The sequence below is a fragment of the Pagrus major genome, chromosome 12 (assembly GCF_040436345.1).
Source record: "Pagrus major chromosome 12, Pma_NU_1.0".
NCBI lineage: Eukaryota > Metazoa > Chordata > Actinopteri > Spariformes > Sparidae > Pagrus > Pagrus major.
Window position 1 is genome coordinate 22,739,270 of NC_133226.1, and position 70,239 is coordinate 22,809,508.

A 70,239-nucleotide genomic window follows, 5' to 3' on the forward strand; every position below is an offset into this window, starting at 1 on the left:
AATTAATTGTTTGATCTGTAGAGAAAATGTCAGTTGTAAAAAAGACAATTCAGTTTCCTGGAGTCTCCACTGGTTGCGCTTACCCGTCCTAAAACCACAGCTTGCAGTATTTAATAGTATTTCTTTATTTGTATTAATTGGACAAAATGTAACTTGTTAAGGAGTGAACTGGAGAGCAGAATGTGTTACCCTGGGACCGGACACAGCCAGTCATTTAAATAATTAATTATTTCCAAAAGTTTTGAAATCGGTCTTAAATACCGGAATTTGCCCTTTAACATTGCCAGTCTTTATGCTAAGCTAAGCGTCATATTCAGTGTGCAGATGTGAGAGTGGTATCAATTGTCTCATCTTACTCTTGGCAAGAAGAAAAATAAGCATATTCCCTTAAATGTCAAACTGTTCTTTCAACCTCTGACGAAGACTTTTCTTTCCAACAGAACCTTCATCCCCCCCAGTCAGACCAAAGTGGGAGTACCTTTCAGCTGCCGCTCCAATACACTCACTACTATCACCCGAGCCACATGGTTCTGCCTCCCCAGCTCCCTGTCACCTCCACAGTGCTGACCCAGCGGAGCCCCCCGCCCCCCCAGTTTCCTTTCAATCCACGCTGTTTAAACCCAGAGAGCGTTAACGAGCCACTGGAGCACCTGCGCTTCCTGGCAGAACGGTACAAGACCTCATCTGGCTTGGCTGAGCCTCTGAACCTGAGCGTCAAAGCATCAAGACAGGAAACCAAAAGCAACCCCGCCTCATCGTTCTCCCCACCGTCATCCAGCAAGAACCCAAAGTTTCTGAACAAACCCTCCCCTCTGTACACTCCTCGTTGCCCGCAGGTGGTGAGGGATGAAAGACGCGAGACGCCAGATGTTGAGGCAGGTTTAGGAGATACACCTGCACATCCTGGGAAGGCTAGGGAGGCGTACGTCATTGAAGTCAAAGCTATCACAGCTTCAAGAAGCCCCGCATGTGACTCTGCTCTGAAACGAAGAGCAGATGAAGGACAAATAGACCTTACAATGGAGCAAAACGACGAAAGAGAGGGGAGTCCAGAAGCAAGAGGGATCAATCTCAGTCAAATACTGCCCAGCATCCCACGAGGGAATGGTGGCGAGATGGAAATTGAGATGCCGCTGTCTGTGTTTCAGAACTGGCTCAGGCAGTACAGGTCCTCAGCCATGATGGCGGGGGGTAAGCAGCTACCGACCCTTCCTATTCTGGAAGAACAGTCTGGACAAACGAATTGCTCCAACACGGATGTCCTCCCAACCAACCTGACATTTCAGATGAGTCCTCAAAACTGGAGCTCAGACGCTCAGGATCTAAGGATTAGGCCAAGGAATTTGCCAAGCCCAACAACAACCACCAGGGCAACCGGTAATCACCACAACCACATGAGCCCAAATTCTTTTGCCAACTACAAGGTCCTGCCTTCAGGTGGCATTCTGAAAAATGCAGCCAGCCGGGATGTCTTTCCGTTTGATCGGCAGGGTGTGTTTAAGCCGTACACCTCCAAACCCACAAATTGCTGGGATTCATATGAAAAAGAGACCCAGGCTCCCCCCATCCAAGTGAACGTTGACTCTAATCCCCTCTCAGTTCTTCAAAACTTTGCAGCCGCTGAATCCTACAATGAAGACCTCATTCAGGCAGGGAAAGAGAGGTCGGAGATGTTTCCCTCAACTGTGCTAATGATGAACTCTGGCTCCACTCCTCTGCTGCACCTCACCACTGAAGAGGTGTTGAAGCTGAAGAAAATCATCTCGAGCTCGTCGTGAAGATCAGATCAGACACCGACACTCCAACACCACATTGAAGCTGTATCACTTTACCATGCTTTATCAAATGCTGTATCTTATTGAAGTTTGTATATAATGAAGGCTACTACAAGGAACTTTCATTTTTGTTGATTCTGGCGGCCCCTGTGGACAGAAGATTTGTTTTAGTGCCCTACCACTAGACTACAGAGCAGCTTCTTTCCTCAGGGTCTCAATTGAACCTCAGCAGTCCGCCATAAAAAACATGTTTTTATTAAGTCAAATCTATAGCCAATCTTCTTGCCTTGTTTGCTTATGTAAAAGGAATCAGTATTAAAATTCGACTGTGTCATAACCAGTTAAAAGTTCCTTGTAGTACGTTTGAATATATTTTAAAAGGTGTCAAAAATCATAATTTGAACAGTAATCCATTCATATCAGTAGCAAAGATTGATTTAACGAGATTGTGCTGTTTACTTTTTTTTAAAGCCTTTTCTGTACAGTAATGATATATAATACATTTAATCTAATTATAATGTAAATATAAATAAATTCAAATAACTGAAATGGAAGTCTGATGACTCATTTGTTGATCAGGTGATCCTGCTCCTCACAGGGTTGCCAAACATGAAGTCAGGTATTCAGCTATGGAAAAGGACTGGCTTGCCATCAGGTGAATCTTGGACTTTCTGGGGAGGAAATCGATCCTTGAGACTGACCGAGCGGGCGGCTGCGGAAATATGAGAGACAGTAATAACAGGATAACATGATTAGATGGTGTGGCTCTTACATTTTCATGCCTTCCACAGAAAAGGGAAGGAAAACTGCACAGCTGATTACCTGTCCAGGACACCACAAGTGTGAGACTATTGCTAAATGTTGCATAGGTTGGTTGATTGATTTCAATTAACTGTGGATCGTCTCGTAGGAGGGGCTTCCAGTATATAGCAAGGGAGGGAAGAGTGCATCATGGGCCATGAGGGTCAGCAAGTGCTAAAAACCTGTAGATAGGGGTTTTGAAGCATTCTTACTTCCCTTTTCTTCACATTTTTTTGCAATTTTTTCAACAATTTACATCTCCACAACTGCACCTTGCACTTGACTGGTGACCACGGTAAATCAAAGCCCATGCCCCCTTTCTTCCTCTACTGGTCCAGATCTTACACCGTCTGCACTTCACAATCGGTGAATCCATTCAAACAATGAATTAATTTTGATCAACAACCATTATTGTGTTTTTATGCCTTTTCATGAATGAAAAACTAGGGTGTGCGAAGGTAGCGTCCTTAAACTACACTCAGGATGAGGTGTGGTAATTATTGTCAGAACTTTTGCGTAGTTGTATGATGCTGTGCACACCCCCGCATTCATTTAAATTTACAGTATACGAATCAGTTGAGTCAAAAGAGGCTGCGTCAACTGCACCGTCATACGCTTTGTTTTTATTTGTTTGTCATACCAGTAGGCCTTCGGGGTGACATGCACAGTCTACTATTATGTTATTGTTATCGCTATATTATTAAACATGTGGAATCTTTTAGGTGTGACAACAACAATGAAACAGACTGACACTCCCATCAGTGTAACTTCAGTCATTGATAATTGCATACAAATCATTATTTATATCACAAAGGTCCAAAGAGAACTATTATCGTTCATTGTCAAAAGGATGTAACTCAATTGAATAGGGCTTTAAACCATGAATAGAGTCAAACATATTTCATGGGTTCGTTTTGTTTACTTGATTTACCTGTTCATGTACCTGTTTACGTGTTCGTTATCACATAAAATGCATCACTGATGCTGCGTAAAAGGGGGTGAGATATCCAGTATGGACATGTTTAAAGGAAGTATTTTCCTGTTGCTTCTCGGAAGGTTATTGCTTAACTCAGAGGCCTCTTCGTGTGTGTGTGTGTGTGTAGTCAGTTTTTCACGTTTGGTTATCACAAACAAGACAGACTTTTGTTTTGAGTTACCCTATAACTAAAGCATTGTAGTTCCACAAGTCTCTGAGAAGAATTTACTTCAGTGCATGCCTTTATTTATGTCTACCTTCAGGGCTTTAACAATATGATGCTTGCAGGACGCTCATATTGTCTTGCAAAGCTGGAATAGTCAGACAGTGACGATCAGTTGGAATTCATGCTGGCGAAACATTGAGGCCCCAGCCGTCTTCAATGTGTCATGGGACACCTGAATTACTGGCTCAGTAAGCTGAGCATCTCTGTAGCACTTGATATGTACTTCTGCATGGAGTTTTGAGTAATTATGAATAAATAAGACACAAGGAAAATGACACAATATAATATTTAAAAAGTGTTTTTGGTGCTAAAAGTGTAGCATATTGAAATTGATTTCATTCATTTGATTTATGTCATTAGTCTACACAGAGTTCCCCTGATAACTGGATCAAAGCAGCGTGTTGCTATTGGACCACTGGAGAAAGAAGTAGTCCAGTTCTTTACTTTGGTAATACCACACTGGAAAAATACACAATTATAAGCGATGGTCCTGCATTTAAAAATGACCATTAAGTGAAAGTATGTAAGTATAATAAGGAAAATGTATAAATAGTAGCACTAGGCTATCTTTTACTTGTGCATTCATGTAAAGGCAGGATTTTACTGCTGTAGCAGCTCACTCACCAAAGATAATGATTATTTCCATCAGACTAAATTGATTATTTTGTAAAAAAAAAAAAAAAAAAAAGGCAGAAAAATAGTGAGAATACTTCAAGTTAATTTAAATAATTAACATAATTAAAAAGCAAATCTTCACATTTGTGAAAACTAGAGCCATGAAATGTTTTTGCATGAAAAATGACAATAATCAAAATAGTTACCAATTCGTTTTCAGGGGTATCGGCTAATTGACTAAATGATTTGTGTGCAAAAATCCTAACTGTAAAGTAACTAAAATTGTCAACCAAAGCACAATATTTCCCACTAGAAGGTGAAATGAAAAAGAGGCATGATTAGAAAAGACTGGAGTAAAGTACAAGTACGTAAAATTTGCACTTAAAGGTCCCAGTTTGTGGAAAGTGTTGTTGTTGAGGAGATGGTTCTGGACCCTGGGTCAGTGAGAGATCATAGTCTTTTGATTATACACGATTAACCAATCAGTCAAGTGTGCTCCAATAAGTCTCGTTTTCAACAGAGATTTCTATTTTTTTACCGAGACTCAGGGAGTATGAACCAGAAGATTATGTTTTTATTCCACTAGGTTGTTTTAGAGAGCATTGTTAGGAATGGGATTGAAAAAACATTGAGTCAAAATATGAATAGTCTGTTCTCGGGCAAGCACAGAGGCTGTTATCCCTTTGCGTATTCTCTATGCCGAGTATGAGCTCTTGCCCTCTGGCAGAAGATATAGCACACCCCGGTATACACTTGCTGCTTGAGGCTGCAGGGACTGTGCAATAGCATATCATGTTCTTATCAACACAGTAGTATGTGCAACATGTGTAGTATGTGCAACATGTGTAGTATGTGCAACATGTGCAGTGTCTGTAATTTGGGTTAGCACATGCTGTTCTGTTTATATTTTTTTGTTATGATCTCCACTGTGGAGTTACAGTGTATGTGCATGGGGACAATAGAGTATATTATATTGTATTGTATCCTCTCGTATCGTATGACATCATGTTGTATTGTATCGTAACATATCCTTACATATAATATTGTTTCGTATCGTTTTTCTTTACCTCAGAATGATCCTTTTATATCTAAAAAGGAGTTGGCTCCTCATCCATGGATTCTGCCATGTCACTCCGAAACAGGGTTTAAAAGCCTGCAACTCCCATCCAGTCAGTCAGAACTGAAGAAGCCTCTTGGATGAGAGGTGACACGTCTTCAAGAAGACCTGGATGACTCAGAACCTTCATCAACATTAAGTTTGAATGGTTTCCAGGCAGCCCAGTTGCCAGGCAATAAAATGTTGGCAGTCAATATTTTTGCAAACCACAACAGTTTTTTTTATTATTTATTTTTTTTAATCTAAACCTAACCAGATCAAAAGCACAGTGTTGTCACAGAATAAAACAGAAAACTGAACCCTAAAGAAACGTAGAAGTTGCAACATAATGAAATGCAAAGTTTTAACATATCCTCTGTTTGCAGAAACGTTCATTGCCATGATTTATTCTGGTGACAGGTTTATTCCAGGAAGTTTTTCAACAATTTCAGGTGCTGTCAACACATGCAAACAAACATTCATTCCTAACACACTGCATGCTGTTATTGGCGAGGAGGAGAACACACCCACTGACACTCAAGAATGTCCTTAACACAGTAAAATAATAGGGGCAGAGGGCAGTGACAGACACCACAACACACTTTGGGCTGGGTCTATAGTCTATAAATTGTTTTGTTGGAACTCATTTTACCTTTAAATAAGGCTGTCTGCTGGGACTGTTTGCTTTATGACTCAGCAGACTCTCTCTTTAAATACAAGACGGCCAAACTACTTTTGCGGTTTCAGCCTAAAAGTATGAAAGTTCAACTCACAGGACTGAACAGAATTAATCGTAATTGACAATTTAAGCATTGTGGCAGTACTGGCTGTAAATTCCTTACAGGCCAGCCCAACCTACATAAAAATATAAACAAGAAACATGCAAAACTAGGGGAATGCCCAATGTCCACTACTTGGACAATAAACAATAAACAAATGCCTCTTCCTGCTATAATAAATAAATGTGCTCCTACATGCCCCAGGGAAATAAAATGGTAAACTGAAGGTGTAAAGGGGCTTGGGTTTTAAGGGGTTCCCCAAATAAACAAAGTTCCCTCAAGAAAGATGTGGGCAGCCAAGAAAACAAAATGGGGCCTAAATAGACCAGAGTTTCTGGCTGACAGTCTAAGGGGGAACAAGGTTCTCGGTAATTAAGGGAGCGATTCAGAATGTTCAAAAACATGAAATACTGTACTTGTATATTGTAAATAAAGATCGTTTTGTTTCTTTTTGTTTTTTTGGTAATTTTTATTATACTGAAATTCAAATGAACAACAGTTTAGTGGCATAAGAGCCAGTGATGGGTTGGGACTTCAGGCTTACACTGTTCATTCTTCATTACTGTTTTTTGTTTAACTAATACTTCTAGTTGGGTAAACAGTTCAGATTCAGGGAGGAGAGGTAGAAGATTGTGTAGAAGGATGTGTCCCCTGTAGATTTCCAAATAGCACCATTTATCATGTCCATGTCCGTTGTCTTCACCAGGTGTAGTAATCACAAATGGATAGAATAAGAGCAGGTCTTTACGCCTCCGGTGCAGCTGTGGCAGGGTCATCAATACCTGTAAGAAAAGGGAGAAAGCAATACTATACAGGAATTTTCTTAAAAACAATGAACAGAGTCAAACATAAATAATCGCTTTCAATCATGACCCACTAGAAGTGTGTGGCGGTGTCAGTATCTGCCTGTTTTTTCATACGGTATTTTGTTTAGTATTTTGGTGTTTTCAGGACGTTACTAGGCATCTGGAAAAAGGAAGCTGATTATCAAAACACAGATGGGTCGGTGACTCACCAACACAAAGCATGTTTAAAGAGATTTTAAAAATATACTTATTTACAGCAACCAACAAATTCTGCAAAGATAGCATCAATTAAGCCTTACTTTATCTGGTCCCATCTATTTCTGTGTCGTTATAATTAACTCCAAGGCAGGTATATCAAAAAGGAAAATAGTCGTTATGTGACTCACACACACACAATACAGCCTGTCGCCACTCACAGCAGACACAACACCTTCTGACAGTTAGAGATTCATGCATGTATCGGTTTAAAACCACAGCTCAAGCTGTGAGTTTGCCAATTTCTTATCTTGCAATGATTGGTATGAGGATGAGGTAGCTTGACTTACCAGAACACAAACAAAGCATTTTTTCTAGATTAAATCACATGGACACAAGTGCACCACGATACTAGTAAACTGCATTCCTCTCCTGGCAGGAGGAAATACTTTTTATTTTTTACCCCCGCCAAGGAGGTTATGTTTTCACCAGTGTCCGTTGGTTGGTTGGTTGGTTTGGCAGGATTGTCAGGATTAAACAAAAACTACGGAACAAGTTTCCATGAAACATGGATGGAGGATGTGTCCCAGCCCAGAACAGTCCCCATTAACTTTGGGTACGAAAGTACTATTGTTACTTTTTTTTAAAATTCTAAGTCCCCTTGAACCTGTGTTCTTTGTGCTTTTACGTGTTTCCTGTAAAAACGATGGCACTTGTCGATGATACTGACTGGCATTTATATTAGCCAATAGTATTTACACGCCCTGGCATGCTGGTGGGTAGATGGCGTGATATTATTGATTGAAATTGGTTGGTTCAAGCTTACGTAGGTGTGCATGTGACATTTTGCTTTAAAGGATGAAGACATGACCGGATTTAAATATGAAGATACAAACAATTTTTTTTTTTTTCAAAAGTTTTGACTTATATAATCACATATTTATTGCCTGCTTGACTGTGGATGCTCTTACATGCTTAAAAGGGCATTTTTCATTTCAGCTCTACTTCAACATTGTTTCTCTTTTCATCAAACTGTTACAGATTATGGGTGGTTCAAATATTAAAAAGATACAGGGCTATAGAGTTTGACATTGGATTTGTCTTGATTGTATTAAAGGGGACTGTTATATTCATTTTTGGAATTTATACTTGGTAATCAAATGTGTATATAACAAATCAGTGTCTGGATTACACATCATTTTATTTCACAGTATCATATATTTCAAATGCAGCAGCCATGTGGGATGATCAGGCTGCTTGTTCTCTCCAACAACTTAAAGGAAAAGTTCATCCAAAAAAAATAAAATCTAGTCATTGTCCACTCACCACCGTGTCCATGGAAAGTCGGGTTAAGCTCCAGAAATGTTTTGTGGACTATAAAACTTCACCCGGCATTTCATCGATGTGGTTGTGACTAGATTATGATTTTTTTTTCATTTTTGTGTGAATTTATCCTTTAATTATAAATCTAAAAATGTATCCACAGCTTGTGGCAAGTCATTTTCTTCGATTCACAGACAATGAGAGAGATTGCATTCTGTGGGAGGGCGTCTAACTCGCACCTCACTGGTGTCCGACTAGTTTCTGTGTGCAATGTGGTCACATACACAGTTCAGAGAGAGGTCTGACTCATTACTAGTACACCAAAAAAGAACATTCACATATGAAGCATTCACAGTTGCACAATGCCAGCATTGTAGAAACAGCAGCCAGTTAGCTTGTTACCTCACATATATAAACTACCTGTCTCCGGTACAACCTGTTCTTTGAGACATCGCTGGCCTTTCTCTGGAAACCAACCATGACACCCCTGAACAATATGTGTAGCATTTGACACTCAGGTGCATTATGTGCAGACTTAAACCTGTAACTTTGACTGTTTGCTGTTTTAAGAAGTCAAATTATCTGGAAAACATCCAGTGTTTGATGACGTGGCCCACATTGTATAAGAGGACCATTATGTGCTCGACTCAAAGGAGGTATTTATCTTGCTTAGCTGTGATGTCAAGTCATGTCACTGCTGACCTCAATGGCTACATGGAAGAACAGTTTGGGACCTGTGCCGCTGCTTATTATTCTTTTGTTTTTACTCATTAAAAATAGATAAACTGGACAAACGGACCGAGCTTGGACCTTATTATGTAATTACAACTTGCTGATAAAGCCTGAGTCACAGAGCTCTACAAAAAACAAACCTCCCACGGTAACTCCACTGCAATTGTGACGTGATATCACTGAGCAGTTATCACCTCATACTTCGGCATTCAAGATGTGAAATCTCAAGAATCTGTCGCATATTACCCAGAAGTCATGACTCCCATTTCTATCACCTTCGTTGACAGAAAATATACACTGAAAAAAGATCTAAAGTATGTGAGCAGGAATTTGCTCACTCAAAGCTTTTTGTCTGTCCCGGAGGGTTACAATTCTGACAGTTTTATTGTAAAGTTGCCAGCTTCCTATTTAATGTTGTCCTGCCTCCAGTTACAAAGCAATCACTGTTAGACTACCTAAACAAACAAGTGATTATGTGTGTCACGGTGAGCCGAGAAGTTGGGACGCTGTTCAAAACAGACGTAAAATAACAGAGGAGCAAGTTATCCATGCTATTGGCACTAACACAAGCCCATACCGTCACTGAGCCTGGCTTTTCTACTTTGTGCCAGTAACTGCGTCTGAGTGGCCTTTTTCCTCTTTAGCCCACAGTACACCATATTCACAATTTCCGAAAACAGTTTGGAAAGTGGGCTCTTTGCACCACAGGAAATGTTTTCACTTTGCGCCAGTCTATCTCAGGTGAGCTCAGCCAAGAGAAGTTGGTGTGTTTCTCGGTATTGTTGATATATGGCTTTCACTTTGCGTGGCAGACAACGGTTTTCCAATGTGTTCCCAAGCCCATGTAATACCATCATTTATACAGTCATGTCTGTCTGAGGGATTGGATTTTACAGACATTATGGCGATGTTGGTTTTTATGGTTTTGAGTCTTAGGTGCAGAGATGTACCTGGATCCTTTTTTCCTACGCAGTTTATCACAAAATGGTGAACTACGCCTCGTCCTCACAAACAATTGTGTAGTTCAAGGGCACCCTGTTCATGATACTATTAACTGTTTACCTTTTGTTGCCCCTGTCCCATCTCGTTTGAAAGAATATATGAATAATTTACAAAAATCAATAGAGTTTATTCGTTAAAACACTGGTGGTGGTGGTGGTGGAGGAGGGAATGTCTGCTGCTGCCTACCTTTCCTTGTAGTAGGAAGAGAGCAAAGTGCGGATTTCAACAGATAAATCTGGAACCACGAGACCATCTCTGGGTGAGGATGGTGTTACTGAAAAAGAAGAGGAGGACAAAAGACAAAACAGGAGGAGGAGTCACTTTATTTACCAAGAGAACCAACTCTGGAGCAAATATTCTAGGCATCTCCTTTCATGACAGGAAACATGTGTTTGTTGATAACTGACTGATGAAGGGGAATTTGGAGAGATAAGATTTTGACATCTCTTCCTTAAAATCTTTTTTTCCTTGTCTGACTCGAGGACTGGAATGTTCTATAAAAAAAGAGACATTTTGACGTCCGAGCGACACACCCACATTTTAGGTGTTGGCCTATTTGTTTCCCCTGCTATAGTGCATATTTTCCGATCCGCATGACTGATGTGTTTTTGTCAGCAGGTGTTGGAGATAATGCCCCTATTCACGTCAACAGTCTGGCCTGTTGTTCCAGGACATTTTTGGGCAGCATTATTTATCTTTCTTACATCCTGCTATTTACTCAAACCCGTTCGTCAACTTTTAGGCAAGGCGTCACTCCAGCCCTCCACAGAAAGAAACAAGGAGGCATTACATTACATTTATGCACCTCTCATTATATTGTCAGAATTCTTGGCATGGTTGGTCAGATGTCTAAATGTGAGTAGGTCATTAAAATCTGATCCATTCACTGCAAGTTTTAGCTCCTGAACTACAAATTGTTTTAAACATTTTTGCATGCTATACACTTTCAGGCTTTGGCAGGTTTTTGCAGTCATTGCTTTCCTTTATTTCCTGCATGAAATGTAAATCAATTAGCAGACTCATGAAATTTGCATCAGTCACAGTGAAGATTAAAGGAAAAGTTCATGCAAAAAATTAGAATTAAGTCATCCTCTTCTCATACCCACGATGATGGAAACATTTCTGGAGCTTCACAGCAAGGCAGAATTGCATTATTCTCCGAAACAACTGACGTACATGGGGAGTACTTTCAAAACATAAAAACCAATCATCCGTCATAATCCTCAGAAGCCCTGACATATCAGATTGTTTTGAAAAGACATTACTTACCGTACACCCTTTAATAAGCCTTAATCTTCACTGTAGCTGCCAAGTTAACAGCATTAGCGCACAGCGTTTAACGTGGGTGCACAAGCTCAACCGCACAGCTGATAATAATACACCAGATTATGTATGGAGCCTTATGATGTATGAAATCTTTATAAGATTTTTTTTTATTTTTTTTTATTTTTACATTTTAAAATAGCTTCCCTAGCTACTTCAGTTGTTTAGGAGGATACTGCAAAGCTGTTTTGCTGTGAAGCTTCAAAAATGATTTGTGGACTACTCGACCACTGGACAACTCTCAGCTTTCATCAGTGTGATAACAGACACGAATTAAAGCAGATTTTTTTACCGTGGTGACGGATTACACAACTCTAGCAAGATTCAAGTCTGCCAATAGTTTGAAACGCAGGACAGAAATAAAGGGAAGGGCCCAGAATGACACAGAAGCATGTTTTTTGCAAAACGATGAGCTGTGCATGTAAACGGGGAAAACCATTGATAAGATCCATAAAGGCTTCCTCTGTTACATTACCTATTTCATGGTAAAGCGATCCCTGCTTCACTGTAATGGCTTTCCTGGAGTTCAGCATGTCAATCTTCATGAGCTGATCACAACACTGCTTCCACTGGCCTGCAACAAATAGTATCAGCAGTGATTTACAAAGCACATGAATGGCAGAGCTTTTGTCAGCAATTAATATGCTTCCAGCTTTTGTCTCTGTGCACATAAACTGTCAAATTGTTTACAGTAGTTTGAGCTGGCAGATACTCAGGAGCTATGTGTGTCAGCCTAAATCTTTGTCTGTGCATTCAGTAAAGAGATGATGTCATACCTGTATCACATACCAGACTACTCAAGTCACAGGTGGTAGTATAATATCCTTCTTTGTGTGTTCTGTATTTAAATATAAATCAAGAGGCCCTAATTATCAGAATAATCATTCGTGTTTATGCTGTGTTGTTGTCTTCCAAACACATATGTGCTCCTGCAGCCTTAAACCACTCATGCACCCTTTTTTTGTGGGGGTTCCCCAGGGATCAATTTTGGGACCCCTCTTGTTCACTATGTATTTGCAACCCCCTGGTGAAAATCTGACACAGACATGCTATTGATTTTCCAGCCCAGTCACCAGCATATTATGTTGCAAACCACAGTCGCATCCAAGGTTGACATTTGTACCAGACGTGGCATATCATGTTCATATTATATGCTTATTAGTCACCTGTAGGAGGTGGAGGGTGAGGTGGTGGCGTTATTACAAGCCAGCAAGGCTGCCAAACGGGCAACCAGAGTTTAAGTCACAGCACAGGATATTTTTAAGGACCCCAGGAGACATTTCCAGCCATTTTAGTGGCGACAAAACCAGGTGTTTTTTAAGGAGGCCTGAAGATGCTTCCAGCGATTTCTGACGCAGCCAAAACCATTGCATCTCAATCCGTGAGCGTGGTGACCAAAACAGGCATTTTAAGCCAAACCATGATGTTTTGGTTCAGGTAACCAAGTGGTTTTTGTGCCTAAACCTAACCAGAGCATAAGCACAGCGTTTCTGTCAAAGGAAAAATAGAAAATTCAACAAAAAGACGGAAAGAAAGTCCAGTTTTTAACTTTTTTGTGGTTTTGCAGAAACATACTTGGCTAACATTCATTCGGGCGATTGGGTTGAATTTTCATTGCAACGCAGATGACACCCAGTTAAAGCCTGGCCTGAATGGATCATTTATTATCATTAGGCAGGAAAAACTCTTCATTTAAATCTCTTCTTAAAACTCACCTTGACTGTATGGCTTTTTTCTTAACTGATGCCTTTTATTTTATGTCTTGTCTTTAAGTGTTGGGCTTTATTGCATTTAGTATTGTTTTATTGTAAAGCATGTTGTGCCTTTGTTTTGCTATAGCAATGCTTTAAAAATAGGGTTTGCTGCTATTATTAAACCTGCCTGAGAAACAACTTGTAAAACTTTTGTTTTACAAGGCTGTGAGCAGGCAGTCATGCAAACATTGTCAAGGATGACAACAGACCAAAGCGAAGCTAACACCTTAATGGCGCCTTTAATTAAGTTATTCAAATTCCGACAGACAGGACCAAGGACAGAAAGGACCAACATTTTCTCACACATCATCTGTAACGCCTGAGGAAGGTTGCAATACTGAAACAATTCAGTAAATCTAGAGTTTTGCACCATTTTTCCCATGTTTCCTGTTTGTTTGTGGTTTGCCCCGAGGGAATACAGATATTCTCCTCCTAAGCCAGATGGTACATGCAAAGACCATTAAAAACAGTAAACAAGTGAACACACCCTTGTCCTCCCCAAGGAGTGGCTCACCACGTTCACTTTTTCACACCCGCTCTGTCTGATGACTGGAAATGATGACATGTAGTGCAATTGTTCAAGCAAACACGAAGATTTATTGCACATCTCAATTGTGCACAAGGACTTGTGGTGGTGAGTTGCTAGTGAAATTAACCAGAGGTGAACGGTATTGCAGACAGGCTGCAGAAGCAGACTAAAGGGCACACCCATGACGCTCTGACTGATTAAAGGCAAAGCATCAGCATGAATCTGTCTTCTCTCTCTTCCCACCACTTACTTAAAGCAACATTAAGCAGCTTTAACAGCTTTAAAATCATCTTGATGGCACAGTGTCTTGTAATAGGGTGAATGATGTCTCTGTCTCATCCACTCCGCCCCCTATCACTTGTTTTGATAAAAGATAAAACACAGGCAATAAGTTACTTGTATTCTCTCTAAGGAAGCGCTTGAAATTTTTCACATGGAGGAGATGACAAACTACACTCCAAAACAATAATAATGCCTAAGTATTGTACCGTGACTTTAAAGGGGCAATATGTAAGAATCGGCCACATCTTGAATTCAGGAGATAGTGCCGCTAAATTTAGCTGCTGTTAGCATAGTTAGCCATGCAGCCAGTGGCCTGGACTGGGAGCTCAGAGTGGTATTTTGAGAAAGGATGGGCCATGGCTAGCTGGTTAGCATGCTAACCTCAGTAGACTTTTCTGATTTTTGAATTTCTTTCACCCAAAAATTTTACATTTTGCACTTTTATGTATTTTGATTACATGTAAAGCCTTATTTCTACAACATTGTTTTTCCTGAACACGTGCCTATATTTGATTTTCTTTTCTTTTTTTCCTTTCTTTTTTTCTTTTGTATGGCTGCTGAGTTTTTTCTGATTTACGGAGCAAAAAAAAAGAGATAACCAAAATTCCCCTCTGTAAAAACCTTTGACTCTAATATGTCAACAAAATGAAACAAGAGTTTTGAACCTGGCTTTCTCCAATGTTCAGATTTACGGTTTGTCATTTTTGGCTAGCTGGTGCATTGATAATTAGCTAATGCCTCCTCTGTATATTTAAACATAAAATCTCAGAAAATGTTTAATACAAAAAATCATTTAGGGAAGTTTTGTGTTGATATCTATTATTCACCTGTAGTGTCTTCTGTTAAGGCTACTGTTGAGAATGCATTCCAGGAGTTAATGAAGCAGTTAATTCACAGCAGGTGTAGTGCCAGAGCTTCAACAAACACAACTGGCATTCATGGGAGAGAAGCCAGACAGTGTCAGTGACTTGCAGAACAGCAAGACATCACGCTAGGCATAATTTGCCAACATGTCAAGCTACTTGTTACAACACCATTGTGGCTGTACTGGCAGTAAATACTTATACCAAAAGCCAGCCCAACATTCATACAAATATAAACTAAAATCATGTAAATCTAAAGGGGACACGCAATGTCAGCTACTTGGACAATAAACCAGTAAACACATGCCTCTTCAGGGTATAATCAACAAATGCCTCTTCAGGTTATAATCAACAAATGCCTCTTCAGGTTATAATCAACAAATGCCTCTTCAGGGTATAATCAAACTGGAATGTGCTCCTACAAGCCCCGGTGAAATAAAATGTCAAAACTGACGGTGTGTAGGGGCTTGGGGTTTCAAGTGGTTCAAGAATAAACACAGTTTCCTCACGAGAATGACGCGGGGCAGCCGAGAAAACACGATAGGGCGTAGACCAGAGCTTCTGGCTGGCAATTTACGAGGTTCTCAGTGAGTCAGGGACAGATTCAGAATGAGTGTTTTGAGCCGTAGTAACTTTCCTACTTTTTCACAAAATCCGCTGCTCCGCTAAATTTGGTGGAAGTTATAATTATTATTACTTATAATTTAAAAGTTTATTCAAATACTTCTTGCTGTGCGAGTATCTACGGCGCCACATCTTCTAATGATGGTGCTTAGGGGCCACTTATTTTTGAACTACTGTGCGAATTAGGAAATTAGTCGTGCATGAATAATTGGGTGTGACTCAAAGTGGTTCGGCAAAAAATTATGCTCTGGAATGACACTGTTGTAAGACAAGGATGTAAAAATGTTCCAACGGCATCATCAAGGCACAACACCCCAGGACGACACGACATATCACGAGTTGTTATTAAGCTTATCCCTGGTGCCCGAATAAAAGTCGTCACACTCCAACACAATGGAAACTTTTGTTTGTCAATATCACACAAATACAGTATGTCCCAAATGTTAGATTATTACATTTTTTTGAATTGACAAAAAACATCAGGGGCCTCATTTATTTAAAAAAAAAACATTCGATTTGTACTTGAACTTAGACTTCAGATCATTTCTGACAGTGTGCTTATATTCCACTTTTCTCCAGCAGATTCTAAGAATCCCATTTCTATTTTACACACATATAATCTATTAATCTCATATCAACATAAATTATGATTGTTTTTCTAATGTCAGCACAAATAAGGTTATAATCAGTAATAGTCATGGACCAAAATCAAACTTTTTGGACAACAAGATCACAGCCATGATAGATGAGATTGAGCCAGGCAACACATATTATTTGGTTGACTGAACACATGCACCTTTGGTGTCTAAAATTAATGATTGAAGGTCTAATTCTTCACACATTTAACTGATATTTCCTCTCAGAATGTTCATAAAGCTCACGTAAACCTCACCAAACTGCAATACCCCTACAAAGCCAGCAGGGAAATCCCTTAAATCAAGTCTAGACTTGAGATTAAAGATAAAATAATTTCCAATTCAAAATAAGGTTTTAAAAATAAATACTCATGCGTACTTTTCTTTCACTTTTTGAAGATTAAAACCTGATCACGAGTGATAAATGAGGCCCCGGGTCTAATTTTTGGTATTATTCAAAATGATCAGGAGAAGATGGAATTACTGAGATAGCACCAAGTGTAGGAAAAACTCTGAACTTCAAGAAATTGCCAAAAAAGAAAAGAAATTATGAAAAGTGACCAACCAACTCATTGTTGCTGTTGTCTAGTTCATATTGCTGTTGCCTGATAATGTTTTTGTATTTTGACAGGAACAGATGTTGCATCTACACACACACACACATATATGTATATATATACATATATATACATATATCTTGCTGAGAGTTAGACAAGAAGATCGATACCACATTCCTGTTTGTATGCTGAATGTAAGGCTGCAGCCAAGAGCCAATTTAGCTTAGCAAACTACACGTCTCTGACTATCTGACACAAACTGAGCATTATTGGCTTCACAAAAGTAATTCTTACTGCAGGGCTCAGAGGATATCTTCAAAATGTATTGGCAGATTTCAGGTTGACATTTGGTGGAGTATCAGAAGTAAGAACAGAGTCTGTAGAGGTTGTTTTGACTGTGAACCTTCTTAATTGAACCCTGCATGTGTATTTTGATGCAGATCTGAGACTGTGTACTCGTCAGTCTGCCAAAACTATTAAAATCAATAGTGACACTAGAGCAATTACTTTTTTCCTTTGACAACACCTTAAATTTACACCTGCTAATTATGTTTTATACAGGAAGGGCATACCTCAGACTGCAAAATTATGGTGTCATTAAATTATAATAGTAGCTTGTGTTCAAGGCTTAGGTTACATAACCACATTTGTTCACTGTGGCCTTACTCATGTTATGGACATGCTGCCAGAGGGCCTCGGTCCAGCGCGGCGTGTCTTCGGGTGTGTGCGTGGTTAGCGTGTAGGTTACATCCTCTCCTTGACGCTGTGTACTGATGTATATACTCCGGCACTGGACTGGATCTCTCTCTGACATACAGACAAGGGTATCCTGACAGGAAGACACACATATATAATCATTTCCACATCTGATTATTCAGATAATCAGGTTGGATTTTTGCTTTACTGAGTACCACGGGAGTGTTTTCCAAGACACATCCATACAGCGAAGACATTACGGGTAGTCATGATGCTACTGAGATATTAATAGCTGACATGTATATTGACTAAGTCCACCCATTTTAACTGCAGTTTGACGGGAGCTGAGAGTAAATCTGGGAAGAATATTCAGTCGGAGTGTGTTTGAATTCAACTTTTTTAACTCGTCTGTGATCAGGCATATTAATTCTGAGATAAAATGAGATTAAAAAAACAAACAAACGAACAAACAAGTTCTGCAAAACAAATCAGAATTCATTTCGGGGATTTTCTCAAATATTATATCATTTTACCTCTTTGAGCCTTTTACAATTTAAACGACACAATCTAAGAAATTTAGAGGTTTAAAAAAACTCAAAACTCTGAAACGTTCAAGTGGCTATAAGTGAATAGAAGTAATAGTAGTAAAAACTTCAGTAAATGTACTTAGTTACTTCAACATTATTTGGATTTTGTTGTTTGTAATAAGGTGTTAGTCTAAAAAAAAATGATCAGCTGTCTTTATATTTCTAGTATGATGGTCAAACAATTTCTTAAAAGCAACCAGGGAATATTTAGAATGTACTTTTTTGATTATAGGTATTATATATCGAACAGAGTTTGAAAGCAACACTTAACAACCTATTTCATAGAGTGGGTATGGTTTGGTAGGTATCATACTTACCATCTTTAAATGTTGGTTTTTATGCGTCTCATGATGCCACAAACCGAAACCTGTTGGTCCGATCATAAAGTTGTTCTGTACACTACAAGCGTTTTGACTTTGACTTCTCCGTGCACCTTTAAAGTTTGTGAAGTTGGGCCAGAAGCCAGTCCTCTGCTTGAGTTTGACAGAAACTGATCTTGTTTATTTCAGATGCTCACCATGTTTCCACCTCTAGGACAATATTTATAAATTCACCAGTGCACTCTGGTGGCCTTGGCATGTTATTGTAATCAACGTGGACGAAACCTTAAATGAATCCATCTATTTATTTGTGACTCTGCTCATTTAGAACCAACCTTTCTGATGTGGATTACAAGTAATGGCTTGTCCTCAGACTCCAGGTCTTCTTCACTCTGATAGCAGAGTAGACTTTGCCCCCTGAGGACACCGTAGACGTTTTTCCAGCAATTAAGGTCCTCTCCGAGCTGAATGAGAGCAGGGAGTGAAGTCATTCAGTGGATGATAATGTGATACACTACTAAAAAAATCACAAAGCGGGATAATATATGACGATATTGTCACCTTAACCTTGAGTTGGCCACTTATGACTGGCAGAATCATGCACAGAGGCTGAGCAACCAGGCGGCAGCACATGTTGCCGTACAGAGGCAACCAGAAGGGACTATCCTCTGGGGAAAACAAAGGGATTAGGGATTAGAGGAGAGGAGAAGAGACAAGAAGAAGAGAGGAGATGATTTATAACTCACCCGTTGCTGCCAGTGACAAATCATGAGTCTTGAAAGCTTCCTGGACGTGTTCGATTCTCAGCGTCGTGTGAGCCAGCAGGTTAAACTTGGGCCCCCTTCAGACAGAAAAAAAGTGGCAGAAATCAATCTTCATTTTTCTGACTGTTGAACATTTTCTGAACTTCCTTCAGTGTGTGTTTGAGGGAGAATTGTCATCCTTACAGCGAAGACCGATGAGGGGATGAAGGCGGTGACACACCTCCAGGTCCTTCATCTCCTCCACTGGATCCACAAACAGTTGCAGACTCAAACGCAGCACGGATCTTACTCCCCGAGGAGCATCCCAGAGAGCCCCCCAGCAGGCTCCCTCTCCTGGGTCCTAGAGCCCCCTGTGAGAAACTGTCCACCGCACAGCTGCTGTACAGCTCGACACGGAGCTGAAACTCTGGACCCACGTCGTTGCTGCTTGCACACAGACACTCAAGTCAAGTGACGTATAAATTATCGGCCACACATTATTTTAGAGTACACTAACAAGATGTGATAAGCTGTACTTTTTGTCAAACTAGGCATAAAACTAGAAGTAATATCTGCTTTATTAGACAGTTAACAAAGAAAGTTATACCCTGAGTAGGGTATAACTTTGTTTATATTATTGTCTAATGAATAACATATTATTTCTAGCATTATTATTTCTAGTTTTTTGCAGCCAAATTATATTTTAAAGTGGGACTGGGCCACAACTAAACCTCTAAAGAACTGCGACAACACAGGTGACTTACAAGATGATAGTGTCCTCAAAACAGATGTCAGTTAAAGTCCTGTCTACCATCACCAGATCAGTGTCATGGATCTCTGTGCCACACTGAAGCAGGCAGAACACGGCGCAGCGATGCAGCTCTGCAAGTGAAAAGAAAAGAGTGAATAAAAGGTTAGTCAGGTACAAGAAAGTGTGGGCTATAATTTCAGTCTTATGAAAGAACCAGGCAGAAAGACGAGGTTAAGGTTTCCATGCAATCAAACTCTTTGTTTTTTTCATTGTTTTCTTTCAATTTTCAGTCAAGACTTCAACATTAGTGCACTCAGTTGCCTTGATCGCACCATTCAGACTTACCTCCTTTGTTTTTGAAGTACTCTGAGTCTTTCCACATCAGCGGGATTCGCAGGTCTGCAGAGTGCATATTTTAAGAAAGTTAGAAATATAAAAGACAGGCTCAAGTATTGTGATGAGATATTTTGTTCACGCTCACCTGAGAGGGCTACTTTTCCCAAACATGGCGCTATATCTTCAGATGGCCTGCAGTAGCAGAAATAGAAAATCTAAAGTAAAGCATGTAAAGGGGATGGACAAAATAACAAGAACACCTAGGAATACAGCTTAACAACAGCACAAATTAATAGCCTCAGGAATAACAACATAGAGTTGAATCGACAAATCTCACAAAATCTACAAAAATGAGTATTTTATGTTGCAAAAATAAGGGCCTCTATGTCCACCACCATACCTGTACATTTATCATGCACACATGTTATCTTAAAGCACAAGCATATCCAGTATAAACACAATAAATCAGGTAAATCTACAAATCTACAAAAAAAACACTCAGAGGGTTGCAAAAGCTAGCTTTGCCGCCCTCTAGTGGCCGGAACGAGGCATGACAATGTCCACCAACAACCTGATTCCACTGTGCAGTACAACTGTAACCATCTCCACTCATAAGAGATCTATATTCTGTCTATTTTCACACAGTATATCCCTGCACTCCATCTGACCTTCGTCCCACTCTCCCTAGGATTTGTGCTTTCCTCATCCTCTGTAGCTGGCTGAGCAAGGCCAGGATGCGGGCACTGCAGGTCAGCAGGCTCTTGGAGGCCTCCAGGGCCTGCTCTCTCCTGGAGCAAGCTGCCAGTAACTTACTGGCCCCCTCCCGCATTCGCACCTCCCTCTCGATCTGCTTCAGCACCTCTTCTTCCTGTACGAGATGAGTGAAATAAAGAACATTCTTTCAATCAGAACTATCGATATTTATATTCTTGTGACTGCCATGGTTACAGGTGTATAGCCTGTGATGTATATTGCAAAAAGGTAGGTACACACAATTTTTTTTTGTTTGAAGTCATTAAAGTCTTCCTTTCATATCGAACACAGTGGGAACTGTCTCTGGCAGTCACATTTTCAGCGATCCTGCTGCTATAATGGACAAAATAAGGCGTGCTCACAATGCTCCTGAAGGTGAGTCCAACCACGTTGCCGTGTATGTGCATGTGTGGTAACTGTCTCTACTTTTGGTGACACACAAATGAAGCACTTCAAGCACAGACAGAGAGCAGCAGGCAGGCAAGTAGGGAAACTTAAGTGTCAGATACTCCTAATGGAGTTAATGTAGGGCCATTATGAATCTCCCACAGAACCTGATATAGAGAGGGCAGAGAAGAACACCAGGAGCTTGTGGGAAGTGCGAGAAAAAGTACGCCAAGAAGTAAAATGTAAAAGAGCTGGCACTGCATACCGGTGACTAGTAGCCCACTTTGAGCACTGGTTCCCAGAAAATGTATCCTCAAGGTTGATCCTCTGACATTTCCTCCAATGCCACCATGCGGTTTTGATTGAAATGTTTTAACAACTATTGGATTGATCGCCATGTTCCCCTCAGGATTGATTTCAACCTCATCATAATAACATGCAAATCTGAGATGGTGAGCGTGGTAAACATTACACCCGCTGAACTTTGCCATGTCAACATTTCACTATAGGCATGTTGTGCAGTCTAATGGAGCCACCAGCAGGCTGGAGACTCTCAGTCTTGCGATCTGATGCATTATAATGTGAGGGTGTTTGTGTAATTACAATTTACAGGTAATGTTGATGATGTATGATGATAAACTACATGTCAGGCAGCAGTCACTATGATCAGCCTTGTAACTTTCCAACACTCTGCTGATCCTTCAGGCAACAGTCTTCAAACACCCTGACCCAGACCTGTTATGTAAGAGCCCAGAACCCCTGAGGTGTTCACATTAATCCCTGGACATATTCCAGCTTTCAGAGCCTTACGCTGATTGTAGGTGAGTTGGTTAAATCCCAAAGCAAAGACAAGGTGCATGTTGTTGCAGGAGACAATGTTTGTCTTTGTCAGGAACAACAGATTTTGTATATATATTTATAATTGCATATGATTTCTTCATTGATAATCCACTCAGTAGCATTTTTCCTAATGCTGTAATTATAGACAAATATCTGATTAATTCATCATTTCATCAACGTTATAATCAATGTTATGATTATTAGGATCTTGATGTCTTTTTACAATACGAATGAACTGTTATGATTTTGGGATTTTACTATGTTTTTTTACAAGACATACACTTGAATATGTGGTGGTCCTCTGAATGGAGCGTCTGCGAGTTAATACAATAACATTCACATAACAACACATTTTGAATTGTTTCATAATGGACACAGTTACTCAGTGTTAATGCCACATTCTTGGGGCGCAGTCTTTTGAGGTTTACCGTTCATTAACACACCTTATAAGTAAGGTGAAGTACAGCTTTAAGGATCACAAGTTGCATAACTGAATGTTTTCTGAGCCTAAGCTGTGATGAAATGTTGTGTTTTTTGTTCTGGATTGATCCCACATCATTACATAAGCTGCAGTTCACTGAGCTGGTTGAGCAAAAAATCTTAAATAGTTCATTTGTGCCATTATATAATATCTTTAAATATAGTGCACATTGAAAATTGATGATGATGCGGATCGATTGTTATGAATTATATAGGTTTTTCACAGGATCTCAGTAAATGGATTCAAAGGGCATCCATGAGCAAACTGTTATGTTAAAGTGCAAATTACTCAAAATGTTTTTTTTTTTGTTACATGTAAGATTATTGTTACTCAATTACTTTTAAATAAAACGTGATTTAATGAAAACAAAAGAACATAATCATTCATTCATTTCTCTGCTGGATTACAAGAAAATATTCAGAAATGCAAAAATAATACAAAAAAAATCATCTTGGATCACTAACCTGGGTGTTTTCATTCATGTTCCTTCCCTCGGAGGTCTGCTCCGTTCTCTGCGCACTCAGCTGTACTGTGAGCGGACCGACTAATCTCACAGCTGACTGAATGGACCTGCAGACAGAGCAGTTCGTTACTCAACAGAGAGATCAAAACGGTCTTAAGCCTCACTACAAGAGGTTGCTGCAGGAAGGATTAGTGGAGTCTTTTATTCCGTCAGCTCTGTCACATGCAATACTGAAGGCTTTTATATACTGTGAATATTAACAGTTTATTTAAAAGGCTAAGAAGTGTGATAAAGTAAAGGTAGTTAGTCTGGAATAGTAACTGTAAAAAACATAAAGTAATGAGGATTACTGGTCAATTGAAATGAATTTACTTTTCACAATAACATACAGTACAACAGTTTTTTTTAAGCTTACATGAGTCTGTTCCCAAAAGTAAAGTACATTGATTGCTTCAAAATCATTTGAGTTCATAAGCAGGTGAATAGAGATGACCCATTATGATGACCCTGTCCGTTCCTATACAATCCAACCCTGTAACAGACTGGACCCTTGAGACGTTTACACAGAGGTGATCATTTCAGCATTTGTTATCTGTAATTTTCCTTCTGTGGTGCATACCGGGGACTTAAAGACAGGATTTTTCTATGGCTCAGTGGTGACTGTCATGTGCTGTTCATCGAGGCCAGACAGCCGAACATTTCGAAAATACATCTTACTGTAGCAAAAGGGGGATTTAATGTCACCAATGTGCGTCAGCATCCTAAATTACATGTCATTCTTCATGGCTTGAGGTGAACATTTTTTCTAGCAGAATGTTCATTCATAATACACCATCAGTCTGTCTCTCATGTATTGCCACATTTGAGTCACAGAGCCAAGAATCGACTTTTTCTTGCTTGCTTAGTATAACACAATAAGCACAAGACCCCATTGTTTTGTATAAAACAATATGAAATAATGTGATGTAACAATCAACAGACAAATTTAAGTGCTAATTGTTAAACTTCTAAATCCTGTTTCAATCCAGTTTCATATCATTCAGCACAGACTTCTGTCATTTCAGGCTACGTTTTTTTAGATTAGGAGGAAAAACGATTTAGGCATGAAAGGCACAAACTGGGCATATATATAAAAATATATATTTTTTTTTAAAGATGCAAATATTTATGTTGTATATGAGGATGTTCAAGGTTGAAAAAGTTTAAGAAACCAGACTGTACATTTAAAGAGGCACTATGTAGTTTTGGAGAAGAAATTAAAACTCAGAATTTTAATATTCTCAATATTAATGAACTAATAATTAAAACTCAGAAATATTTATTTTTTCCATAACTGAATAAAACAGCTCTTTGCCAGAGGAAAATACGGTCCTGTTTGAAGCCAGAAAGGTGGCAGGGCCCGCCAAATATAAAGCAAAACAGGAAACAGGTTTATTTAGTTTGTTTAGGCATTAAAAAAAAGATTTAAAAAAAAAAAAATATTTTCCCCAAAACTACATAGTGCACCTTTAATGCAGCCTGAAATTAGATTTAAGAGAGGTGAACACAATTATTTCATCACGTTACAGATAAGCAGCCGATACAAGCCACAGACAGACAGGTGATGTTCAATATACAGTTTCATAATTAAAATATACTGTTTCATCAGAAAGCAGTCAACCCACCTCAACATTAAAAAACACATAAACAAAAACAAACAAGCAGTTGACATTTACAAAGATTGAAGACCAAGTGTTGGTGGAATTTCATGTTTTATTTTTAATGAACTAATGAAACATTTAAGGTAGATAACACATGATGTGTTTTCAAGTATCAAACATAATCTGAATGCTGTGTATCTGTACAAGGACCACTTTGAACGTTTGTCTCATCTACACTATATACAGTAAAAACAAAACGTCAGGAAAAGTCTGTCTAACTCTGCAAGTCTACTGAATGAAATGAAAAGCCAATTTTAAGAATCTTTCCTGTCAAATACAAAGCAAAATTTGTTTCAGAATAGAACAAATGATAAAAAAAAAAAATGCACATAAATACACAGAAGAGGCATTAAAAAAAGGTAGGTACATTTCTACATGCTGCTGTACATGATGGCAAGTAATCTGTTTTTTCTTGCTGAGACCAATGTTTGGTCGGAACAGAAATGGGGAAATACTGTTTCATTTTGTACAAATTGTACATGTTAACAGGTAGTTAATAACCAATTAAGTGAATCTGAGGCTCGAAACAATGAATAATTGGGAAGAAACTGCCACCTCCTTATGTCAAACTAGTGATTTATCCGTGTTTTGCTTGTTAGTGAGTACAATTCAATGCTTCTTATCTGAAATAACGGCCATTCAAAAAGGCATTTCAGTCAATTGAAACTACTGTACATGTTCAAAGTGCTTGTGAAAGTGAAAATGCATTTATCAGTATAGTAAATTTTGCTTCAGTATGTTACAACCGACAGCAGAACTAAACAACAAAAAACAAGACAATATTTAAGTTATAAATTAACGTTACAGACATAACTTAACACAATAAAAATGTTTAAAAAGGCAAGCCTGCAGGTCCGTCCTCTCCTCTCCTCTCACTCAGCCTCCCTATGGCTTTCATCCCTCCTCCACATCGGTGAAAATGTCACACAAGAAGTATTGAGACACGCTAGTGGGCTCATCCTCCATCAAGCTGCTCTCCACATTGTCACTTTGCTGGGAAGCTGAAACCTATGACAAAGAAGAACAAAGGATAAGCTGTTATGGACTCGTGGATGTGGAAAATAGCCACCAAATGAATATGATTCATCCACCTTGTACCCTCCTCACCTCAGCTGCACCCGGAGAGGTGCTAGGAGTCTGGTCTGAGTGTAATCGGCTGTGCTCAGAAGTCTGCCTAACATCCACCACTGCTTGTGTTAAGAGAGCGGAGTTAGTATTCTCTGGCAGCTGTGTTTGACTGGTTGTGGGTGCAACATCATGTGGCGTTGAGGCTACAGGTGCTAGTTTAGATCTTTTTCCTGCTGTGCGTGGAGTTTTGACCTGAGGCCTCTTGGAAGCGGCTTTGCCACTCGGAGGTTCGCTTGAAGGGGCAGTGTTGTCTTGGGGTTTTCTGCCAGTATGAGAAAATAGAAATTAAAATTTAATCATGTGATAGATAAACAAGACATTTGGAGAAATCAATCTGATTTATTTCATTGTACCCTCACCTATTCTGACTTCTAATACTTCTTGTCTGTGTAGTTTCTGCTCCTGTTCTGCTATCCTCAAGGTCCTTCCCACATGCCAGTGTATTCTTTTCAATATCTAGATGGTCATCACCATCAAGGATTTTTGGCTGGACGGAAGGCCCAGGAAGTTCTGAGTCCTGGGTGGACTCTTCTTCCTTAGCAGGGAGTGTCTTGCTGGCTTGTTTCTGTCTTGGTGTCTTGGGCTTAACCTGCACTTTGGCTGGTTCAAAGAGAAACAGAGACACGATGAAAAATATGTCTTTAATTAGCTGAGAGTGCATTTGATGAGTAGATATTGATCTATTGAATACCTGTTCTTCCAGTGCCCTTTAGTCTCTGTTTTGTTGGGGGAGGTTCAGTCTCATCATTATTCTCTTCAGTGTCTGGTAATTTGGATGGCTGGACTCTAGCAGTGCTCTCTGCTCCATGAACACAAACAATTCACATTTATCATTCCAAATATGACATTAATCATTAGTTTGAATGAATCACAGAAAAATGCATTCACTCTACCATTTGGATCCACTGGCTTCTCCAAACTTGAACTCTTCTGTGGAGGACAAAAAGAAAATGTGTGACAAAATACTGACATTTTATCACACTGCAGCTCCAAGTGGCTCCTTAAAACTTCACTTACCGTATGTGCAGCATCATCTTTTACATTGAGTCCTGTCTCACCACTCTCCTCTGTGGACACAGTCACAGCGACATCAGACAGAGGCCTATTTCCAGCGACTGCCAAACTTTCTCCAGGAACACTGCAGGTGGGCGAGGACAGTTGTAGAATCAGACACCAAACAAAAGGAGCTCCACGCCTGCATGGCCAGCTGATAAGAGACAAGCACCAACCTCTGTTGCTGCACTGATGTATCTGTGACAGGAAGATAAGGGTCCAACACATCCCCCGACGAACAGACTGGGATCTCAGTCAAAGAGAGGATGAAAAAGGGTTCCTCTGGATCTGAAGGCAACTGCTGCGAAAGCACTGAGAGTGAGAGTTAGAGAGGTTTGAGACAAAACCGTGGTGTATACAATGTAAATAATTCAACTGATCAGACTTACTGTCTGGAAATATTGTGAGACTTGGCTGCCTTTGGGTCCCTCCTGTAGCGGATGTTGATGCATCCTGGGAGCGTGAGGAGAATCAGAGAGATACATTTGAGGATTAATCCTTACATGTGGTGAAGCTTTTCGACCAAGATAACACCACACTCTTGTGGACACAGAAGTTGTTCTCAGCCCTGTCAGAAAAACTCAAGTACGCCTTCATCATCTTTACCTGAAATGTTCAAGTTTGCATTTGTATGACATCAATATAAATGGTCGTGTCACAATGTAAAACATTACTGCGCTCTGTTTTTTGCAGGTTCTTACACATCTGTTCAAGGCCAATATTAACAAGCTTAACAGGAATTTCAACACAAAAAGACAGTACATTTATACTTATTTAATTTAATGATCCTCTTGCACACATATAAATAATATCTTACCTGATTATAATTGTCAGGTACTTGTGTCAAACAGCCTGGAGAAGACCCAGCATCGTTTGGAGGGAAATTTTGGTGACTATCTTGTTCAATAGCTCCCTCTACTGGTTCCTGACTGTGAGGTTGGAGTTCAGACACAGGCTTGTGGGAGAGAGAAGCATCCACAGCTTCTGAGCAGGTACCAGAATCTGTGAAGAAAGAAGAACCATTAGTCAAGCTGGAAGGTACTGCAGGGACATATATGGCAGTAATACTGAATATCTGCTAAGCATTCTTTAAAGTTAGTAACCTTTAATTTTAAAAAAGTGTCAAACCTGCTTCTAGTTGTTTTGCATTCCGGACTTGTTGGGGTCGTGGAGGTTGGCTTTTGCTTCCCAGGTTGGGTTTGGGTTTAACAAGGCGGCCTCTACGAGTCTGAGGATCTTTTCTTGAAGACTTAGAAGAGCTGACTGGCTTTGACTCATTATCATCAGTGCTTTAAGGGGAAAACACACTAAATTAGAACAGAAACTAATAATTCTTTGATAATAAACTCATTAAATAAGACATGACAACAATATTTACATTTATTTTCATCTTACCTCTGGGCATCTTTTTTATTTTCGGTCATTTCAGGATATTGATGGACTGCGTGTTGACTTTGTGCCTCAGACTCCTTCTCTGAATGTGGCTGCCGAGTGCTTTCTTCCGGATCTGGTATGGACTGTGTATTAGCAGGTTTAATTTCTGCCTCTGTAGAACGATTTTCTGAAGACTGGACATCTGAAATTGCAGTTGGATCATCTGTTGGTTGGGTATCGGTCTCTGTAGCCCGAAGTGTTATATCCTGTTTGCTGTCCAATTGACAAGCAGGTCCACTCACCACCTTGTCCGGTGGGGATTCCTTTTCAATTGTGGATTTTTCACTGCTCTTATTACCAAGAGCTGAGTCTGTCAACACAGCGCAGGAAGATGCTGCCATCATGATACCATCAGAGGACGTTCCTTTAAAATTTGTGCCATGTACTGACTTCTCTGACTCTGCAGGTCCTGATTTTGTTGAGCTGAGAAGTTCTAAGGAACAATGTGCTGATGTCAAGTGCTTGCTGTCCTTCTCTGTGAGTTTGTTAATTACCAAAGGCTGTTGTTCTGAGGTTACAACCGAAATTTTCATATGATGCGGTTCTGAAGGTTTACTATCTTTTGCCTGTGTAGTTGTGGTTCTTTTAATTTGGCTTGGTCTTTCAGGAGGGGTGGTACTGCAAGTTGGCTGCGCTCCTGTCTCTACTATTGTGTTATCAGAGGATTCAGATGTTGAAGTTGGGCCGGAGGGTTTCTCAACTGGCTGCATGTGTACGACAGGGTCCTTTGTGGTTTGAGGTTTCGAACGCTCAGCTCTTGATGTCTGTGGCAAGTTGGGTTTGGGTTTGACTCTCTGGAATCGACTCTTTCTGGCCTGGTCAGTCGATGTGTCTTCGCTCTTTTCTTTTTCACTAGAAGGTAACTCTTTTACAGGTGTAACGCAAAGATCAGGATGGTCGCTGCTCTCTTGGACAGGTGCTGCCTCAATGTTTGGTTCATGCCTAACTTGTGATTCAAGGATTGCAGAGTTTAATGTCAGTAGATTACTGCAACTAGTCTCGCTTTTACCAACCTGAGACATCAGTTTTTCTTCCGTGGGCTCAGATGTTGGCTTTGTGTGTCTGGTGTCCCGTGCCCTACTGGGTTCCAACTGGGCTTCAGAGTCGTGGTTTTCTGAAGCTCTCTGATCTGTTGTTGCAGAGACCGATTCTACCTGAGCAACATCTGTCTTTTTCTCATCAATTGCAGACAGTGCCTCTGTGGGTGTAAGAGATGTTGGGTCTGCTTCAACATTTGCTACTGTTTTTTCATGGAATTTGGGCGATGGAGTTGGGTTGGATCCTTTTTCTACAGTGTCTTTTGTGGTTTGAGGTTTAGAGTGTAAAGTTGTCGATGTCTGTGCTAGGTTGGGTTTGGGTTTGAATCTCTGGAATCGACTCTTCCTGGCCTGGTAAGTCGATGCGTCTTCATTCCCTTCTTTCTGACTGTCAGGTAGATCTTTTACAGGTGTAACACATGGAGCAGGATGGTCGCCGCTCTCTGAAGCAGGAGCAGTGCTCTTACTTGGTTTTTCAGGAGAGGTGGTACATGTTGGTTCTGCTTCAACCTCTATTGTTTTTTCATGGAATTCATGGTTTGAAGTTGGGCTGGAATCTTTCTTTACAGTGTCTTTTGTGGTTTGAGGCTTAGATTGTACAGTTCTTGAGGTCTTTGCAAGGTTGGGTTTGGGTTTTACTCTCTGGAATCGACTCTTCTTGGTCTGGCAAGCTGATGCGTCTTCACTCTCTTCTTTCTGACTAACAGGTGAATCTTCTACAGGTGTGACACATGGAGCAGGATGGGCACTCCTCTGCTGGACTGGAGCTGAATCTATGTTTATCCCTTTTGATTCAGGGACTGCTGTGTCGGATGTCACCAGATTACTGATACTGTTCTTTGCTGCACCTGATTTTTCTTGACCAGCAGACTTCTCCTGACTGCCTGATGGCTCTTCTGTAAGTTTGACTTCAATACAAGAGATTTCATCTAATTTTTGACCGGAGTCTGCTATTTTAGGAATTTCTTCAGCAGCTGATAGAGTCTCAGTGGCTTGAGAAACACTGGGAGCAACTATGTGGCTCTCTTCATCTATCCTCCCTGTATTTGTTTCTGGTTGGGATTTTGACTTTGCAGTCCTTGAGGCTTGGCCAAGGTTAGGTTTTGGTTTCACCTTGGACAAGCGTCCTATTCTAGTTTGTGGAGAATTTTTCTTTGACTTCTCTGGACTTGGCTCTATTTGAGGGGTAGGGTCCAGATCAGAACCAGTCCTCTGATCACTGCTTTCAGAAATGGGCATGTCACCACTATCTGTTGTGCTGTTTTGTAGCTCTTCAAGGGCAACAGTTTCTGATGTTTCTGTAACTTCTTGACCAGAAGTTGCAGCCATAAAAGAAGTGGCACTGTTTTCCTCTTGTGCAGCAGGCTGTGATGCAATCTCTTCTTCTAGGTTTTGGATGGTGTCATCCACACTTACTGACGTCTCTGCATTAAAAGACAATGGCACATTTTAAATTTAGTGTAATTTAATCTAAAACAAATACAATCCACTTCCAAAATAAGGAATGTTGTGGGTTCTGTGTCTCTTACCCGTTGTGTGATCTTGTATGGCTGTTAGATTCTGTGCTGACTGAGAGAGGTGAGCCATGTTGCCGATGGTCAGCAGAGTCTGAGCAGCCTCATTGTAGCTCTCGTCCTCAGACACTAAAACAAAAAAAGACCCCCAAAACTCAATACTATGAATCTATATATATCCAAATATAATGTTTTCCAGTGGGAGATACTCAGAATAACCCTTCAACATACCTTCTGTGTGTTCTGAAGAAAGAAAATCTATAACATCCTGCAAGGGAACCAAAGATATTGTCAGTCCCCTTTCCTTAGACACAGGGAGGTTGCCACGTGTTCATCCAGCTCAATATCAAGACTGCTTGCATCATTGTTCAAACTTGGAACTTCTTTCTTTTCCTCAGTTTAAGTGTACAAAAACTACACATGGAAATTATGCTATGTCACAATATGACTGTCTGATCCAACCACAAACTAAATGCATGAACTAAAATGAAAAGGAGGTGACACTGGAAGAAAATTAGGTTGCATTTTATCAATGTTGGTCCTGCTGTAGATAAAGGTATGCAGACAGATCTCATCAGATTTTTCAAAGTTAAATCTCAGAAATGATATTAAAGTGAGACGTGTTACTGGGGATAATTACTCAATTTCACTGGTACTACATTTTAGGCATGGGAAACTTACAACCAGCAGGTCCAATTGATGTTCACACGGTTCAGCTGTGCCTGTCTCATTTTGTGCCAGCTCGAAAGAGGAATCAGGGCACAAAGCATCTTGGGAGATGCCCAACACATCAGGCATATTGGCCAAGATATCAAGCTATGTGTGGGATGGGGGGGAAGTCAGAGTGAAGGGGTTGAATTATGGAATGTAAAACCATGCACAAAAAAAAGCAATGAAAACAAAAACAACAAAATGTTTTTATGTCAAAATAAAATTAATGAATGGCATGTATCTGTGCAAGACATGATGGGAAATGGGTTGTCATACCTCCTCCATAGTCTCTTCCACTTCTGCAATCACAGGTTGTGGGGAACGCAGGCTGGCAGGCACAAACGCAACGGCAGTGCTGTCCTTACTACATGAAGGGTGCTGCTCCTCCTCCTCTTTTTCCTCCCACTGCTGTTCATTCTCCTCATCACTGGATTCTGACTGAGAAGCCCTGAGGGTGACTAGTTTGGGCTTTTTAGACTCTTGGGTTAATTGTGGCTTTGATGATCTTCCCCTTTTGGCCGTGCATTTGAGTTTAGGCTTGGCAGCAGAAGCAGTGGACCCAGCTGGGAAGGCAGGAGTGGTTTCAGATGTAGAGGAGTGTGGCTCATCTTTGGCTGGGTAAGTCAAGGGCTTGGTGGGTTTGGGCACTCTCCCATATCTACAAAACACAATCACACACTGATGAACAACTTCTATCTTACAATATCGAGAAAAAAACCTTTTCTGTGGGAATTGGGAATGTTTCTACAACGTTAAAATGGGAGTCATAAAATATGTAAAAAAACATGATATATTGTACCTGGTAGGTCTTGGAGGTTGAACAGAAGCATCCTCTTCTTCAGAAGAAATGTCATCATCGGCTGACTTCCTCTTATTGGCTTGCCTTATAGGTGATGCATCTTTATTTACCTAAAAGGGTAGCATGACATTTGGTAAAGCAAAGTATCAGTATGTAGAAAGATCCGGTGAGGCTCTGAAACTGAAATAATAACCTGCTCTTTGTCGCTCGCACTCTCATCCCCTTTATCTGATGCATCTTTGGCCTTCGTGGAGGGTGCTGGAGACTTTTTACCCCACTTCCGGCCCAAAGGCAGCAGTGGTTTTGGGGCTCTGCCTCGTGAGAGTTTAGCTGGCTTGATTGCGGTGTCCTTAGCTTCATTCTCAGTTTTTTCAGACCTGAATATTAGGACCAAACAGAATTTTAAAGCCAACTGAAGATCCATTAAACATACTTCTTTTTTTTTTTTATTAAATTTTTTTTAAATTTCACAATAATTCAGCACAAAAGACAACAAAAATATCTATCCTGATACAGTATCAGTGACAGAGTGACTGTACAGTTTTTGTTCCCACATCCCTACCCGCCCCGTATTTCCCCACCCCCCCCCAAAAAGGGAGGGAAAAAACAACCAAACATACTTTTAAACAATGAAATTTTAAAAAAAAAATTTAAGTTTCATTACATGTCTGAAATTTTGCGATCCTCAGGAAGTGCTGCTTCAGTTTCTTCAGGTATGTAGGCTTCGTCTGAGAATATTAAATAAAACAAAATTAAGCTGCATGCAACACACAGAGAATCTGTGATGACTCCAAAGACATAAAAATCATTAAATAAGTGAATGATCCTGTACCTTGATCACTGCTTTTTTCACCCTTTTTGTTTTTCTTGTCATCTGGTTCCTCAGTCGAGCCCTCCTCTTTAGTCTTTCGTTTGCGTTTCCTCTTGGGCTTAGAAACGGGGGTTCCTCCCTCGTTCTCTTTCTCTCCCTCTCCCTCCAAATCAGGCATTTCATTCTCCTCTTCCTCATCTTCCTCCTCCACATCACTCAGCTTCCTTGCTGCTTTTGTGCCTGTAGAGGATATTAGAACGCACAAGGATTGCTGAATAAAGCCAAACTCAGTAGGGACAGCTATCAAATTTGTACCCCAAAATACAGTTAAAGTTATGAGACAATAGTACACAACTCACTGAGTATTGGACATGATAAAAAGCCTGCAGAGACAGTTACCCTTTGCCTTTTTCTTATTTTTCTTCGGAGCGTTCTTCTCAGCGAGTGACTTGAGTTTTTTCCTGTTTTTCTGAACTTCCAGAATCTTCTCTAGCAGCTTAGAAAAATACTCTATGTCCAGTTTGCGCCTCTCTCCTGCAAAACAATCGCCAGTAAATGCTGCATCAAAATACATTCAATGTTATATTCAACCAACTAAAAACACTGTGCAACTTAATACTTACTGAAGGCTTTGTCAATCCTCCAAGCATTCTCTCGCTCTTCTTTTTTGAATTTGTTCTGAAAGTTTAAATCAATGCCAAGTAACACAAACATGTTATTGAGTTTTCAGCGAGGCAGTCTGTTGCTTCTTCCTATTATATTCAATAAATGTGTGTATATCTGTAGTCAACACCAACCTTTATCTCTGATCGAGCTCTGTGAGGAAACAGTTGACAAATCATGGAGAAGTCTGTCCCCACCATGCTAATTGCCAGGAAGAACATGTCTGTCTCTGATGGAAAACATGAAACAATCATGACATGAAAAAACAACATCAACAAGGAATCCGAGCAAGATGTATGCTATTCAGGTATTATAATATCAGACCAACCCTCATTGGACCAGGGTTTCGAATAGGTCCCTTTCCTGAAGCTTGAGTAAGTTGTAGTGGAGCCACGCTCAAAGATAGGGTCACGATCCTGAATTGTGTTTGGTCCTTTGGCTCGCTGGACCTCCACTGTCAAACTGAAACACACATTAAGAGGATGTATTAAGGCAACACATTGTTTCCATAATCTTCAATATCATAATAATGTAGCAATGTTTCTATTAAAAGAAGAAAAATCACATCTCTGGAGAATGTTATAGATGCATTTAAAGACACTGTTATAGCCTATAGGAGTGTACTGACCTCTCTTCATCAATGATCAGAGAACCATCCTCGGCCACTTTCACCTGAGGGACCATGAGAGCGTCATCCTGCTCTTCCTCTGCTGCTGCTTCCTCTGCTGCTGCCTCCGCCTCCTCCTCTTCCTCCTCCTCCCTTGGGCTTGCAATTTTAGGGGGAACTTCAGGCTCCTGCGCTTTCTCTGGTAACCTGCAGGGATTACATTGTAAACATCAGGCAGAGCAAACAGGGATGACATACTGTGGCTGATGATAGAGATATTGATTAGAAATGTAGTACACTATCCAAATTATTCCATTGTTTAGACTGGCTTATAAACACATCAAATTGTTTTCAATGCTGTGAAAGTAGGGATACAAATAAGGACAAGAGTTGATTGGATAAACTTACTCTTCTCGTTCTGGAGAAGGTGGGACCACAGTCTCATTTTCTGGAGCTTCTAAACTAGATCTAGAAAAATAACATATTATAGTCAGTTCCACAAAACAACCTTCTTGTCAAATAAGTTGCAGGATAAATCAATAAAAACCTTATCTTTAGAGGTAAAGATTAAATGTTACACAAGCTTGACAAAGTTGCAGAGGAGACACTTACGACATGGGGTTAGACATCGGTAGATAACGGATAAGGTCTCTCATGGTCATTTTGGCAGGATCTAAAGAATATTCCTTTGGACGTGCCTTAGCTTTCTTGATTTTCTGCAACATCAAATGACAACACCCTTTAAATGTAATGATTAAGATAGAACTAAAAGACTGGGGAGAAGTAATCCAACTAAATAAAACTACTTGTTCTGTAAACTTACCTTTTCTTTGTGCATCTCCTGTCTGAGCAACTCTCTGAGCTTTCGGGCCTTTGCGAGCCTCTGCAAGTCTGAAGGGTCATTCAGGAGTCTACTCAAGGTGTACGCTGGCGGTGACAGTGAAAGCCCACTCTTGGATGACACTAGAGTCTTGGCTTCCTCTGATATCTCAATAGATTCTCTGTCTGGTAGTGAGGGGGGGACTTTATCTGTTAATCTGGAAGGAACTTCTTTAACTTGACCGCCTGACGTGCTTTCTAATTGTTTGCTGCTCTCTGATGGTAGATGGGTTTGTTCTCCTGAGTCCTCAGCCAGAGGAACAGCTGAAGGTCCTGAACTGTCAGAAGGGATAAGGGTGGGTTTAGGTTGCACTTTAAGCTGCTTGCTCTCCTCTGAAAGCCTTCGTCGCCTTGGAGACTGGAGTCCTTGAGGGGCTGCTGTAGTCGCACTGGTAGTTGTTGGCTTGTCGAGGTCTGAGCCAGAGACTTCGACGGGAGTTGCAGAGACTGCTTTGACAGGGGCCTTTGCAGTCCGGGCAAGGGTGGAAGGGCGGCCAGGGGCCACTTTAGGCTTGATAGAAAAACGCTTCCTTCTCTGGACTGCTGCTGAGGAGCTGGAACCTTCCCCATTTTGGTCATCCCTAAACAGTTGTAAGAACAGTTGTTATACATAACAAAAGTAGTGGTAAAATACATTTAAGAGGTCATTTAATGATCACCACTCACCCTGGGGCTGTGGGTTTTTCTGACGGGGTCACAACAGACTTGTTATCGGTCACAGCAGTACCAGCGCTGCTCTCACTGACATCTTTGGGGGTCTCACCGGCCTCCTGGTTTACTGAAGGGGCTTCCTGAGGTGTTGCTGTTGTTCTCCCTGCCGTACCAACGTTGGGCCGAATACTGAATCTTGACCGCCGAAACATTTTGACCTGAAAACACACAGGAAGTCAAAGCTGCATCACCTACACCCTTTTCATAGAACAACTGGAACATTTGGACAGATTTTACTGTGTCAACAATGAAATACGACGATGCCAATATGACAGGACGATAAGACGGTGCTTTAATTATGTGAATATGATGCGAACGGATGAGTATTTTTCTTGTCTTGCCCAGTAAACGTGTACACTTTGAAAAGTATGATAATACTTCTGTACTTTTAGTTGTAATGGACTATTTTATTCTATTTATTTGTTACTTCTTCCACCACTGTAACATGTAATATGTAATTTGATGATGACCATTTTATTAAAACTGCAAAAAAAACTGCTCAAATACTGTGATAAAAGATAACAGGATGTTTTGACATAAGTATTGCCTGATGTAGCTCATTGAAACTCAGACCGCAGACATTGTTATTGTCATGTTGACTGTACCTGTAGGACCAAAGCATCCTTTACAGACAGGGTTTCACTCTGCAAGTGCAACGTTAACTACAGCACTGTCAAAATATCAACAACAATCCCGAAAAGCACGACTTACCGCTGTTCAACTAGCAAGGCTACATTCCTCTTTATAACTTGCTGCTGTGCAAAGCTCAGCTATTCGTTAAACTGACAGGACCAGGGACGGTGACAGCTGAGAAGCCGTTAAGTCTGACTGCATTGTCAAAGAAAGAAACTCACGAGAAAATAACCACAGGTGTGATGAGCTAACACACCTTATTCAAACGAAAAATGTGTCAATAAAGTAGAAAACAAGTCGAAAAGTGCTCAAAGCTGGGCTTAAACTCGCATGTCAACACTCGCATTATGCGAGACTGGACTCTCGGACCGCCATATTCTTAATATTCAGACGCAAAGACAGCTACATTTATTATTTTATTACGTCTACGTGTGTTATTTAGGTGGCAGCAACGTACCTGTTCAGGTAAATGTCGTTTGCTGGGAGAAATAAGCTTTCATTTATCGACGACGGGTGGGAAGCGAGTAGCGGACCCCATGCACACGTTAATCCGCCATGTTTTTTAATGACGCGTTCTTTGCGCGAGAGAAAGGGGTTATGGGAAATGTAGTTGGGTGGCTGCAAGTAGCTGGATGAGGCAAGATCATACTGTCTACAGGTAAGAGTCACCTTCTCTCTCAGGGATTGAAGACAGGAAACATATTGTCTGTGCTACTCAGTGGGGGAAGAACTATTCAGGTGTTTACTTTAAGTAAAAGTAACAATAAATAAATCTAAAAATACTCAGAATTGTAGTTGTAGGCCTACAGAAGTAGCAATTAGCAGCAAGAAAATGTGCTTTAGAAAATAAAGAATATTTTTTATTATCAGAATTATGTAACATATAAGCAGCATTTTGAGTTTTCTTCAGTTGGTGAAGCTAATTTTGATTATTTAATATACCCGAAGTTATTTTTATTGATAAAAATCGATCACATTTTATAAGCTGGTCATTTGTTTTGAATGTAAAATGTTAAAAATAAATACAAAAAAATAATAATAAAAAAGAGTACAATACTTCTACTTTACAGAAGGTTGACTAAAGCAGAAAATGGAAATACTCAAGTAAAGCACACATTCCTCAAAAGTCTAAGCTACATCAGTACGTGGTTAATTGTATTTAGTTACTTACTCATATGCATGTTTTTGTGCAGGGGATTTATACGGCTATAATGTCCAATGGAGCACATTTTACACAAGTAAGCTACTGTTAAAGTACTGCAATACTAAGATACTTATATATTATATTTTTTGAGGAACACATTCTGACAGATACTGTATATGTTAGTTACTTTGTAGATTTAAATTATGAAATCTGTGATGACCCTATTATATATAATGCATATAACCGTTCAGTTGAGTAAATGCAATTTTGGGTCAAGATTTTTTTTTTCTCTCTCTTATGTATGTAAGTGCATTCACCAGTGTTCACCAATGGCAAATTCAGTCTGAAAAAGACAATGGAAGTGTCAACACCTTGCAGCGTTATGATTGAATTATTTTATTTCTTTAAACACAGACAGCATCAGCAGTGAACCTCTTTGGACATGCCCTTTCTCCCACACACACCACATTTCTTTCTTCAGCAGATCACGACAAAACATTTACTTCTTAGATCAGTGGTCTTTAGAAATAAGGGAACTACTGATTGGACAGAAAAAAACAAAAAACAACAACAAAAGAAGGGTGGGTCAGGGACGAGAGTAAGAAGAGTTCATCATTTGGATTGTCTTGCGCGGCTCGTCCCGAAGATGTTATTTGATGTGAAGGTCTCCATTTGCTCCATTTCAACTGTGAGGGCAGAGAGAAGGGACAAAAGTCAAAATGGTCCCCATCTTATATAGATTCAGTTTGGGAAGAAACAAATATGAACACTTACTTATACACAAAGTTATGGTCAAGCAAAGGGATTTCCAAAGGGATCCTCAAAAGCAGCCGTTGAACCAGAGCCAACGGTAGCCGTCTGCTGTAAGATCAAGAAAAAAAAGGCCAAAATTACAAATGAATACTGTGACACTTGGTGTGTGGTATACATTGTATGCGTCTGCGTGAATGTCTGTACCATAGCTACAGGTGGCCCTCCAAACGGACTGGAATTTGGGGCTCCAAATGCTTCATCAAACATGTCTTGACTGTTTGCAGCGGGAGTAGAAGAGAAGGCCCCATCAAGGAGGCCAGGGTTCAGGGCAGGAGCTGGTTTAGGAACATCTAAAGAGAAGACAGAGGACACAGTTAGTGACACATCTCACAGTCATCTTGCAAAATTTAGACTGCGTGGACTGCGATGCCTAACTGCAGCTGGTTTACCGTTAACAGCTGGTGGCATTTGATTGATATCAAAGTCGTCATGATCTGCACTATCTTGAGCCAGGCCCACTTTACTGGAAAAGTACTGATCGAATGTTGTGTTGCTGTTGGCGGCTGGAGCGGCGTTGGACCCCAGCTCCCCTTTCCTCGCCGGGATGGCAGGGGGTTTGGCAATCTGGAAGTCCTTGAACATGTCCTTTCCAGTCTTCTTCTCTTTATCTCCGAGGGGGTCCAAAGCTGTGAAGGCACTGTTCTCTACCCTCACTTCCTTAGCCGGTGGCCTTGGAGGAGGGCGTGCCGGGCCTTGCTGGTCACCCATTGCAGGGAATGCGCCCGATAGGAAAGGATTGGTCATGGCACCTGCTGGCCCAGCAGCTGGAGGCGGGGGAAAGATGTGGGGTGGGGATAAAGGTGGAGCAATGTGAGGTGGAAATTGGCCCCAGGCTGTGGGTGGTATGGGTAGACCACCGAAGGCAGATGGCTGTGGGAAGCTGGGAAGCCTTGGGACTGGAGCGCTCATTCCCGGCATGGCGAACATGGAGGGTACAGTGGTGGCGGCTCCCCACATGCCTGCAGCAGGGATACATGTGGTAGCTGGAGGACCTAACTGAAGATTCCCTGAATATAAAGAAAAAGGAATATGGACGTTTAAAGGCAATGAAAGTCTAAACAACATCTTAATATCTGGAAAAGACACAAAGTTCCCCTCTCATTTATTACCAAGAGCAGCTATGGAGGATGGAGTGGAGCTGGCAGGTGTACTGTTGAAAAGGTCAGCTGAAGCAGGTGACGCTTCAGAGGGAGCAGGAGCAGCAAACAGGTCTGCTCCAAACAGGTCACTAGATGTGGACTATTCACAGAAAATAAAGCAAAAATATGAAGTGCAGCTGCACCACATTGGTGTCCTTGATATTACCCTGTTGGTGTTGTTCCTAGAACATCAAAATTAATGAAGTTTCAGTCCCATCACTGCAACTGACCAAATGATGCTGTTGGGATGTCATAGCTTTTGCAACTCTTGTTCCTGGAACAACTAAAATTAATGTCCAATCTGTAAGAAAGTTGATTGTTGAATCCCAACTCCCAACTCTTCAAATACTGATGCTTTGGGTTGGTGGCCAGCCCAGGCAACCCAAAGTGTCAGTATTTGATAAGATGGGAACGAGACTCAACAAATGGGACCTTTAATGTTGAACTCATTAAAAAGCAAGCAAGTCCACTTCTGGAGCAAGCTATCAGAGCCAAATGGTTTTGGTTAGTTTCAGGAAAACATTGGTTTGGGTTAAAATATATATCCTTTCTCAACGTTACTGTGACGGTCCTGGAGCAACATTAATTATGATGTTCCAGGAACAACACCAACTGGACAATATCAGATCCTGCGCACCACACTGACATAATTTCTTTATATAATAACCTATAAACTATACAATACTTAAAAAATTAGTATTACAACAACAACAAATTATTCACCATAATTATCTAGTCAGAAATAGCCTTTATTTGCCTGAAGATGAATACATATGCATGCTTTGCCACTTACCTAGGCTTTTGTCACTGAAGCATGAATGTTAGAAAATAGATTAAGAGCGGAGATGAAAAAAGGGTCAAAGTGTCATTTATTCAAGCCAGTTAGAGAAGCATGTGACCACCGGTGCATGCAAAAAGACAGGACGGATCCAAACAACAAGCCCTTAACTGTAATCCTTAATTATAGGCCTTGCATCTTATCTTAACCAAATGCATCCCTTGCACGTTCCTGTGAGACACCAATGCAAAACCCAAATGCTCAGAAAGGGAGGTGTTAGCAAACATATTGTGCATAAACCCATTTTTAGGCATCACACATGCATCTCTACTGTGTTTCATCTAGCTATGGAATTTCACCTTTGCACTCCGTCGACCTCGTCCAGCCTTAGAGCTCTGCGGAGGCGGATTTATGACTACTGAATCCTTGCTAATAGTCACTGGGGGATGCGGGGGATGGGTTACGCCATTAGAGGAAGGGGCAGTTTGCAAAGATGAGTCAAAAAATGGGTTTTTGGTCGAGAGAGCCAGTCCAGAGTCATTCCCGTCCATCATGGTAATTGTGTTGCCCTGAGATATTTTGCCCCCTAGTGGCCACTGTCCGTTACTGAGAGCAAGGATCATGGTCTTACTGGATAACCCATTTATCTGCTGACTGAGGTGTTCAGAGTCTCCATTCAAACCACCATTAGTAATTGTATTACTAGCGTTGCCAGCAGTGCTGTTTAGGTGATTAGTGGTGGTGAGGGAGATGTGTGGATTATCGGATGCCGACCGAGTGGGTGATTTAGAAAGGGGGTCATCTCTGAAAGGGTCAGTGTCTGGGGTTGGAAAGTAGCCAAATGTCGAGGAAAAGGGATTCTCTGTCTGGGGAGATGCCCGACGGTCAGGGGCACAGGAAGTTACAAAGGAGTTTCCTTTTATGCAATTCTGATTGCTGTCAACTTCAGCAGAAAAGTCCAGCAAGAGAATATCATTAGAGTCCTGGTTAACATGAGAGGGACAGTGGGAGAGAGAAAAGAATAATTTATGAATCAGTTCTGCAGAGGGAGAAAAACATGTGTTACCAAAATGAAAAATGAATTACATGGTGTGAAAAGACAAGAGATTTTAAAGCTGCTACCTGTAGAATATTTACCTCTACTACTTACTTTTTAATAATATTTTAGTCCATTAGTCCATCTTCCAACCAAAAAGAAATTGAGTTGGTCTCACTTAAAATCTTACTGACATCAGCACTAGCTTGCTGACATGAAACTCAGCTAGTGTTGGCTCAGCAACAGTAATGTAAAACACACCGCAGGTACAAGACTCCAGGTGTCACCAAAGTCAACGCAAATGTCTTTTTGATAAATTCTACTTGTAGCAGCTTTAAAAGTTTGATAGACAACATTGAGATTGGTATACATGAAGCAGACACTCAATTCTTAAAAGATCCCTTTGACTGAAGTCTGAATTGTACAATTTATAAAATCTGATACTCCCAATCAGTAATGAAACACAAAGATTGTGACTTTTTAAGAATTGAGTTCATCACAAACATGGAATGATCTTGGAGGTATTGAAGTTATTCATTGGAGACGTGTTTTTTTCTTACAACACACTAAATTAGATCAAAAAGCAGCATGTAGCAAAACATATTGATACGACTGCACTTATCATTATTCTTATTATTTTCTGTTTTTCAAAAAAATCTTCCTCTAGCAAAAGAATACAGCATATAAGTCTGATAAAGCCAACTGTAATTATAAAAAGTCCTGTATTTTAGGGTGTATACTACACAATGTTTACATGCTTTACTGTAAATGCTTATACTGTCATTGCTGTAGCACCTCTATTCATCCTCTGTCTGAAAGCTCAGTTTTAGCGCCTGTCTCTTTAAGGACCCCCTTCTGCTCTGATTGGTCAACTCTCACAGGCCTGAGCAGGCATTTCTCAGTGGATTGAGTGTTTTGATACTTTCACAGTATTTATATAGCACCAAGACTGCTTTATTAAAAAAGAAAAAGACTTTCTATAATATGGCACCTTTAAGATGTGTTAAAAAAACTAAGTATAATACTGTAAATATCCAGCTACACTTCATTAACTAAGTTTCCACTATGTTGCCCAAATAAAGGGAACATTTTACACTACGGCACCACACTTACATTTGGAGCCTGGATGTCTGGAGGGGTCGACATGTCTCCAAAAAGGTCGAGCTGCTCCACTGGCTTGATGTCAAAAGGGAACAGAAACATACTGTATTTATTCAGCTCTTATAAATCATTTAAATTAATATCAAACTGTAAACACAACAGAGCAGAAATTCTTACTTGGGCAGCTTTTACTTTGTCCGCACTTTGCGAGGCATCACTTCCATTCTGAGGACAACACAGAAAAGCAGAAGGTTAAGTAAGGATTTAAAAGGAAGTACTGAAAGAGGAAAAACAACGCTCGCTTCCAAGTGCTTACCTCAACTACAGCGCTGCCATTTTCACCCTGTAAACAGAGGCAGACTGTTAATGATTGTACTTATTTTCTTATTTCACCGAGGCATGTGTCATTTCACATCATTTCAATGGAATGTCTGAAGATGTGATTCATGGAAGGAACACAGAGAGGCAGTGTTGGCTTTCAGGAGGTAGTATACACAGTGTGTACCCTGTCAACCCTCCCACATGACCGTGCCAAAGTGCTTTTCTTTCAGAGAGAAAATGTTTTCACTGTTCGACTTTTGAAAAAAAAAAAAAACTTTTTCCAGTTTAAAGTCAGACGCCTCTGGGACCAGTTACCTTCTGCGAGGCCTCTGCTGCCTCCTTCTTCCTCATGTTGAAGATGACATGGAACAGATCTTTCAGATCGACCACCAGGGGCTCTGCCTGTAAGGTGACATAATTCAATCCAACTTTATTTTTAAAGCACTTTTCAAACAAATCAATGCAATTAAATGTAAAAAAGGTTGCACAAGACAACAATAAAAGACAGGAGTGAAAAGGTGCAATATGTAAATATTGGCCACCTGCCAAATTCATGCTCAAAACGAAGAGCCGCTAACCGCTGCTCACTGTAACCGCCTTTAGCAAGTTAGCTCAATTAGCCGTCCAGATAGCTGTCCTGACTGAAAGATCTGGGGAAGTGTTGTTTCTTACACCGCTAGCACAAGAGCTTTGGACCGGGAAAGAACAAGGCTAGCTGATTAGCAAGCTAACTTAAGTGGCTATCACTGCAACGCAACTAATATTCTTACATAGTGCACCTTTAAGATAATAAAAGATAAATAATAAAAGATAATACAAGCAAACAGAGAGAATGACAGACAGCACAATTACGTTGATGTTAAGAGTGTGAATGTGTGAGTGTGTGTTACCTGTTGTGCAGTCTTTATGGCAAAGAACTGATGCTGCCCTTCTGCTCCGCACACATATCCAAACGCCCTGTTATCTGTGACATCTCTGGCGATGAAGGAGATCTTGTTCACCACGTGCTCGTGTTCAATCACCTGGGATACAAGGACGATTGTTTTACTAGCCGGCCAATCGAAATCAAATGAGTGTGATGCGACGGTAATGGAAGGAGATGGCAAAACTCACCCCTGATCTCTCATCAATGATCTTGATGCCCGACAAGGAAATGTTGATCCAGATCCTCTGTTTGTGTTTGCCTTGGGACCGAGCAGCTACTGCCATACCCTGGTGGACGATAAATAATAATACATAGTGATGTTTTACCTTTTGTAAACAAACAAACTTTAATTAAAAGCTAATTTCTGTAAATTTTGTGCACATTGTTGCCCTCTGCTGTGCGGATACCTCTACAGAAAATATGTATACTTGTGGAAGATGAATTACTTATTGAAAAACATTAGAGATTCAAGTTTTAAAATGCCATTTCCTTTATCATTTTCAAGAATCATAAAGCTGGCAGAGCACACTCTGAGGCCCCATGCTGCACCTTGAGTTTCATCATGGAGTCCTGACACATCTTGTCTCCTCTGGCCTCTGGGACATCATCGACGCCAATCAGCTTGGCCTTGTACCTCACGCCGTCCCCTTGAAACCTGCCCACCAGGTACTCATCTGTCTTCTCTGGGACTGTAAAGTAACAAAACTATCATTTCTAAAAGATCAGAACAGAAAATCTTGAAATTAATTGCAATCATTGCATTGCTTCTGTCGCTCACCCTTCTTCTTCTCTTTCCTGAATGGGACCTTGGATGTGGCAGGGGAGGTGGGAGGGGTGTTGGAGGCTGTAGTCGGGGATGCGCCGCTGGGATCGGCAGGGACGGGCGCGCTGTTCTCCACCTCTGCAGACATGGTGTGGAGTGAGCCTCAGTGAACGGCCACGGGAGGGGGGGGGGTGTAAAGCAGACGGCAGCTCCGTGTTCAGGGGTCAGCGAGGTCAACCGAACAGATGACTCCTAACACCCACACATGCTTTTCTTGTTGTTTGTCTGGAGGAGGAAAAGGCGAAGTGGTGACAGTGCATGTGGGGAGAGAGAGAAAAAAAAAAAAGAAAGGAGAAGGAGATGGAATGTTAATACACACTCTTTCCTGGTGAAACTGCTAAGATAGAAAAGCTGTGATTACAATACTGTCACCGGTCGAAAGCAGGGCTGCATGATGAGTTAAATAAATCGAACTGCGATTGTGATATGATTCATGATTTCTGGGAAGGATCGTTTTTGCTTCACGTCTTCATTTTCACTGAAAACACTTTTTAAATAATGACGATGTGACATCTGTTGGGATCTGTACCCAGAAAAAAAAATTTTTCTTACATCTGGAGAACCAGATTTGTTGGCCAGGGCATCTGTACAACAGTACAGCATGTGTGCAACACTACAGCACTACATTATATTTTACCTTTATCATACAAAATGCAGCTTCTGCAATTTGAATGTAGAAAGGTTTCTCAAGCAGCTGCCGAGAAGATCATAAACAATCACATTCTTTTAACAATCCACAGTAACCATTTACAACCCCCTTTCTGACAGAGAAGCAGAAGAGGACACATGACCCATAAAACATCCCTCTCATAAGGACAGGACACACACACTTTAACCCTGCTGTGTCAGTTGTTCAGCCCTGTAAAGATCCTTAAGATCCTAAAAGGTCCTGCACGTCTTGAATCCATAAAACTTTATTAAGAGACAATCATTAAAGACGACTACTTAGATACCACATTTTGTAAGCATATTGTAAGTCGTGTTTCAAACCCATAAAACCCCTTTTGAAATATCTGAGCAGTGCCAAGCATGGCTCATCATCAAAAACATCATCATCAATCATCAGTTCTGAACCTCTCTGCTGCATTCACTGTGCAGGAAACACAAGGCCATGTCACATGAGACAAAAATCACAGCCGACTGTAGCGGAGCTGAGATTCACCTACTTCTCCTCAATTAAATCAGGCATAATAAACTAATGCCATGTGGATTAATCACAGACGCCATTTAGTCACCTAATGAATCAAACAATCACAACAATCAGCCCCGACAAAAAATATAAATAAAAAAAGCCATGAAGAACTCCAGCTCTGCAAAACCACTGGAAAACAACCAACTCAAACACTGCTCTGTGTGAGACGTACATACCTTTAGGACCAGTTCCAGAAGCAACACTGGCTCCAATACGAGTTTAAAGAGGCTGTGAATGCCGTAGCACAGACCAAAGGTTGAAAGTGGGCAAAGGTTGAGCAATTACCTGAGGTTAATCTTACGCTAGCAGAGCGAGAGATCTCGTGATGCCCAGCTAAGCATCTAGAAACGATGATTGGAGTCTTTGGAATGATCATTTACCGACAATGCTATCCACATTATCAAAGCTGCCAATAAAGCCTACACTTAACAGTGATGATGTGGAGGGAGAACAATCCAAATGCACCTGTGTGATCACGCAAAGTTCGCTCCAGAGGCATTGTTTACAAAGAAATAATTACGGAAGGTAATTTGTTTGATTCATAAAGGAAATGACAGTCACACAAGATAAGATAAGAGATGGGAACTGTGAAGGCCACTGAGTGCGTTCCTGGTTTGTGCCAGCTGTTACCTCTCTAAGAATCATATCTAATCCTTTCTGGGGACCGACACACAGATACAGAGATTCTGGTAATAACCCAGGGACCAAAAGCTGTTTTTTTTTCCATTATGAAATGTTTTCACTAGCTGTTCCGATGAGTGTTACATCACAAGAGCTACTGTACAGCTGTAAAACAATAAAAACTTAATTTAATCCACCAGTACCACTAAAACCAAGAAAACAAGCAAGGTAAGGCCTGCTGTGTTTGGTTCCACTTGGTGACATTTAAGTTCCCTGCGAGGCACAGAGACACACAAGCTGTTTCTGTTGCTGGAAGCGTAGAAAAATCAAGACACAACCCTAAACACTTGTTGATGCTCCATTTGCACGAGCATGACACATGACCGCTCTTGTCCAGTAACTTAGATTTGGTGTCAGAGTCCCCGTAGCTGGAGGACAGGGCTAATAAAAAGGGCAAAATGTCAGCTGTTCATTACAGATTTGAGTTAAAGGATTACACTTTAACAACAAACGACGGTCGCCGTTACCAGACGAATGATGGGAAGGAAAAAATGTGAGGCTTTTTTTTTCATCCAGCCGTGTCACAAACAGTCACAGAGCGACAAAGTGTGAATTCATATTTGTCAGCAGAATAACTGCCGTGCAAGGGCTGAAATGTCACAATCCTGGGCCGTCAGGAAACGTAAACTACTGCACATCTGGAGGAAATCAGAGGGAATGACTCAGTCTGCAAGTGAATGAGATGGTGAAATACCACAGGCCCACTGTGAACACAAAGGGCATGCAGACACTTTCATACAAAATGATTTTTTTTTATTTTTGCACCAAGGCTAGGATACAGATATGTAGATGTGTGGGTGAAAGATGCAACTTAAAACCTTTTTCTGGACAGATTTAAAAAGATGTTTGTTAACAAGGCTGCAGCCTGAGAAGAGAGTGTTCTGGAAAGAGGGAGGAAAAAGTGTTTTATAATGTTTGTTATTCCAACAGTTCAGACAGGAAAAGGGCCACGAAATGAGTCACAAATGACAACACAGAAAGCTGAAAGTTCAACCTCCCAAAAGTGATGAGCCTTTCCTACAGTTAATGTGAAAAACAACTGATTTTAAAGTCAGTTTGAGGCTGAAGAGCAGCTCCCACAAAGCTACTTGAGGTCATTATCATGGCTTTTTACAGGCGACATTTGAACATTACATTAAAAAAAAACGACTACCTGTAGTTCCGTGGCAGATCCTTAATTAATGCATGGATGGAAAAAGTTACCAACACAGCGACCTACCTGTTTTGGGAAAGCGCGCAGTAAGATGTAGAAACCACCGCAGGAGAAACGCTGCTTTCTGTTCCCGTGATGCCTCCGCGGCTCCGGCGCAAAAAGTGAGTAAAAACCAAACACAGCGTCGGAAAACGAGCAGGAGTCAGATGTTTTCCGCTAAACGCCGTGGACAGAAAGGGAGAGACTGCTGCAAACTCCCAGTTTAACCCTTCCCTGACTGACAGACAGACCTAACTCACTGCAGATTTCAACTGGAGAGGGGGGCGGTGCGTTCACGTGAAAGAGAATATCACCGCCGGTCAGATGGCCCATGTGAAGACATACGTAGAGAAAGTGGGTCACGTTAAATGTTGTGTTATATCATGAGAAAACGGATTTGATTCAATATGATTTTTTTCCCAATCACTTTACAAATAGTATGTTTTACTAAGACAGTGATGTCCTCCATTAAATCAGCTGAAATCAATATTTTTTCCAACAACAGCAGATCAGATAGAGAGCCCTTCAATAAGGTCCCCCATTACTATGTGTAAAATATGTATGGTAATGAATGGAGAAAGACAATTGTGCCATGAACTACACACATGATGTTTGTCATTTTAAAGGTGCACTATGTAGTTTTGGGGAAGAAATTGTAACCAGAAGAGAAAGATCTTAATTGATTTTTTTTTCATGCCTAAACAAACTGAGTAAACAAACTCAAACTGACCTTAAAGGACAACACAGTTCCATGCTGTTTCACTTTGTTTATATGTGGCGGACCCTGCCACCTTTCTAGCTTCAAACAGTGTTCCGGGAACCTTATTTTCCTCTGAGAAGAGCCTGTTTGGTCAGTTATGGAAGAAATACATATTTCTGAGTTTGCGAGTGACCTCATTAATATTGTAAATATTAAAATTCAGTGTTTTAGTTTCTTCTCTAAAACTACATAGTGCCCCTTTAAAGGATAGGCCTGTTTTTTTTTAACTTGAGAAAGTTGCGGTTGGTCATAAAACTAATGAAATATAAGACTGAAAATCCTTTATTTAGTTTATGTCTAGTTTGAATGATCTCCTCTTAGTTTGATAAAAGAGAGAAACTTGAATTCAGAGGGTGTGCAGGGAAAATAGACCTCTAGGTATATCATTTCTTGACATTTTGTGAGTTTATTTTGTTCATTTAGTACGTTAACAGCTGACATATATCTCCCAGCTGAAACTACGGGGGCTATCGGACTCTTGCCAGTACAAAATGACATTACGAGACAGGATGGGCAGTGGCTAGCTGGTTAGCATGCTTACTTGTAGTTTCTTCACACTCTGTTGACAAATTAAGTTCAATCTTTCCAGTGTTTTTAACTAAAATTCTGGCCATGTCTCACAAATTTCTCCTTTAATGCAACTTAATTTTACTGTTTTTGGTTCATTCTCGCGACTGTACGCCACCTGTCCGGCATCAAACAACAGGGAGCTGCAAGGGAACATGGTGGAGTGTGTAGCTGCTCAAAGGAAGAGTTGGTGGAGAGTAAAAAGGTGAGTGAATATTTGACCTACATTCATCAGTTGGCCAGAAGCATCCATATGAATGCTAATGTTGCTCCATGTCTGCTAGATGCATAAATAACCAACTGTTTGCTAAACATAGATTTAAAATAGAACTTGATACTGGACCCAAAGATGGCACCTATTCACTCCAATGACAATTTCTCACCTGGCGCATTCGCTGAAAAAGTATATTAACCTTGTTTGCAGTTCACAGTGTCCAGTCAACAGTTTTTCAGACATCTCTTTTATACTGCCGGTCTGTGGGGGAAATGCAGGGAAATTAAGCTTTGCAAACGTAGAAAGCAAGACTAAGCGTTGTCATTGTCGTATCCAGGTCTAAATAATACATTCATGTTGCTAACAAGTACACGTATCACTTAAAAGGTGATAATATGTCATTGTTGTCTCAACGGCTTGTTTGCGCTGCCCCCAAGTGGCCAAAAAAAGGTATTTTAGCTCTAATTTTCTAATATAATGACCTCCCAAATAGGTCTCCATTCCCACTACCAGGCCTTTAAGTAATGTCTAGATATTGGTACAGTTGCAACCTCCCTTGTTATTGGTAATCACAACAGCCTATCTATTAGTGGTTAAAAAATGGCAAAGACTTGGCTGAGATGAAGAAGGATTCCTTGTTGCTCAGCATTTGTGGCAGAAACTGAACTGATAACCGGAAAACCATGAATATATCCCACCTTCCCTTGCCAACACTGCGGGTCCACAGCACTGTATGGCTTTCAAATTAAAAAGCTCATTCATATCATCTAAACGTTATGCGCACTGAGCGTCATATCATAAAATGTAGAAGAAATGAGGGCAAAGACGAATCCAAACCAGAGAGGAAAAGCTCCAATGTTGCTAACGCAGCACAATTTTTCGAAAGACCAGACATTTCCTTTGCCATGCACCAGTGTTACTGCAATTACAGTAAACTGCTGGCTGAAAACGGGTCATCAACTTCCTCAGTTTAAATGTCTATTTTGCTTTAGATACCATGCGGTGATTAAGCCATGTAGCTAATGACAGTTTTTATATTTGCTGTTCTAAGCACTGAGTGCCAGTTATGATTTTCCCAGGAAGAAAAAAACTCCAGCCACACAGGAAGCGCTTTGTTTAATGTTTGCAGAGGCATCAATAGATGTTTGTTTGGGATAATTAAGAGAAGATAAGGGTGGTTCGTATAGCCACAATTAAAAAGACAAAGAACCAGAGCAGCTTGAACAGAAAAAACAAAGAAATAGAGACAAATTATTGGGAAAGGAATTCAAACGCGCTGTATGGCCACAAAACTGGATTAAACATCAACACTGAGATCTGCACTGACACGAGTAGTGATGTCAATGTGACTGGTTTCCTGTACACTGCTGGGTTTCACTTCTGTAATTGTGTGTGTTTTTTTATTAATATGGTGAAGCATCCCATGGCAATTATATTTCTACATGTCAGACAACTTTTACATGACTGATGTTAACTTAAACACAAGATAAACACCCCACAGCACTGCAGTTTAATGAAAGCTCAACTGAAGGCCTAGCAGCACTCTTGGTGTGTGATAATGTTTCTGTTAGAGCTTAGTTAAACAGCAAACATCTTTTTCTTTATGCTCTGATCAATACCAAACCACTGGTGTTTAGGGAGAGACTTTATTTTGTTCATTTATTGTACTAAGCATGAGTCTCCCAGCTGATATACGGGGCTTTTGTGGTACAGAATGGGCTGGGACTTAGAATAGATATAGACGTCTTCTTCACATTTTGTTGATGTTAGTTCAATCAGAACAGACTTCTTTATGAATGAATACATATTTATTGCAATGTGCACATCAGATGAGAACTATGAGTCTATGGCATTGTGACATCCATTATGTGTTAAGAGGGAGGGTGAAGCCATTGAGTAGTACAGGAAACCTCCGACGGAGGCCAGACACTGGTGGTGTTGAGGCGGTGAAGAGGGTGGCTTAAGATCTGGATGTGATGAGGTGGACTTGACACGATTTTGCACTGAAACGACAACTAAGATGAGAACAGATTTTAAAATTTGACGGCGACAACATGATTAGTTGATTTAAATGTGGCAAAATCTGTTTGGTTTAACTGAAGGAGTAAAAACCAATAGACAGCTGATTAAGAAGTGGGGAAAGAGAGAGTAACAGAGAGAGAGAGGGAGAGAGAGAGTTGTGAATGAATGAACAGAAGATAGTCTTCCTCATTGAACTTCATTTCATTTTTCGAGATGTTTAAGGAGCCACATACAGCATAGATGAAAAGAAAATCAGTTATCTTGCTGCAAAGCTAACCGAGCACAACAGCCATATGTAATAATCACATCTAAACCTACTGAGTCAACCCTGATCCTGGTCATACACAGATCATGCACTGTGTACAGTTCTGCAAACAGATGATTGCTGGGCAAACAAAAAACAAATTATGTTGCCTGATATTAAAGAGTCGTACACTTTACAGTTTACTGCATGTTTGAGGTCAAAGCTGAAAAATAAGAGAGAGAGAGAGAGAGAGAGAGAGAAAGGGACAGAGGAAGGATGTCCTTCCTGCTTTTGTATCTTGTGTTCTGCTGACAGAGGCTGGTTTCTAGAAGATGAGCCCCTCACAAGCCAGATTACTGACTAGCTGAGGGTCTTTTTTCCCCTTCGGTCACCAACCGCTGGAATGATCTTTTTCACAACCTCTGATCAAACATTTAACATCATCAAACTTTTGTTTATAATTGCAGAACATCACAGCAAAACGCATACATCTATCCATCATGAAAACATCCAGATAGAAAATGAAGAGCCGATGCTGCGTCACATCTGGCATATGACATTTGCAATTTATATTTTGCTTTCTGCCTTTTTATTTTATATTTATCGACACAACAACATTCATAGCCCTAAAATCAGGGATTGCAAAAATGTCTTTTTTCTGGCGTAAGATGTCGCTAACCTTTCCCGTCAATGACGTGTCCAGCATCACTGTCTGATGACGTTGCGTTAAAATGATGGTTCCCTGTTCCTCTGAATGTGATTCATTGTCTGTTTGGATCAGTGTCGCACCCAATGCAGCTGCATACTTGCACACAGGAGGACATGTTGGATACCACAAGTGAACCTTTCTGTTGAAAAGGAAAAGTATCCAGACTACAGATGGCCCAAGTCAGCACATACACATTAGAGGATTTATTTTTATGATATGAATGCTGACAGGGACAATCTAATGGGAAGTGTCCTTGCCAGTTTATGACAGGAAGGCCACAATCCAAACATCAAGCATTTAGGGCGTGAATCCTGGAACCGGCTGCAGCCACAACCAGAACCTAAGATAGCTACTTATCTCCAGTCCATAATTGAGGTAGTCTTAGATTTTATCCTCGCTGTCCTTTTAACTCTCAACTGCCTTCACTGCTCTGGAACCATTTCAGTCTTAAAATACAACACAAAGCAGCAGAGCGAGCAAGCAACGTCATCATATTCTGTCGCACATGATGACAAATTCCATAGGATGCTGTGTGTCGATTACAGTAAAAAGCCGTAGGCTGTTCCACAAGTGTTTCCACACAGCTCCAACACCCGCCCCCCTCCCCTAAAAACAGGAAGTCTTTCTAGTCAGGAGAAATATTGTCCAAGCACCTTACCTACCCTCTGGTTTCCTGAGAAAGCTGGGAGGAAACTGCCGAACCTCGTAAAAGTGGTGACCTAAGCACATATTTGTGCCTCTCCAGTGGGCCATGACCACATAGCCCCTACACTACCCCAGCTCTGCCTGCAGATACAGGGAAAGAACCAGGTCGGGGCAGCCCCCAGATTGACTTTGGAGACATCGGGGAATAGTCCAACTGTGTTTATTTAAGTCAGCAGAAAATACTCGTCATGCTGAATAAGAGAATTTAACATCAGTTGTACTCTCTCGGATGGATAAAAGCAGATTATTTGTCAGCCTCTCAATGCTGTCAAACCTCTGTGTCCCTGAATAATGATTCACCTGATCATGAATTATTAGCTGGCTTGATCACAATCCTAATAACTCCAGTCGACTTTAACAAATCACCACTGATTTCACCTCTCTACACAGAGAAGTGTTTTGTATTCCTCTTTTTTTCATACACACTGCACTCCCTCCTTTTGAAGAACAAAGTACTGCAGAGTCAGCAAAAGCCTCTCAGATCACATGACAGATCATTAGGTGCAACGGTTTAAAACTTCCTGTGCATTGTGCAAGGCTTGTTTTACTATATGAGTAAAAGGAAACAGTGTTGACATGTCAGAGAAAGAAATTGTGCATATAAGCTGTGTATATCGGTGTGTTCCTTCACCCTATACATGAGCGGTGTGTACTGAAAGCTTCTGTTATTGCTGTTATCTGTTCGATGTTGCCATCTTGTGGACAAAGAGGTGCACTTCAGTTCACGCTTGTTGGGAACCCTATCACCACAAATGACAGTCTTACAAAAATCTTTTATTTTGACAGTCACACAGAGTGTGTGTGTGTGTGAGGTTGAATTCTGCATCCATTCAGTTTCCCAATCTCAGACGGTGACCTAAATGCACCATGGACGTGTTTTGTCAATGTATTACAGCTGCCTCTTTAAATATTTGCTCTGCTTTTCCTGTAAACCTGTCTGATTGATTGCATAATCGGGGTACACACAAAAATCAACATGTTGTCTCCAAATAATACTTAAAATTTAAAACAAAACCAAATAAATGACAGTATAAACTCAACATTACAACATGTCAGCACCCAGTACCTCCAAACCCACTAAGACTCATATCTTGCACGACTTAATGCAAATTTTACACATGTATATACGAACAGTCTGTATGAGTGTCTGCATATCTCAGGAATTTTTGCACACTACACATATATATACTATGCATGCACCATCTACCGTATACAGCATTTCTATTTTATCTTATTTATTAGAGTATATTTGTATTTTATTCCACTTTATTTTTCTCCTAGTACGTTTTCTACTCTTGTGCTGCTACTTTTGTTGTTGTTGTTATCGTCTGCTTCCTCGTGTTGCTGTGTCAAAAGGGTACATCTTCTCTTGTCTATATTGCAGTGGCCATGGTTCACTATGACAACTATAGTTGTAGTTTAAGAATAGTTTCATCCGTTTTCTTAGAACAGTCGGTATAACAGTTTTGCAGAGACGATGAGAAGAAATGAATCATCACTTCAATCATCATCATATCATTATGTTCACGGAGAGCCTTTGCTCACACCAGAGAACAAAATAATAACGGCTGGATGAGTAAGATGTTAAAAATTTTGGAATTTCCGAGCACTGAATCAACATTGCTGTGCCTAAAATCCAACCTATTGACTGATGAGCACAACATGGTCCACTTGCAGTTTGATAATAATTGACAGAGAGGCAGCTTAAAAGACTGAGATCGGGGCAGACACACAACACCACTTGTCTCTTCTAAGGTCCATCATGAGGATTGAGGTTGCTCTCCAGCTGGGCTTCTGTGCCCTGTGTCTAACTTTGGTGCTTTTTGGAGAAGGAATGTATGTATATTTCCTATTTCATTTAAACAACAGCAAGGGTGTTGTTTTTATTCACTTACCACTGATTTTGTATGATACGAAGAGTTGCATTATTAAATAGGCCTATGTGTATTTCAGGGGAGCCGAACTTCCTGATCCACCAGCGGTAAATTGTGCTTGGGGCCAATGGTCAGCGTGGCGTCCATGTGATCCTTGCACAAACGCCCGAGTGAGTCACAGTTTAATTAATAATTTCAGTCAACGCCATTTACTGCAAAACTTTATTGTCAACTTAGTCTAATCATGATACCATACTAGCTAGAAATAGTTATCTCGGGAAAACAAAGTTCGTTATCTCGAGATCTCGAGGAAATTATCCCGTTATCTCGGGAAAACGGCAGTTGTTATTTCGAGATAATAATTCGAGATCTCGAGAAAACAAATGAAATTAACTCGTTATCACGGGAAAACGGAGGAAATAAAATGTGCATGGCCCTTTAGGGCTTCCGTAACATCTAGAAAAAAGAAGAAAAGGCCGACCTGCAGTAGGCTAACTGCACTCTGGCTAGTTATGGCTATCTGGTAACATAGCCTAAGCTAAGCTAATTTTTGGAAACTTAAGCTAACAGGAAAAAGTGGGTTAATCAATTTACTATATTGATGCTCTAAGTAGTAATTCAGGTTTTTCTATACCATGGACTACCATTAAATGGGCAGTAGCTAAATCTAATCTTAATGACATACAAAAGTAACACCAGATCCCGCTAAAAGGTAGCTAACCTTAGCTTACCAGAGTAGCAACAACTGTCATCTCCGCTCACTGCCTCTGATAGTACATTTGTCACATTATTTTAAATGAACATGAGGAATCAAACGCATTTTAGTGGATAAAGTCCAATATCTAAAAGTTCTTTTAACATTTTATGAAAGGTCAGACGATCATGATTTTTTTTTTTTACTAATATATCTGTGACACATTTTGAATTCGAACCCAGCTTTTAATTAACTTTACTCTTTGTTATTATTGTTGTATTCCTTTGTCAAAGAGTGTATATGCTTTAGATTGTGTTTTCATTTGTGACCCTCAGAGGCGTTCTCGAAGTGTAGAAGTTTTTGGCCAGTTTAATGGCCAGGCCTGCATCGACCCAATAGGGCAGAGCGTGTTCTGCCAAACGAATGCAACATGTGTGCGACCGCCTCCCCCTGTGTGCTCCGACTCCGAGTTCCAGTGCGAGTCAGGTAGTTTATTTTTTTAATTACCCTACAGCAAACTTTTCCCTTTATTATCTGAGGCCTTTTCAGTTTAACACCCATCTTTACACAGGTTCTTGCATCAAAAAGAGATTACAGTGCAACGGGGACTACGACTGTGAAGACGGATCTGATGAGGACTGTGAGCCTGAGCGAAAACCCTGTACTGTGCCAGTCCTGGATACCAATGAGCAAAGCAGGACAGCAGGATACGGGTAAAAAGGGATTTTTGTAATTAAAGATGAAATAATATGAAAGTAAAATGGAGGCTTTATGTTACAGTAGTCAAATCAGGATGGCACATCATCACTTTTATCACTTGACTATTACACTTAAGTTGTATGAACTAAAAAGTTTTAACAACTTGAAATTAATTGATCAATTTCTAGTCACTTAAAATACTCAAGTACTTTTCAAATCTTTGACTTTCGGCTAAATAGGCGTACTACTGTATATAGTCTTAAAAGTGTCCACTGTGTCCATGCACCAGAGTCAACATCTTGGGCTCAGCCCCTCGAATGAACCCCTTCTACAATGATTACTTCAACGGGATGTGCGACCGTGTTAGAAATCCGAACACTGGGAGCACGGAGAGGATCCCCTGGAACGTCGGTGTGTTCAGATACGAGGTTAGCCAGAACCTTTTGTCCTATTTTAACCAGAGGTTTCTAAAAAAATCATCCCTTAACACTTTGGCTTCATGCCTTTCCAGACTCGTGTGGAAGAAACCACTTCCAGAGAAATCTATGAAGACACACACAGCCTCCTGAGGGAAATATTGAAAGAGATGACTTTTAAAGTCGACGCCGGACTTTCCTTCAAATTTAGTAAAACTGAGGAATCCATGTCTGAGAAGACTGCGTCTACGGAAGTAGGGCTTAATTATGAGAAGAAAACAATGATTAAGGAGTTCTCAGAGTACACCACCATCAAGGTAAATGTCAACCAATGACAAGTAATTCACATTGCAATTTATACATAGATCGTGGCTCACACAGCAAGATTAACTTAACTCAAAATAACCAAACTGTGTAACCAATACTGTCTCAAAATATAGAAATCTTTTGAGTGTTACTTCTCTCCTGCACACTCAGAACAAGAGCTTTATGCGGGTGAAGGGCAGAGTGGAGCTGAGCACCTACAGACTGCGCTCCCGTGACCTCCAAGTGGCTGGGGAATTTCTAGAGCACATCAAGTCTTTGCCTCTGCAGTATGAGAAGGGTATTTATTTTGCCTTCCTGGAGGACTACGGTACACACTACACCAGAAACGGGTTGTCTGGCGGCGAATACGAGTTGATCTACGTTCTCAACCAGGACACCATCAAACAGAAAAGTACGCGTACCCCAGCAAGAGCGTCTTTCCAAAAATCGTTTCTTGTCATCCGCAAAAGTTTTCATTCACTCACCTTCTGTTCTTCACGATTCTTGCAGATATCACAGAGAGACAGGTTCAAGAATGCGTCAAAATAGGCATCACAGTAAATTTTGGTGATGATGGAAACGCACACTACAAACCTGAAAACTGTGATGATGTAACAAAAAAATCCACTGGTAAGCTTTGACTGTCTCACCTGATCACACTTCTTGGATTTAAGTATAGGCACAAGTCTATCTTAATACAATAGTCTCATAACAATCACTCCTCTTCCCCATACTGGCCATGAAACAATTCCTTCATAGCATGACTACTTTGTAGGACATTGACCACAGTCACACGGCAGCCATTTTCCTCAAGCTTGAATGCTCGGATAATGTTATGCTTCTGTGTTGCCGGTTGCAGATCATATAAACATTGGGAATCTGACACATTTTTTATCATTTCATCACTTACCGGTTGAGTAGCAACTGAAAAGTTATTGAACTTTGAAAATCTGGAGGGAAATTTGACCATATTTTGAAGTAAAACTACATATTTGATAACATATTAGCTAGCGTTAGCATTTAACCAATTCTGTTGTCTAACAGAAGATAATGGGTCATCAATTGTATTGCTTTAACTTGAAAAATGGCCTGATGTCCCTCTGGATTTTCCCTATCTGTTGTCTTTTTAATTGCTGATCAATCTGGAGGGGTTACACGACTGTATTAGAATAGACATGTAAAAATCTGAACCTAACCTTGTCTTACAAGGACATTTTGCACAGATACTGTGTGATGAGTATAAATGAATGTATCTATTGAGAAGTCTCTAAAACTTTACAACTTGTTGCAACACAGATCAACACGAAGGAAAAGCAGTGGTGGACAAGGTGATGACGTCAGTCAGAGGAGGTACTCTAGAAAGTGCCGCTACTATGAGGGCAAAATTAAATACTGAAGGAGTGATGGACATTGCTACGTATCAGAACTGGGCCCGGACCATCGCTGACGCCCCCGCACTGATTAAAAGTGAGGTAGGATTTGAACGGAGAAGCTGTGACAACATAATTAAAGGCGTTGCACTGTGATGTTTTTCGGAAGGATGGAAATGCCAAACTCTCTGTCGGTGGTCGACTTTGGTCCAGACTTGAATATTTTTAAAATGTTTTAACACCTTTTTTGTAGAGATGTTCATGGTGTCCAGAGGATTCTTACTGACTTTACTGATCCTGTGACCTTTATTCTAGTGCCACCAGCAGGTCAAAGCTTTCACTTAAACTTATATCTCAAGATCTACTTGATTAATTAGCACAAATTCGGACATTCACAGCTCCCACACGATACACCTTAATGACTCTAGTGATCTTTGGAATTTTCTTCTAGTCTAATTATGAGGTTGACATTTGATGTTTTTAGTGGTTTTAATTTGAAGGATTATTCAATATTTTACCAAATGGGACTACCTGCAAAACTAATGACATTCCCACTGGCCTTTGTTTGAGTTTACTGCTAGTTATCAAATGTTAGCATGCTAACATGCTCATTAAAAAGGGTTAACAAGGTAAAAAATTGCTAAATATCAGCACATTAGCATATGTATAGACATGCCAGTGTTAGTTTTGTAGCACTGCTGTGCCTACGTACAGCCTCACAGAACCGCTACCATGCCTGTCGACTCTTCATACTTCATACTCCAGACAAACAGGGGGCAGCATATCACCGTCGTATTAGATGATACTGTACCAGGGGGAGTGTTGTTGAAGTTTACAATTGGACTCTTACGTCTTAAGATGAAAACTAGCTAGTAGCTAGCTGGTTAGCATGTTAATTTCAATAGATATCTCTTCAACACAATACAAAGACGCCAAAACTATTATTTTCTCCACATTCTGGTTTAATTTTGGTAAAAGCTAAAGCTAAATGAAAAATGCTGTGACATAATTCTTCTGTCATCATATTCCAGAAAGTGAAACGTTGTACATATTCTGTTGTTTCTGACAGCCACAGCCCATCTATACTCTAATTCCACTGGCGATGCCAGACGCTAACGCCAGGATAGCTAACCTGAAGCAGGCCACAGCAGACTATGTGGCAGAGTATAACTTGTGCAAGTGTAAGCCATGTCACAACGGAGGCACGCTCACCCTGCTGGATGGAGAGTGTATCTGCATGTGTCCTCACCTGTTTGAAGGCCTGGGCTGCCAGAATTTGAAGGGTGACAAAGCAAGACCCGGAGGTAAGATTGACAGCGGGGTGTAAGATAAATCGCAACATCCACAACAAGGCCAAAGCTCATTTTTCTCCAATGTGTCAATTTGGACAATGTTTTGCAGCTACGAGACCGACTGTTAACCAGGAAGGTAACTGGTCATGCTGGTCTGGATGGTCCAGCTGTGTGGGAGGGAAACACACCAGGACACGCGGCTGTAACACAGACGGGCTTGTTGGGGCCGCGTGCAGAGGCAGCACGACAAGTGAAGAATACTGCTAGGCAGATAAATGATCATTCAACTAACAACCTGTATCTAACGAACAACCTAAGCGCTAAAAATAAAAATACAAAGATTTAAAGTCATGCACATATTTGGTCTTACATGCCTAGTTAGGAGAGCAGAGCCATCTTGAGGTTAATAATGGATAATGCACTTTTTTTGTGAGTAGATAGATTATTTTGGGTACATTTTTGTGATTTGAATATGTGGAATTGGAGTATAAAGTATCAATTGTATCATAGATTTAGTAGAAAGCCATTTCTGTGAGAGTTAAAGGAGCCGTTGTACCAAAGCACACAAGTCTTCAACAAGTGAAACAAGTATCAAACATAGCATGTCTGTAACTTTAATAAAGATGTGGTGCCACGGTCCCCCACCGTTCGCTTTGCTGACCTAAGTATCTGATCCCTGCATGTTGTTTTCATTTCCATCGTGATACAGTACATCTTATTAAAAGCAGCTTCTCAAAACCGTTTCCAGTCAAAAGTCTGTGTTGTCTTTCACAGCCCGCAGCACCTTGGACCGAATAAAAGAGCACGACCTATTTAATCATTAATCAGTCTTACTTTTCTATCCAAAAGAACTTTGGCTTTTCGTCTACAAACAACACTCGCTCTCCACTTTAGTTCGCTTAAAATAGTGTTGTGCCGAAGTATGTATTAATGGGCAAATAACTCATCTTTAAAAGCACGGACACATTCCAGCTGGCTGTGCTGTGCAAATGAGAACCAGATGAGTGGAAGCAGGATGGAGAGAGACCTGACAGAGGACAGCTAGAGATTAAGGTGTTGGACATAAACACGGCATAAAGGAAGGCGTTATATATGCATTCTAGTTTTCTCTGTTGACGTTTACAGTTCCTGAGACCTCAGGTTTGACATGTGCATTAACTCATAACTTTTAGGTTCAGTTTTCTGTTGAAGATGCTTCAGTAAATGTAGAACTCTCCAACTCAAGTGGGAACAAAAGCAGCAGCGATATATACGGTGTTTTTTTTTCACACTGGAGACGAGGTTGTCCATCAATACCAATGCAGAAAGAATTCATAAAAAATACAAACTATGCACATCTGCTTCCAATAAACTGTAGTTGTTTGACGGTTAACACGTGAGGGGGAAAATCATGCAAGTTATTCGACTGCGAAATATGTCTAATAATAATTCAGAATGTTCTTCATTGGTGTCTTTTTTCCTAGTTTAGTGCTGTTTTTACTTCAGTTCTCAACCCAAACAGTGGCCAAAATTGTGTCTTTCTCTGTTTAACTGTCCTCAAGCAACTCTTAGAGCTCCAAAGAATGAAAATACAAAGTATTTACTGTGTGTAAAAGTCTTGAATTCACATGGAAAGTTCAAGTGTAAAACCTCTGTGACGCCATCCATTGGTTTTTCGGACGACCGTTTTGAAACCTCGAGTCTGGCATTACGGCTGTCGCCATCTTGGTGTCTGAATTGGCCATATTTGGATGAGAGGGTGGAGCCGTGGACGATATCCTGACTGGATCTGAGTGAGAACCCGAGGACACGCGGTGGTAGCAACTTGTCAGTCTAAGGGTAGCCATGCAGTAAAGCATACCCTGCTTTATTGTCTATTTTCACTCCAAATGGGACCATGATTTACAAAATGATCATCGTGCTGTGTTGTGATCGAGACCATAAACTCATCAGGAAACTGTTTAACGAATCAAGTGAGTAGTAGGGTCATTTTCTCATAAGATTGCACACAATCCTGACCTCTTTTTGAGACCAGTGCAGGCGCCCTCTTCTGGCCATTAGAAAGAATGACACGGTGGCTACATCCATACTTTATGCAGTCAAATGGAAAGAGAAATACCAAATATTAGGCTATTTGATCTCAAAATTGGCAAAAAGGTTGACTCTCTTGTTTGCTTAGCTTAACAGCCTTTGATTCCCATGTTTGCTCATGGATTAAAGCTCACAGTGCAGTCATTCAGCGTCAACAATTCAAGCATGACTGAAGATCCTCGTGTCAGAGAAGGCCTTGTTAAGCAAACAGCAGTGAGAGTACTGTTACAACCTTGCACAGTCTTGATGAATTTGCACACACCTATAAGGGAAAAACATGGAAAATTGCTTACAGTCAGTATTTCCTTCAGCCTCGTTGAGATGAGACCTTTTCTGGAGTGAATTCTTTGGTTACTTAGGGAACTTGGATAAAGCAAATAGCTTATTATGAGCCCCAAATATTTTTTTAAAACCCTTTACAGAGAGCCAATCACATAAAAATGTATGCATTTCACACATTAATATATAAATTCCACATGTGGAAATTTTCATTGATATGTGAAAAAGCCAATGACTTGGGAGACGTCCGGTTCACATGTCACATGAAAGTCTGCCGTATGAACATGTGGAAATTCTAATACAGATGTGAAAAAAGCTGGTCACTGGTGAAAGCGTCCGTTTCACACGTGACAATATTGTTTCTCCACATGTTCAGGTTTTAATTCCCATGTCAAATTCCTTGTAAGATTGACAAGACACAAGGAAACCAGTGAACAGCACCTTCCACAGCTGAATGTCAGTCTTGAATTTAGTGTAGTGACTTGTGTAGTGGATTCGTTTTAAATGACCTGAGCAGCTTTGGTCCTTCTGGGTTGACTTTATTTATTACTTCTTCTTCCTCTCTCGGTAGGCTTTCTGTGAATATTGCCTCCTGTCGTCACTTAAATAGAGAGAAGTGTGTGTGTGTGCGCATGTGTGTGTGCGTGTGTGTGTGTGTAGCGGGGGGTGATGAATGCATACTTGAGAGGTAACCACTGGGGGTGGTACCCCCTGGCCTTTAGGATGTCAGCATAATGGAGTAAAACTTTGGGACCTTATTGAGCTCCGGGGAGACCCCATTCAGTCCGGACAGCAACCCAGCCTCAGGCCATTATCTTAGTCGAAAATGTTTTGTTCTTTCTTCAGTCTCCAACAGAACCGTTAGCACAAAATAATGAACCCCTCCTCATCGATAGACTGCCCAATTTTCTTTTTTCTTTGTTTTTACTAATATTTACTCGCACTATAAACTGAGTAACAGGTGAACATTTAAAACTCAAATGACGACTTTCATTTTGCACTTTATGCTCTGAGTTGAAACTTCATAACCAATGCAAAAACCTACATTTTGTTTTAAACATTAAAGGTATTCTCCTTTTTTTAAAAAAAAAAAAAAACTTATCAAGCTAGTTTTAAAAAAAAAAAGTTGGCAAACAGAAAACACGCAGTTCATTTTTACTTCACAAAAACTTTACTTAAATCCCAGAATCCTTCACTTTGCACGTTACAAAAAGCTAGAAAATTAATTCTAAGTTTGCTTTCAAACGTGAGCCATTGTTGTCTCATCTCATAAACATATAGTCCGTGCTTTCAGTGAAAAAGAGGTAAGGGATATTTTTTTTTAACAAAAGCCCTTAGAAGGGTGTGAAAGGAGCCCCCTCGCACTCCTAAACGCCTGGACACAGTTGGAGTTGCCCCCTCCCCACTTCCCCGGGTCACTAAAGGCATTGAAGTTTTAGAGGGCTGCTACGGCAGATTACTCCACACAGCTGTCCCAGCACCGTGGAAATGAAGTTATGCCCCTTGTCAGCTATGTTTTGTGGTCCCCCCACTCCTCCTGTTCTCCTCTCACTCCCTAAAACCTTACACCACTGCTCTTTGGCTGGGCTGCAGGAGGGAATCAGGGGAGGCAACTAAAGGGACAATTCATATACAGCCGTGGCAGATAGAGGAAACCTCCCTGATTGGCTGATTAAATATTCCCTCTTTGCATCATAATTCACAGAGGCTTGAAATCCCTGACATTCAACCCAGCGCAGCCCCTCTCTCCCATACCAAACCCTTCCCCCCATTCACCCTCAATCATAAATCAACCCCTCCTCCACCTTTCCCACCTCTCTAAAAGCCCAGGGTACTGCCTTCCTCAAGTCCACCCCCTAACCTCCAATTACCGTGGGTCACTGGGGTTTATTCACTTCGCTTTGCTTTGGCTAAGTTTGTTTATTTTTGGTCAAAACGGAAAAGTAACCCAAATCTTGCAACATGTTAGAGTTTTGAAAAAAGAAAATGACACAAACCTCCTTTTTAGACAATCAAAGTTGGATTCACAAGCAATAAAACTCAACCTTGCTTAATTTAGTACACTCAGACGTCACGCTGCTACAGCCTGACATGGCCTGGTATGAGCAGTAGCTTGTGGCGGCTAAAGCCAGCTAACTTTGCTGTATAACATTACTGACATTACTAAATAGGTTTGCTGACTTTATGACAACTCTGCAGCTCATGTTTAACTGTGTTTTAACATCTCACAGGTCGACATTTTAATGGTTCTTTTGGAAAATGACAGGAAATTCAGCAACAGTTTCAAAGTGATCGCTGTTCTGTCAAAGTTATAGTCTCGCTTTAAGTGATTACGTAACAGGGTCTTCAACGTTTTTAAGGCCAAGGACTCAATTTAGATTTAGCTGATAGCAGTCCGTCCTCACTCCCAACATATCGAATACAGCAGCCCAGTCAGCGGCCTTACGCTACTAATTTTGACACTGCAGTTACCCCTGTAGCTTCCACCTCTTGAAGCGCCCCTCTAGTGCGAGAAAGTCCGAGTCAGGGGATGGGTTATTCTCTGGACTTTACCCACAAAGACGAGGGTTTGTGTCCTGTCTGTGACCAAGAATTAAGAGTGAATTGTTTTTAAGTTATGTTACCGAAGTAAGTTAACGTGCATAAATGAGGTAACATATGATCTTTTCCTAAACCTAACCAAACCACTTCAAATGTCACTGTATGTGAACTCTCAGCAAGCTTTATTTTGAAAGTCTAAGCAGACGTATCATATTGCGTGTTATTGCTAATTTGACCGGCAGAGCCCTTCACATCCAAAGCAGTTGCTCGATGGCAAACCATCACAGTTTGACACGTTCTTGGTAACGATCCATTGTGGATTAAAGGAATGTCCACACATCTGGGACAGTAATACAGACAACTGGCCAATACGCTTCAATAATAAGTAGGTTGCTCACTAGTACACACGGTGATTTGGCATATATGGTAGGTCAGCTTGCTCCCATGATTGTATGAGCACTATCATCAGTGTTGTGTGAATCAATCATTTTTTTTCTTTACAAATGAATCTTTGCTAATAAAATGTTGGATTCGTGTCAGTGTGTGTTTTCATATCCATTTAATTTTAGAAAAAATAAACACTTTAACTTTGTCAAACAATTATTAAGTGGCCGACTTGAAGAAACTCTTAAGACAGCCTAGGGATCATGGACGCCCCTGTTGAAGACACAGAACTTATGGTGTGTTTCATTGTACTACGACACGGAAAAGTGCAATGGAACGGATATTCAAGTCGGAAATTCGAGCAAGCTCCGCGAAATGTTCATTATTGCTTTTTACCTTTATATAGTGTTTATTTGTAAATACAATTTGTAGTCGTCATTTTCACTTTCAGTCTTTGAGAGTATGCATTAGGAGCCGACTCTTCCTGTCATTGAATCAGTTGCTTGTGAAGTTCGCAGACTTGCCATTCACACACCCGTTTGCAGCGAGCGTCCATGTTTTTCCGAGCAAATGTACTGAAACGCTTTTAGACTGGAAGTCAGACATACCGACTCGGAAATTCCTACTTCTGTCTTGCAGTGGAAGTAATAGTTTGTGTATCACAGAAGCCAAATATATAGGAATGTGTTTTTTTCCCCTTCAGCAGTTAGGTTGAAGTTTAGATCTTGTACAGCTGTAAAAAAAAAATATTATTCTCATGAAAAGATATTTGATGTTTTTTAAGTAGTTAAAAAGTATAAAAATGTCTCAAATTCAGAAAACAGAGAAAAAAGGCTTATGACAAATTTGTGGAGCCTCAGGGGATGTCTTGAAATCGTTAATTGATAATCAAAGAATTGCTTTAGCAGCTTGTTTGGGCACAAGATAGAAATCCAAAGATCATATGATCATGACGCCTGCATTATTAATTAGACTATTAGCCTGCTATAAGCATAAAAGTAAGCGTTCTGCCTATCGTATCGACCACACGAGAAGCCTCACTCCGCTGTACTGCTGTGAACTGGTTCTCACAGGGAGGAGAGCTGCACTTTTAATATAAGTTGAGAAAACAATCTCACCACAAGGTCCATTCAGTGGCTCTCTGAAAGGTTTTCCCATCTTTCTCTGTTTCAAACTATTTTTGATCCATCTCACTCTGGGTCCACATGAGGCGGACACTGAATTAGAAACAGTTCGCCTTAGTCCAGGAGTTTCAAAATAGGCTGGACAGAAAAAAAGTCAGTCTGGCGGCCGAGCAGCTTTTGAAATGTTGCGCAAAGTTCCACTGAGACTTGAAGAGGGAGGGAGATCTTTCATTGCCGCTGTCCTAAACTGACATCAAACTCTTTACGAACATGCGCTTATGTTGTATTTTTTGACGTTCATCCGCATGCATAATATAATGACGTATTATGTACACATTGTGGCAGTAGCCAGGTACAAATAGAAAGAATAATATAAGAAAAAATACATCACTGCTCCGATTGAATATTGTCTGCAAAGTCAAGCTAACGTCAAGCCGCCTGTTTTCTTTTCCTTAGTGTAACCAGGAGGACGAAGGCCTCGGGGCGGGGCAGAGGGGAGGTTGTTCCGAGCAACAGTTTGAGTTATGATGAGGCAATTTTAATGATGTTCTGGTCCCTGCACCAAAGGCCCCCGTTGACTCTTTTCTGCTTTGGCATGGGAAAAAAACACTACATTCCTATTTTTCCTCTGGTGCCAAAAGTTAATTGAAAACATTTCAGGGCAAAGTATGGTCTGGGGCCCCCGTATGATTCTCATCCCTTCATTATCCTCAACAATAATAAAAAGGCATTACAATTATTAATGGTTGGAGCGGGGGGGCCCTGCTCTCTTAAAGTGACAGTGGCAGGCTTTTGCTTCTCATAACAAAGGCCCAGTAATGCCTCCGCCACATCACTGTGTTGGTATTTTTTAACAATCGCTGCCATTGCTGGATTTATTATTTTGGTTTTTCTTTAAAAAACAGTTTAAAGCCTAATGATAGCTTATGTTTTTCAGAGCTAAGTCATTTTTTTAATAACAGAGTGCAAAACTATGATAAAGTTACCCTCATTGCTTCAGAGAGAAGTTAGAGAAGATGGCTAAACATCTAATAGTAAGAGGACTGAGGCACAAATGAAGGTCTCAGCAGGAGTTTGACTATGAGCAGTAAAGCTGAACTTTCTCACATAACTCCTCTGTCTTCTCTGGGATAGCTGTCTCCTCATGCTCCCCCCACTCCCTGAAAAGGGGGTGACAAGAGGAAAAGAGTGAATGAAGTGCCCCCTGCATTGTGCCGCTGCACCATTGTGTATTTTGCATCTCCATAATAGAGGTGCCACTCGACTTCTCCTCCAATCAATGGGCTGGAGGGCCCATCTCTTCTCCTTGAAAAGCAACATGGCTGCCCTCAATGGTTTCAAGGCCCATTATCACAAGTGAAGGAGGGGACGCTGGCTTTTTTGTAAGTAGCTGACTGACTCATAACATGAGTCTCAGGCATGTAAACAGACACATGTACCATCACTGCTATCACTGATTAAAGATTGCTTGATACACTGAAAATAGAAAGCATAAAACCTGATAAGCTGCAGCATTGTGTCCTCTAAAGAAAACAACAAACTTTGAGCTCATTTGTGGCTAGTTTTTCTTTCTGTCATCACCCCTCCAGACATGTACTGCATGATTGACGGCAATAAAAGTCTACTGAGCTTTCAACTGTCAAAACTGTCAAAAAGTCACCTGTTTGTCATTTACTAAAGCAGGTTTTTGGATTGTTTGGATTGTTGAAAGGCCAATAAACTCTAATGTAATCAAACTTATGACTTAAATTATGCATCTCAATCAAAGAATGCCAGAATAATTTTGTCTAAAGAGGAAGTATTTTGGCTATGGACCCTTTTCCCAGATGTTTTACACGCATGACGGCATATAAAACAAATCTGGCCTCTATTAAAGTATTCAAACCACCATTAAGTTGTGGAAATGACTGTACGTTCAGTGTATAATTGTGTGAAATGCTTTCAGAAAATCCATTGGTTCAGCTGATTTAATCACAACCCAAACAAATTTTCTTTATGTACTTTGTGTTCGCAGACTCCATTTCTAAAATAAAGTTAGCCACTGTTGCTCTCTGTTAGCGTAGCTGAGAGAGGCACTCGAGAACGTGCACAAAATCACATCCTTTGGACTGTCGCGGACAATCCAACCCGAAAGAAATCCACAGTCCAGCAGCATTAAACAACTTAAACACAGGCTTGTATAGACAAACGAAAAAGACGGGCAAGGTCTCCATTTTCCCGTCACGTTACAATCCACTCACATATGGCCAATAAAAAAGTGATTACTACATGTAAATTGCTACAAATTGTTATACGTGGCTTCTTTAAGTAGTAGCAGAGATGTGGACTCCAGTCATTGTGACCAAGTCACTGTTTTGATGACTTGACAGAAAATAAACGAGTTGAGACCCGACTTGGTCTTGGAATTCAAAGACTCAGGACTTGACTTGAGACATGATGACTCAGATGACTTGTCTGTTTTCATTTCATGTTTTCAGCTCAGTTTTTTTTAGTCTGGCTGTCAGTGATTCACTCTTTAAAAGTGAGGGGAAGGGAATAAAGCGTCAAACACTGAGGCTTTGGGATGGTGCCCGACCTGACCGACAATCCCACAGCGTCAGTGTTTGACCAGTCGGTACTGAGACTCAAAAATCAACTTTCTGACAAAGTGGACCTGAAATAAGCTTTTACAGTTTGTTTGATTACATTTATGTCTCTGACATAAATGTAATCAAACAAACTGTTTCAATTGCAATAATTATAATACAAATGTAATTCATTGTAATACCTTTTGGGGATGTGACTTGATGTGGGACTTGACTTGCCAAAGAAGAAAGGACTTGGAACTTGCTTGCTACCAGTGATAAAATGTAACTGAGTACATTTACTCAAACACTGTACTTAAGTACAGTTTTGAGGTGCTTACTTTACTTGAGTATTTCCATTTTTTCGTTACTATTTACTTCCACTCCAAATATTATACTTTTTACTCCACTACATTAGTTAATTGCTGCATCTGAGTCAAACTAGTGCATTTTCATGATACTTTTCTATATAGGTAATCAGATTTTAAAAAATAAAACAAATTCCAATAATCACTGAATGTTGGACGTGATAATTGGCCAGTTTGGTAATCAGTCGACTCGTTCTGTACAGTTTATATACATATTTTACTTTTTATTGTACTTTTAAAAATACTTATTAATATATTTATTGCCAGAAAATTACTTTTGATACTTAAGTACATTTGAAATCAGATACTTTTTGTACTATTTGTATGGGTGACTTTCACTTTTACCAAAGTAATACCTGGACACTTAATCTTTACTTTTACTCAAGTATGACTTTTGGGCAACACTGCTGAGTAGAAACACATTCAGGTCAACCTCACACAATTAATTTGTCATACTGTGGTTAAACTAAATAAGAACAGGGATTACTGTAAGTGACTCAACATTGCTTTTAACTGTTCATGAAGCCTAAATCTTTCCAAAAAAAGACAAAAAAGTTGGAGACAGAGCCACACAATGTTGCAAAGACTCATTGTAAAACTCTTATTTATTGATTTCATGTGCATGTACATTCAGAGGAGTGTGTTCATAATGGGCACTTAATACCTCCACTCACCCAGACATCTTTTTTTTTTTTCTCAGTGTGTCTTTCTGAAGACTTCTAACAAACACATGTGGTGAGGATAAACAAACTGACCCAACGCCTCTTTGCTCCATTTGTGCTGCAAATCCCCAAGAGGAGGAGTTTACCTTTCTCTCGTCTGTTTGAACAGTTTTTCCAGAGTTAACGCCTGATACCTTGGGCAAACATCCATGTTTACAAAGTCAAGTGTTTCGCTCTTTGAGAGCTTCTTGTTGCAGGTATCTGGCCGTGGGAGTTAAGACACATTACAGCGGCTTCAAC

At 40.5% G+C, this 70,239-nt stretch overlaps 6 protein-coding genes across 9 annotated transcripts in view; 2 read left to right on the top strand and 4 right to left on the bottom strand.

Moving 5' to 3' along the window:
- Positions 1 to 1,778, top strand: part of arid6 (AT-rich interaction domain 6) — a 3,863-nt gene extending 2,085 nt beyond the window's left edge. The window contains exon 5 of the mRNA XM_073477561.1: positions 441 to 1,778. Coding sequence (XP_073333662.1) covers positions 441 to 1,778 — 1,338 coding nt within the window. The remainder of the gene's footprint in view (positions 1 to 440) is intronic.
- A 4,085-nt stretch (positions 1,779 to 5,863) lies between these two features.
- Positions 5,864 to 23,343, bottom strand: LOC141006485 (rhotekin-like). The gene is made up of 13 exons (XM_073478703.1): positions 23,252 to 23,343; positions 20,995 to 21,194; positions 20,472 to 20,518; positions 20,336 to 20,389; positions 20,004 to 20,121; positions 19,444 to 19,683; positions 19,243 to 19,337; positions 19,058 to 19,164; positions 18,832 to 18,960; positions 17,560 to 17,722; positions 12,125 to 12,223; positions 10,513 to 10,600; positions 5,864 to 7,050 (listed from the first exon to the last, which is right to left on the bottom strand). Exons 1-13 carry the CDS (start codon positions 23,267 to 23,269, stop codon positions 7,044 to 7,046), a joined length of 1,365 nt encoding a protein of 454 aa, XP_073334804.1. The 5' UTR covers positions 23,270 to 23,343; the 3' UTR covers positions 5,864 to 7,043.
- A 1,645-nt stretch (positions 23,344 to 24,988) lies between these two features.
- LOC141005831 (uncharacterized) lies at positions 24,989 to 37,463 on the bottom strand. Of its 2 annotated transcripts, XM_073477870.1 has the most exons (29): positions 37,388 to 37,463; positions 36,253 to 36,455; positions 35,531 to 36,167; positions 35,320 to 35,423; positions 35,116 to 35,175; positions 34,729 to 34,914; positions 34,429 to 34,562; positions 34,235 to 34,329; positions 34,061 to 34,115; positions 33,837 to 33,971; positions 33,459 to 33,677; positions 33,291 to 33,354; positions 32,820 to 33,003; positions 32,627 to 32,736; positions 32,104 to 32,485; positions 31,798 to 31,932; positions 31,348 to 31,384; positions 31,132 to 31,245; positions 28,527 to 31,026; positions 28,260 to 28,420; positions 27,949 to 28,133; positions 27,521 to 27,584; positions 27,308 to 27,443; positions 27,096 to 27,216; positions 26,972 to 27,008; positions 26,770 to 26,877; positions 26,438 to 26,678; positions 26,058 to 26,340; positions 24,989 to 25,958 (listed from the first exon to the last, which is right to left on the bottom strand). In XM_073477870.1, exons 2-29 carry the CDS (start codon positions 36,447 to 36,449, stop codon positions 25,845 to 25,847), a joined length of 6,798 nt encoding a protein of 2,265 aa, XP_073333971.1. In that variant the 5' UTR covers positions 36,450 to 36,455; positions 37,388 to 37,463; the 3' UTR covers positions 24,989 to 25,844. The 2 variants fall into 2 exon arrangements, with proteins under 2 accessions (XP_073333971.1, XP_073333972.1); XM_073477871.1 differs by lacking the exon at positions 31,798 to 31,932.
- A 991-nt stretch (positions 37,464 to 38,454) lies between these two features.
- On the bottom strand, positions 38,455 to 48,315 carry dab2 (DAB adaptor protein 2). Of its 3 annotated transcripts, none has more exons than XM_073477458.1 (15): positions 48,103 to 48,277; positions 44,966 to 45,235; positions 44,737 to 44,876; positions 44,376 to 44,474; positions 44,153 to 44,284; positions 43,578 to 43,664; positions 43,258 to 43,284; positions 43,119 to 43,166; positions 42,954 to 43,016; positions 41,164 to 41,787; positions 39,997 to 40,126; positions 39,277 to 39,894; positions 39,032 to 39,177; positions 38,849 to 38,932; positions 38,455 to 38,760 (listed from the first exon to the last, which is right to left on the bottom strand). In XM_073477458.1, exons 2-14 carry the CDS (start codon positions 45,096 to 45,098, stop codon positions 38,867 to 38,869), a joined length of 2,313 nt encoding a protein of 770 aa, XP_073333559.1. In that variant the 5' UTR covers positions 45,099 to 45,235; positions 48,103 to 48,277; the 3' UTR covers positions 38,455 to 38,760; positions 38,849 to 38,866. The 3 variants fall into 3 exon arrangements, with proteins under 3 accessions (XP_073333559.1, XP_073333558.1, XP_073333560.1); XM_073477457.1 differs by having other exon boundaries at positions 38,849 to 38,935; XM_073477459.1 differs by lacking the exon at positions 41,164 to 41,787 and having other exon boundaries at positions 38,849 to 38,935; positions 48,103 to 48,315.
- A 6,661-nt stretch (positions 48,316 to 54,976) lies between these two features.
- Positions 54,977 to 60,690, top strand: c9 (complement component 9). Its single transcript, XM_073478292.1, has 11 exons — positions 54,977 to 55,132; positions 55,250 to 55,340; positions 56,200 to 56,350; positions 56,436 to 56,577; positions 56,853 to 56,991; positions 57,075 to 57,296; positions 57,457 to 57,697; positions 57,796 to 57,915; positions 58,582 to 58,757; positions 59,725 to 59,959; positions 60,057 to 60,690. The coding sequence occupies exons 1-11, from the start codon at positions 55,059 to 55,061 to the stop codon at positions 60,212 to 60,214; spliced, it is 1,749 nt and encodes a 582-aa protein (XP_073334393.1). The 5' UTR covers positions 54,977 to 55,058; the 3' UTR covers positions 60,215 to 60,690.
- Positions 60,691 to 69,893: 9,203 nt separating this feature from the next.
- The window catches only part of gas1b (growth arrest-specific 1b), a 1,987-nt gene continuing 1,641 nt past the window's right edge, over positions 69,894 to 70,239 (bottom strand). The window contains exon 1 of the mRNA XM_073478289.1: positions 69,894 to 70,239. This exon is cut by the window's right edge and continues 1,641 nt beyond it. The gene's annotated coding sequence lies outside the window, so the exon portion shown is untranslated.

Bases quoted from the DNA above. Each gene is read 5' to 3' on its own strand.
- LOC141006485 (XM_073478703.1), bottom strand. The intron at 20,122-20,335 runs GTAAGTCTGAAT...TTTCACTTGCAG, and splicing joins GTACTTCAAAAACAAAGGAG to AGCTGCATCGCTGCGCCGTG. The intron at 18,961-19,057 runs GTGACAATATCG...GCTCTCATTCAG, and splicing joins GTGGCCAACTCAAGGTTAAG to CTCGGAGAGGACCTTAATTG.
- dab2 (XM_073477457.1), bottom strand. From the start codon at position 45,098: ATGTCTGCAGAGGTGGAGAACAGCGCGCCCGTCCCTGCCGATCCCAGC. The intron at 44,475-44,736 runs GTGCAGCATGGG...ATCGTCCACCAG, and splicing joins ACTCCATGATGAAACTCAAG to GGTATGGCAGTAGCTGCTCG. The intron at 43,017-43,118 runs GTAAGAATTTCT...TTTGACATCAAG, and splicing joins ACAAAGTAAAAGCTGCCCAA to CCAGTGGAGCAGCTCGACCT.
- c9 (XM_073478292.1), top strand. From the start codon at position 55,059: ATGAGGATTGAGGTTGCTCTCCAGCTGGGCTTCTGTGCCCTGTGTCTA. The intron at 56,351-56,435 runs GTAGTTTATTTT...ATCTTTACACAG, and splicing joins CGAGTTCCAGTGCGAGTCAG to GTTCTTGCATCAAAAAGAGA. The intron at 56,578-56,852 runs GTAAAAAGGGAT...TCCATGCACCAG, and splicing joins AGCAGGACAGCAGGATACGG to AGTCAACATCTTGGGCTCAG.
- LOC141005831 (XM_073477870.1), bottom strand. From the start codon at position 36,449: ATGTTTCGGCGGTCAAGATTCAGTATTCGGCCCAACGTTGGTACGGCA. The intron at 35,424-35,530 runs GTAAGTTTACAG...TTGATGTTGCAG, and splicing joins AGGAGATGCACAAAGAAAAG to AAAATCAAGAAAGCTAAGGC. The intron at 31,933-32,103 runs GTATGACAACCC...TCCCACACATAG, and splicing joins TGGAAGAGACTATGGAGGAG to CTTGATATCTTGGCCAATAT.